General features: G+C 44.5%; 7 protein-coding genes across 9 annotated transcripts in view; 6 read left to right on the top strand and 1 right to left on the bottom strand.

Moving 5' to 3' along the window:
* The window catches only part of polrmt (polymerase (RNA) mitochondrial (DNA directed)), a 57,856-nt gene extending 56,922 nt beyond the window's left edge, over nt 1-934 (bottom strand). The window contains exons 1-3 of the mRNA XM_062556072.1: nt 753-934; nt 323-418; nt 1-73 (exon numbers count right to left, since the gene is read on the bottom strand). The exon at nt 1-73 is cut by the window's left edge and continues 1,234 nt beyond it. Coding sequence (XP_062412056.1) covers nt 1-73; nt 323-418; nt 753-894 — 311 coding nt within the window. The 5' untranslated portion in view covers nt 895-934. The remainder of the gene's footprint in view (nt 74-322; nt 419-752) is intronic.
* A 7,924-nt stretch (nt 935-8,858) lies between these two features.
* fgf22 (fibroblast growth factor 22) lies at nt 8,859-33,179 on the top strand. The gene is made up of 3 exons (XM_062556179.1): nt 8,859-9,706; nt 29,370-29,473; nt 31,584-33,179. The coding sequence occupies exons 1-3, from the start codon at nt 9,304-9,306 to the stop codon at nt 31,776-31,778; spliced, it is 702 nt and encodes a 233-aa protein (XP_062412163.1). The 5' UTR covers nt 8,859-9,303; the 3' UTR covers nt 31,779-33,179.
* A 12,066-nt stretch (nt 33,180-45,245) lies between these two features.
* Nucleotides 45,246-47,213, top strand: LOC134102221 (granzyme B(G,H)-like). The gene is made up of 6 exons (XM_062556258.1): nt 45,246-45,306; nt 45,418-45,576; nt 45,776-45,932; nt 46,068-46,206; nt 46,367-46,615; nt 46,734-47,213. The coding sequence occupies exons 2-6, from the start codon at nt 45,513-45,515 to the stop codon at nt 46,893-46,895; spliced, it is 771 nt and encodes a 256-aa protein (XP_062412242.1). The 5' UTR covers nt 45,246-45,306; nt 45,418-45,512; the 3' UTR covers nt 46,896-47,213.
* Nucleotides 47,214-47,997: 784 nt separating this feature from the next.
* On the top strand, nt 47,998-60,961 carry LOC134102050 (cathepsin G-like). Of its 3 annotated transcripts, none has more exons than XM_062556009.1 (6): nt 47,998-48,063; nt 48,187-48,337; nt 58,411-58,482; nt 60,034-60,109; nt 60,249-60,512; nt 60,661-60,961. In XM_062556009.1, the coding sequence occupies exons 1-6, from the start codon at nt 48,006-48,008 to the stop codon at nt 60,838-60,840; spliced, it is 801 nt and encodes a 266-aa protein (XP_062411993.1). In that variant the 5' UTR covers nt 47,998-48,005; the 3' UTR covers nt 60,841-60,961. The 3 variants fall into 3 exon arrangements, with proteins under 3 accessions (XP_062411993.1, XP_062411994.1, XP_062411992.1); XM_062556008.1 differs by lacking the exons at nt 47,998-48,063; nt 48,187-48,337 and adding exons at nt 57,875-58,067; nt 58,170-58,320; XM_062556010.1 differs by lacking the exons at nt 58,411-58,482; nt 60,034-60,109; nt 60,249-60,512; nt 60,661-60,961 and adding exons at nt 48,431-48,578; nt 49,283-49,546; nt 49,724-50,040.
* On the top strand, nt 55,702-57,151 carry LOC134102311 (granzyme B(G,H)-like). The gene is made up of 5 exons (XM_062556388.1): nt 55,702-55,768; nt 56,031-56,187; nt 56,323-56,461; nt 56,622-56,867; nt 56,987-57,151. Exons 1-5 carry the CDS (start codon nt 55,705-55,707, stop codon nt 57,149-57,151), a joined length of 771 nt encoding a protein of 256 aa, XP_062412372.1. The 5' UTR covers nt 55,702-55,704.
* Nucleotides 60,962-63,111: 2,150 nt separating the features above from the next.
* On the top strand, nt 63,112-64,701 carry LOC134102813 (kallikrein-7-like). The gene is made up of 5 exons (XM_062557058.1): nt 63,112-63,180; nt 63,304-63,454; nt 63,538-63,667; nt 63,818-64,087; nt 64,543-64,701. Exons 1-5 carry the CDS (start codon nt 63,123-63,125, stop codon nt 64,699-64,701), a joined length of 768 nt encoding a protein of 255 aa, XP_062413042.1. The 5' UTR covers nt 63,112-63,122.
* A 1,093-nt stretch (nt 64,702-65,794) lies between these two features.
* LOC134102814 (glandular kallikrein-3, submandibular-like) lies at nt 65,795-67,690 on the top strand. Its single transcript, XM_062557059.1, has 5 exons — nt 65,795-65,923; nt 66,040-66,190; nt 66,279-66,408; nt 66,567-66,836; nt 67,315-67,690. The coding sequence occupies exons 1-5, from the start codon at nt 65,866-65,868 to the stop codon at nt 67,471-67,473; spliced, it is 768 nt and encodes a 255-aa protein (XP_062413043.1). The 5' UTR covers nt 65,795-65,865; the 3' UTR covers nt 67,474-67,690.
* Nucleotides 67,691-69,013: the final 1,323 nt, after the last annotated feature.

The following is a 69,013-nucleotide window of genomic DNA, read 5'->3' as shown; positions in this document are numbered from 1 at the left end:
AGTTGGAGAAATTGTACATTTGAGATATCTAAAACAACATCAGATTGTAGCTGCTGAATCCTGGCTTCAAGAACTGTAGAGGAGAAAGAGAATCTTATTGCCTGTTCAGTATAAAAGCACATACCTACACACCCTACACACACACACACACACACACACACACACACACACACACACACACACACACACACACACACACACACACACACACACACACACCAGGCCAATTGCCCTTCCAACTTATCAAGTCGTGAAATTAAGTTGCCACCACAGGCGATGGTGCAGTTATGGGTTCACCAGCACCAGCAAACACATATCTTACCATCCAGAAGCTGATGCTGTTGCCTCATACGCGTCTTCCCTTCTTCTTTCTTCGGAATCAGAACGGAATAGCGCCGTCGACAAACCAAAGTGGTGTCTACAGAGTTCAAAAACAGATATTGAAAACACCCCACAGGAACAACGAAACGACAAGACGAGTCTGCTCAAAAACGAACTTCATGCATGTAAGCCTACAATGTTATGAGCCATGACCGTTACAGCAGTAGGTGTAACCTACACGCGTACAGGCCGAGAAGGTTACAGCATTTATTAACATTTCAACGAGTGTTTATTATTATCATTCTTACTATTGTTCTCACTGCAGACAAACAAATCTATGGCAAAAACACGACATTGAACTCTTTGCGGTACAGTTGCTTTCGAATGCTTGTAATGTAACGTTATGAAAGCATGTATGTAAGTTTACTTACCTGTGAGTGGTTTTTCAAAGTTATTCCAAATTCTGAGATATGAGCGACAGTGGTTGGCATTGAGCACACGACGCGCAACTTTATCAACGACCAAGCCGCTTGTTAGACACTTTGGAAAGGCACATAATCTCAAGAGTGACATGTTGACATGATACTTCACAATAACCGCACTATCCCTCACAGTAGGCCGCCATTTCGTTCCAGACTAGACCAATCGCATACCGATACATCGAAATGCCTTAGGCTAGATTGAACGAACGCAGAAATGTCGAACGAAGCAAGGCGTGTTCAGTAAAGTCAAGTTGAAAATCATACACAGACGAATGATAAATAATAGCATGTTTATGCATTTTATTCGTAAGCTTTAAGTCATGTATTGTCCATTCTCCACTTAGGTGACTCTGGTGACATGTTAATGTCTCTCGAAGATTTCACTCGTTTACAAATTATGCTGTGTCCAATTCTTTAAAACGGATAGAGTATACATTTACACGTTGTGTTTATCAATTAAAACTGATTCAGTGGGCGCTTACACTAGGGGCTATAGCCTACAATTCCGCTAGATGGCAGTATTTCTCCTTTAGAGCAAACTACACAGACAATCGCCATCCAGTTGCCCTCAGGCTATGTGAAGGAAGATCGTCTACTGTTAGTGATATTATATTGGAATTTCTCGTCAAGGCTTCAACATCAGCCTAATTCATAACATGAAAACTGCACAGGGACAGCAAGTGTGATGAGTGTATTCTCCATTATCCAAACAGCTTTGGTTTTCAATCAAATTGAATGACGAAAATGGGCAACAAGGTGATATTGGGACATACGGATGATCACTGCTATATTAAATAAATTCCATGATTCTTGCAAATGGCTTTGATAAATATATATCTGATCTGAACAGTCAATCAAATTACAGTAGGCTAATCCTTATTCATGATAATTAGTAGTTTATGGCTTGAACTGAAAAATGTGTATTAGATTAATCAGACTGTTCCCTGAAGGCCTAGTGTCACCATGAAATCCCGGACTAAGACATAGATTACCTATCAATAAATGCACCGCCCCTCTCCAAATGTCCTTAGGCTAATAGGCCTACCGATATGACAGTATAAATATATTGATAATATTACTCACACATTGTTTAAGCTTTTGAAAAGTTAGACATTTAGCCTAATAATCAACAGGGTTCCATCCAGGTCTACTTCTTTAAAGAATCGTCTGTGCCACTTGTATAACTTTTATTGTGAACTCCAATACCACAGGCACAAGGTGCACTATGTAGGATATTACGTGTGCTGTTAGTTAAGTTATCTTATTTGCATTTTAGTGTCTAATGTTAATGTACACATATACCCAGTCAGGAAATATAAAAAACCTCTTTGTTCATAGAGAAAATCATTCCTAGACTCAGCAAACTTCTATCCTACATAAAGCTAACGTTGCTCAAAATCAAAATGAAATTAGAATGAATGTAGAGTAAAAAAAAAAAAAAAATCAGACCTTTTAAAGTGTACAAATTGACTCTTTAAAGTTTAACATCAGTACTAAATCAAATCTAAGTAGTAGCTAGGTGCCAAGTTCACTTTAACAGTGTGCGAGAGTTCACAACTTCCCTCTCCCCTAAATCCTCCCTGCCTCCAGGAGCTGACGCTTAAGTGTTACCTAAGAGGTCACGGCGTGTGATAGAGAGGGCCGCACTGGGCATTGGCTCTCCTCAGCTCCGCTCAAGGGTGGCGTGGAGATCAGAGTGACCCTGGGGCTAGGGGTGTCCTTTTGCGCCGATGTAGGTGAGGATCAGAAGGTGTTTGTTGCCACGGTTCACAAGCCGGGGGCCCCCTCGACAGCCTTGTTTGATGTGGCTGCAAGCCTCTGTCGGCGGCGAGCTCTTTGCGGCGGTGTGACAGTCATTGCCGGGTGAGTGACTGTCAATGAACAGGCCAACAAAAGGGGAGAAGACAGCCATTCAGGCCCGCTGATAATGGCCAGGCCAGGACAAGACTGCCATTCTCACACACTTTGATCACTGGGAGACGTGTACACACCTATGTGGGGGTCACTTATTTGTTTTACAGATGGGCACATTTTTTGGTGTGTGTGTGTGTGTGTGTGTGTGTGTGTGTGTGTGTGTGTGGTGGGGGGGGGGGGGATTCACCTGGGCCGGAGGTTTTGTTTATGAAACACTCACGTTGGCAAATGGGTTTAGCATGTGTGCAGCCACTCTCCAGTGGAATGAATGGAGAGAGACAAAAAGAGAGCGATTTCAGGGTTGGCTAATTTGTCATGTTGAGAAACATAGTATTTTCCAGATGATGTTGATCGCATTATTCCAGCATATGCAACATTTTTCCTAACAATTAACATAAAGTCATGTTTGGTTTGGACCATTGTTATGTAACATATATTTTTGAAACATGAAAAGTGAAGTAAAGATGGCATTAATGTAAGGACTGATGCCCTGTATCATGGAAATGATCTATTGAATCAACACTACATTTAGGACACTGTAAAAAAACAACAGTATTTAATTTTCTCACAAATTACACAAATACTTGAGAAAAGCTTTGTTATACATTTTTACAGGTAGAACAAAAGTGCAAAAATGCTTCGGACACTACTGCTCACTTAAATCATTGAGTGTATCATAGTTTCTGAATATACATTATAGTTCTTAGAAATATGATTCCAGAAATCATCCTATTTAAAGATATCATCCTTTCAGAAATCAGCACTGTTTGGGTTACATAGATGAGATTAGCCCAAATGAGATTCAGTTACTGCTGGCCACGGAGGTCAGTGTGCTGTGGATTCTGTGCTAACACCTGACAGCCAGGGCGGGCGAGGAGGGTTGGTGGGGGGTGGTTTGTTCCATTCTCTGTCCATCACAGTACACCAGCATGTGTCTCTGCTAGAGGACACAACAGATCAGAGGTGTGGGACACCTGCGCGCCCCTAATCCTGACCATGAATACAGCCACAGTGCTGCCACAGCCACAGCACTGCTTCCCTTTAATACGGGAGAAGATGTGAGTTTCAGTGTGCGGTGTATTAGTTTGTGGTGTGTGTGTGTGTGTGTGTGTGTGTGTGTGTGTGTGCGGTGTTTCAGTTTGTGATTTCTTAGTGTGTTGTGCTTTAGTGTGTGGTGTGTGTGTGTGTGTGTGTGTGTGTGTGTGTGTGGTTTTTCAGTGCGCGGTAGTGGTTTCTTGCTTGATGCGAGTAAGACCACATCTGAATGTTTGATCTGGTCCCACTTTATCGGCGGGCAGATAATCTCGGGTTCTGTGTGATTGATGTGAGTTGTCTGCATGATGAACTACATCCGTATGATTTATCGCCGCCTGTCAACATCTGCCGATTCTTCAAAAAAAGAGTTGCTATACGGCCGGACCACTGTATCGGTGTGAAATCTGTATTTGGTGTGCAGAGGGGACAAGCGGAGATGGGGCATCTTTCAGAAACCGGCAACTTATCAGACGGATGCTGCTCTTATCTCCTCACTGGCCCACAAAGGACAATGGTCACGAAAGAAGGATATGCAAACGTACTGCGCTCGGACTCGATGCTCACAGACGGCCCACGACCATGGCAGCGGTTGAGTGGCCAGTCCCGATTTAGAAACGGATGTTTACATAGACTGGGGTAGATAGTAGGCACCTGCACTAGAAGGAACTGGCGCACACTGTGCTGCTCAACATCAAGAGTCTGTTGCACACATCACATTGCATCACATTTTGGAAAGAGTCACCACAAACACTGTACATCCCACTTTATTTACACAGGAACACGTGTATCGTATGTATGCATGTACTGTATGTATATGTATGCATTGATGTGTGTGTTTGTGTGTGTGTGTGTGTGCGCATGTCTGTGTGTGTATATGTGTGTGTGTGTGTGTGTGTGTGTGTGTGTGTCTGTCTGTCTGTCTGTCTGTCTGTCTGTCTGTCTGTCTGTCTGTCTGTCTGTGTGTTTGTGTATTCATTATTTATTTGATGACATTATACATTGCATTAAATTGTTAAAGTGTCGCTATGCACTGTACATTCTACATTTCCAAATGGTGAGAGTCATTAGACTAAAGAAAAGCTCTACATGTGCAACATAAGTATCAGCAGGCAGGGAATACCAGTGGGGAGGAACAAAACCCCTTAAAAGAAATTTGGGAGTGAGTCAGAGAGTTAGCAAGAGAGAGAAAACAATTAATAATGGGAGCTATCACAGAGGGTTTGCCAGTGCTAAGAGGGAGGTCGAGTTTCAGGCCCTTTTGAAGACTTTGATGGTACAAAACGGGCTTCATTACAGAGATATTATCTCCATTCATACACTTACAGAGCCGCTCGGCTCCCTGCTGGGAAAGATTAGGTTCCTTCGCTTGTGAACATCCTCGTCTCTCTCTCTCTCTCTCTCTCTCTCTCTCTCTCTCTCTCTCTTTCTCTCTCTCTCCTGCCCGGCCACACCGATTTCCCAGTGCAGGGGGACGCACCCAGATGGAGGGTATCAACGTGGGAGCGAACTGAAAGCTCCACGGAGGTAGACGGTGGGAGCCATTGAAGGGTGTTAAGACTCCCAACAAGCGAGTTCTTTTTGTGTGCGTGTGTGAGTCTCTGTGTGTGTGTGTGTGTGTGTGAGCGAGGGGCTCTGTGTGTGTGAGTGTGTATGTGTGTGTGTGGAGAGAGAGAGAGAGAGAGAGAGATTCTGTTTGTGTGTGTGTGTGTGTGTGAGAGAGAGAGAGAGAGAGAGAGAGAGATTCTCTGTGTGTGTGTGTGTGTGTGTGTGTGTGTGTGTGTGTGCGTATGGGGATAAAGTCCTGTGGTTAAATACCAGAAGGGTGTTGGGTGCAGCGTGTTGTGTGATGTCCGATAATGGAAAACATTCTATACGCCACTTGTAATGGCGCAAGATCCCCCAGGTCAGCGCATCGCTTTTCCTTGTGGCGTCCTGTCAAGTAAGACGACCGTTTTTCTAAATTCAGTCCTTGGATCAACAGGGTCTGTCCATGTGATGACAACGAGTCTGTTGACGTGCCCATGCTCAAGCCACATGCAGTGACCTCATGGTTGGGCATTCGGAGTAGCATTAAGCAATCGGGCAGCCACATCTGACATTCAGCTGAGAGGACCGCACTTTGTGCTTGACCCTCCGGCCAGAGAGCGTCTTTGAAACAAGTTGCTCCGGTGGGCGATTCCAGAGCTTGTTGTATGATTTTAATTACGCTCAATTTTCAGGGGAGGAAGTGAAACCGGAACTTCCGGAGGGGCTGGCGAGAAGACGGCTGGAGGGGGCACAAGCTACCCTCTGTGCAGGACAGGGGCCCGTGAAAGGGTCCCATTTACATGTAGGGAAACAGCGGGCTTTAGTCACTGACCGAACGCACAAAGAGGAACCCGCGCTATTATCTCACCAATTAGAGCACTGCATGGTGTTCAAGGGAGGGATGATGTATTCAGGTCTTTTCAAAAGTGTCCGTGGCCCAGTTTATTTGAACTTTCAAGCATTCACTGTGTACCGTTACAGGTCCGACATAATGCCGTCCAATTATGCGGCTAAGTGTTAGAATAGATGTTTCATCTCGTCCAATTAAATTTTTAATTGCATATTTGTATTTGGTTTCACACATCTCCTGACACTCGTAAACAAGAGCCAGCTGTGCCTCCAAAAGTCTTATATCTCTTTGAGGACATTGAGGGATATTGTTTTCCATTACGGCCCCCTGATAGAAAGAACTGGAGCACCCTAAAACAATTACACTGGCAGTCTGTGAACACTCAGAGCTTTGCTGGGAAGTATTTACATTTTTTTTTCTGTAGAAAGGGAGAAAAACATTTATACAATCACATCAAACACATCCACACACACACACACACACTCTCTTTCTCTTTCTTTCTCTCCTTGTCATTCTTTATACTCACTTTCCCAAAGAAAGCACAATCCTGCCTCAGAACAATGTTCCAATGCACATACTGATGCAGCAATGAGCATTTCTCTCTCTCTCTCTCTCTCTCTCTCACCACTGCTTTGTCTGCGTCTGTGGAGGGGGGGGGGGGTTATGGGAAGGAGGAGGGGAGGCGTAAAAGTGCGGCTGGAAGAGGAGCGACGCCGTGGCAAGGTTTAATTGGGGGTGAAGGACTAATTTTTATGACGGCCGTGCAGACGAAGGGGCGAGAGAGGCTTTGATGAGGACGGACCAGGAAATCCAGTGGCCCGACGCACGCAGGTAGACAGGAATAGCTGGGGGGCCGAGAAGGGAAGGAAGAGTGCCACAGATCAGTGTCTGTTAGCGTTTTATGAGGAAGAAGGGAGAGAGAGAGAGAGAAGAAGAAAGACAGAGAGAGAGAGAGAAAGAGGGATAGAGTGGAAGGGATAAAGAGAGGGGGAAGGAGGGAGAGTGGTAGAAAGATGGAAAAGGAGGACAAGACAGAGTGAGGGAGAGAAAGAGAGAGATTTAGAATGTGTGAAAGAACAGAAAGAGTGTTAGAGGGAGTGAGGGAAAGACAGAGAGAGAGAGGTAGAGAGAGAGGTAGAGGGAGGAAGAGGGGGGAGTGAGGGAGGGAGGGAGGGAGAGAGAGAGAGAGACGTTAACAAGCATGAGAGTGTGAAGTGACCGTCATCCTCTTAGGACACACAAACACACAGCGCTCACACACACCTCCACCCATGGACACTTCTGCCCATGGGCAGGACACATCATTGAAACCAGGACTTTTTAAACATGCTCCAAAACACACACACACACACACACACACACACACACACACACACTTAAGCACAATCACACACACAGACACACACATACACATGCAAACACACTCACACACACGCACACGCGCGCAGGAACACACGGACGCACACACACACACACACACACAAACGCCGCCTGAAAAACATGTGCTTTAAAGTGCCGTGCTGACAGAGCCATGCGGGCCAGCCCTCTCCTTACATAGGCCAACAGATGATGACGATGAATATTTCATCTCGTTTCACTTTGGAGAGCAGAAATTCACGTAACATGTAATCTTCATCTATTAATATTTGATTATCGTATCCAATTTATTCCGAGGCACACCCAACTATTTGCGCACTATGAACCGTGCACTGTGTCACCCACAGCTTTGAGTAAAGTGTGCATTGCCCTTTCACGAGATCATTGACCCAAATACTGATAAACGTGAAAAAAAAATGCTAATCAGTTGCATGGTAAACATTTAGCTTTGTTAACTCATTATGTACCTTAAAACTGGTCGTTTTGTTGGAGATGAAAATGACAGACAGACCACATGTGATCAACTTTTTTCCCTTTGCATGAGACAGACATTTGAAATAACCTTGGCCCCACCCTTCAGCTCTCCAGCAGCGAGACCTGCCAAGGATAAAATGCAAGACAAGCTAGCCACTCCGGCACTGCTGGGCAGAGACTGCACAGGACTGCATAGGACACTCGTTCCCTCCTATACAGCCAGGCTCAGACAGACGCACTCTCTCTACCGGCTCTCTCTGACTCCCTCTAACCCTCCCTCCCTCTCTCCCTCCCTCCCTCTCTCTCTCCCTCCCTCCCTCTCTCTCCTCTGTCTGTATTATAGCACTGCCTCCTGCTCTCTCTCTCTCTCTGTCTCTCTCTCTCTGTCTGTCTCTGCCTCTCACAGGCACACACCCCACTCACACACACACACACACACACACACACACACACATTCAAACACATCACACACCACACACACACAGACATACACACACACACACACACACATAGAACCTTAGTCACACACACACGCCCACACACACACTCTCTCACACACACACACACACACACACACACTTACACACACACACACACACACACACACACACACACTCATTCACTCACTTCCACACTCAGTCACTTTGTCGTCCTCATTCAGCTCATTGACTGCCACGGGTCAGTCAGCCTCCAAGTCAGCTTGTCCTACCCCAGCAGTGAGTGAGGAGAGACCTCTGAGGGGTGAGCACGTCAGGACATCACTCTTGCAGCAGGGGGGAGAGAGAGAGAGAGAGAGAGAGAGAGAGAGACTCTCTCCAGTCTAGGAGAAGAAGAAGAAGAAGAAGAAAGAGAAGAAGAAAAGGGGGAGGGAAGGAAGGGGGAAAAGAAAAAGAAGAAGAAGAAGCAGGAGAGGGGAAAAAACTCAGAAGAGCCTCTGACTTTTTTGGAGATGGATTTACAAAATGTGAAATCATTTCTGTGAAGACTTGGGAACTTTTTTTTTAAGACGACAACCATGACCAACCAGTGAATTGTCATCAAAGGGGAGAGAGAAAGAAGAGAGAGAGAAAAAAACATCAACAAACAACAAACAAACATCAACCTGCCCTGAAGCAACAGTCACACCAGCCTTTGGAACTTGGGAGCTGCTGCTTTGGTCTCCTCTGAAGGAGCGTGCCGTGAGAGACAGGATCTCGCCGTGGTTGAGCCGTGGTTGCGCCGTGGTTTGCGCATCGCTGGTGTGTGTTTTCCGCGCGGCGCTGAACCCCGGGCCGCAGCATGCCTCGTGCCTGTGCAAGGTGCACGCCGGGAGTCTGACCCACCATGTGCACATGGATGCCACCCTCCTCCGCCGCTCCTCTCCCGGCTCGTCCTGACCTCGTCGCTGGCGCTGCCCGCCCGCGGAGGCCACCGGGGCTGCCGCTGCCGCCGGCGCCCACCCTGCCCAGCGCGGCGTCCCTGTGCCTGGCATGCCTCACCCTGCTCCTGGCGGCCGGCTCGGCGGCGGCGGCGGGCGGGGGGTGCCCGACCGGGGCCGGGCAGAACCCCTTGCAGGTGCTGGCCAAGGGCAACAACTGCTCGTGGACTTTAGAGCGCCACACGCGCAGCTACAACCACCTGGAGGGCGACGTGCGTCTGCGACGCCTCTACTCCGCCAACAAGTTCTTCCTCTGCATCGACAAGTCGGGCAAGGTGGACGGCACGCGGCGCAAGAATTACGCTGACAGTGAGTACCCTCGGCTGCGGGCTCGCCCTTTCCCCGCGCGCTCTCTCTCTCTCTCTCTCTCTCTCTCTCACTTTCTCTCTCAAGTGTTATCAGCTAAGGTGTGCAGTCACTATGAGGTATCGCCCTCTTTCTCTTGCCTGATGTGTTTCCTTATCGTTTACGACATGCTTTTTTATCTGGGGAGGTTCACCCAGTTGCAACTCCCCGCCGGTCCCTGTTGCACTCTGTCTGTCTGTTGTGTTGTTGTGGGAAATGAGACGTTGCTAGGTAAGCGATGGAATACCCCTGTGTGTGTGTGGAACTGCTTCTCATGGGAAACCCGGAGAACGTGTTTACGAGAGGGGAAGGATTGAGGAAAGACATTATGCGTCGGCTGGCCAGAGAAAGTCAGAGAGTTCGAGGGGGTAAAGAAGCTTGAGTTACACTGGGGATTAACTTGTCAAAACTGAACTGAAGCCCTCCATTTGTAATGGACAAAACTATCCAAAACACCATTTATGGTCCAGTTGCGTGTACACACTAGGGTGTTAGTGATCACACAGCCAGGCACTCCAGAAACTTAATTTGTACAGTTTGACCATGCTGGCAATACTGTCCTTCTCTCCTCTGAGGAAGGCTGCAACCGACTACCCAATAATTGACTTCACGTGTGTGAGTGTGTGTGTAGGGGGGTGGGGGTGGAGGGTTGGGGTGGCTTCAAAAAACAGGCATCCAGTCCGTCCATCAGTCGACCATCTTGAGATGGCAGGTGCACGAGGCATGCTAAACACAATGCCGGGGGATAAATCACCCTGATGTGCCTGTCAGCAAAGCGATCCCATGCTTTGCAAGAAATCACCACGGTCAGGAATCCGGTGTGACCGTACCTCCCAAAGTGGACCCCCAACTATCTGTCATCGCCACGACTGGCGCAGAAAATCCCAATTTTCTGGGTGAGCACAAAAGCTGAGAAGTCGGAGTGGGGTTGAAAGTCTATTTTGAAGGAGTTTATGCGGAGTGACCGAGTCAGAATGGGACGTCTTGGTCGTGAACTGACGTCCCTGTGGTGGCCTGTGGACTACAAGGGAGAGAATATGAACTATGTGCTTTTGCTGGTGCTTTTTATTCAAACAGAATAATGAGTCAATGTTTTGTTTTTGCTCACAAAAGCTACTGCAAGCACAGCTGTGTCCGCCATCGAGGAAATTTAAACGGTTGTGTGACATTTATTAATCTTGCCGGTGGCTATCATGGACAGTTTATAAAGCCTTTAAAGGTGACACACACACACACACACACACACACACACACACACACACACACACACACACACACACACACACACACACACACACACATGTATGATGTAATTATTGAAGCCAGTGCACAGTCCGGATTTCTGCAGACTTTTATGAACATCACCGAATGGTTCTCCTCAAGCGTGCTCTAGACGGAGGACCCCGCTCACCCCGCTCGGCGTGTGTGTCGTAAAGCGGCATTTTGTAAATCATTCATTCCCATGGTCCCTGTCAGAGCCGCTTAGAGCGCGCCGCGCGGCCGAGTGGGCTGAGAGAGACCAGCCCCCACATGCAATCCGCTTACATGCTTCGCCCACCAGGTTCCTCTCATTTCCTGCCCTTGCAATAATAATAATAATTCCCCTCTTCCTCCTCCTCCTCCTCCTCCTCCTCCCCACCCGGGCGAGCGTCTGTATCTGCGACCCCAGAGATGCTGGTCTGCTCTCGGAGAGGCCATACCTCAAAATTAGGTCTTCATTAGTGCTCGTCTGGCTACCCCTGTGACATGCACGTCCATTTGCCAGCCGGCAGAGAGAGAGAGAGAGCGCATTAGGGAGAGAAATGCCTGGGCTGGACGGCCGTGTTGTTTTTGACCGAGTAAGATAGCGGTGAGGGACCTGGGGCTATTTGTTGTTTTTAATGGTGATTTACGAGCTGCTGTGGCACCCTCTGTCTTTGCCGTTCCTGCTGAGCTCCGTCCCAATCGCACACACGCCCCCCCCCCCCCCCCCCCCCTCTGTCGTGTCTCTGCAGTTTGCGCCTTCGCGCTCGGCCTGCGCCGCTCGTGGCCGCGAACCCCGCGCCGCTAGGTGCTGTCCACCCTGCCCTCGTTGTAGCCCCTGACTGTCTGTCAACACCGCCGCCTCGCTGCCCAAACAGCCCTCGCCTCGCTTCGCCCCGGCCCTCAACCCCCACTCATTTTTTCCAGTCCGTGCTCCCAACCTCTCAGGTGCAAAAACAGTTGGAATTAGTCAACAAGCCTCTCGGCTAATTGAGGTTGGAAAATATTGTATCAATCCCAGTGGGCCGGAGTCTGGAACAGCCCAGGGAAGACGCGGAGGCTAAGGCTCTGATTCAAGGGGCCCAGAATAGAACAAGAGGTGAACGAGGAGGTGAAAGGGAAGGAATGAGTTCAGATGAAGTGGTTGAGCTTGTGATAAGTGAGCAATCTAGCATTATTTTGGCACCTGTGCTGTACTTCTAAGTACTTTTTCACCTCCCTTAATCATTGAATTCTATGACAAATGCAGATGTAAATTCCTCAAGTTATTACTCTCTGTGCTGTGCCATGTTTCGGGCCTTTGAAGTTTTTTTTTCCCCCCTTTCCTTTTTTGTTGTTGTTCAGAAAATTCAAACAGTATTTATCAGATCTGATCAAGCAAAGCATCTGGCAGCCAAGGTAGATAGTCAAATGATGAATCTCGCCCCAACCAGATGGATGAGCAGCGATAACCAAGAGGGAGAACAAGAGAGAGAGTGAGAGAGAGAGAGCGAGAGAGAGAGAGAGAGAGATGAATCACTGGCGCAGGCAGAGGCACGTAACAGGTGTTTTCAAAAATAACACGCAGACGAACGGCTGAGACGAACCGTGAAAAAAAAAAACCCAAAAAACTTTCCCTCGATTCCTCACGAGGACGAGTTAGTTACGCCGCGGCGTCGTGACAGCCGAGAGGGAGCGGCGGTGTAGAGGTCGCGGAGCGAGGTACACGACATATCCTGTTCCAGGTCACAGGTCGTGACCGAGCCAATCGGTGCCGGCAGAGAGAGTCGGGCAGCTGCCGGAGTTGGATCTCACATCAGATGATTACGAGCTGTCGTCGGGGCGGGAGGCGAATCACAACACAACTGCCCCGTCTGTCCCGTCGTCCCCCGGCCTCTGCCCTGGCCTCACCATCGGCCAGCTCCAGTCATGTTGGAAATACATATTCGGTGATTATGCTTGGCCAAAGCTGTTTTCTTTTTCATTTTTCATGTCCCGACTCCTCATGAAATATTGCTGTCAGGCCTGCCAACTCATACGCCTTTTCTCTTTTTTTTCCCCCCTCTTCTCCTTTTTTTTCTTCCTTTTTTTTCTCAACATGTTTGACTATAAATGGACACACTGTTTTGAGTTTTTGGGTGTGTGTGGTTGAAGACATCAAACATTTGACTAGGGGCCAGGCAATGACAACGCGTTCAACCTAAGGAAATAAGGTCATGCGACAATCATAGGCAGACAAGTCACTTGCATTAAAATATGGCTGCTTTTGCTATGTGCCAGGCCCCCTCTCACCCCTTCCCTTACGTTCAGCTGTGTTTACAGGCAGTTGTGTCATGTTGACCAAGTTTCCTTTCCTATTCTGCATCTCCCTTTAGATGTTGGTGGGTTTTTTTTCTGTGCCGTGATTTCATAGGTGTGTTTGGCTTGGACAAGGTCCCATGGGAAGAAAACCTCCCATTCCTGTTGAATATATTGTGGAAATTACTTAATACTGGCCGGACAAAGACGAGCCTGTGCATCAAAGAGCAAATGGGATGTTGTTACAATTTTTGTTGTAGTAGTCAAGTAAGGTCGAACGATGTTTTACGATTGCTGGTGCTAATTCACTCGTTTCAAGTCAAACCTTTACGATACGTATCTACAGACCTCATTTAAGGTCGAATCAAAGATCCCTGATGAGAAGAAAGTGAGGAAGAATTGCCTGACTCAAGTAAATGAGGGCTTGGAACTTCTTCCCGAACTCTATCACTTTTGAAGTGATTTGAAGCTAACCCTGGGTGGGGTCAAAGAGGGACATTACTGCTTTCTGTGGGACACAATAAAGTTAAGAGAGAGAGAGAGAGAGAGAGAGAGAGAGAGAGAGAGAGAGAGAGAGCAGCGGGACTGGTCGTTATCCAGTGGCTCATTAGAACGTCTGTAAGCTCTCCACCAAGACTCTCCCAATCTAAAGGGGCTTCACCGAGCACGTTAGTGCCAAAACTTGGGGAAAATCCCACGAATCCTGCCTTTTAATCCTTCCGAATAAGGACAGCGGCCTTGGCTTTAGTGGGAAATGTTGAAAATCAATCCCTTGCCAGCTGTTCCTGGCATTGAAGAAGGAAAAGGGGAGGGGAGGGTGGGGGGTGGGTGACACACACACCCTGGGAATGTTGGGGATGGGGGTGGGAAGTGTGGCACTACTGTGCTAATTAGCCTTGTAACGACGTAGCTTGATATCATGAATAGTGTGGGGGAAAAAGTGTAGCAATTAGCCACTAACAGCCCCGTCTGGCCCTGGCTTCTTTCTGCGTCGGCAGGGTTCATCAGCAGGTTTATTGAGCCCGCCTGGCTCCCTCAGGCTGTCTCTTTCTCCCTGAATACACAGCTTATTTCAATTCATTACTCAAGAGATCAAGCTAACACTGTCCCAGCTATACAAAAACGTTGCATGTGAGTAAAGAATACTAATTTCGGGTAATGTGTCTATGCGTTCCAACAAAAAAGTAACACGTACACAGAGATACAGACATACTTACACTTACATTCAGGCAAACAGCATACAGTACGTGTCTTGTAATTAGCGATGCAGACTTAGGCTGGTAAAAGTCAGTGACCCGAATGCATGAAGACTGGCAAACCATTTGAGGCCTATGATTCGTGTCATTTGAGGTGGCTTCTCCGTGGCCGCCCTATGAAAACAGCTTGAGATTGAGTGCATGCTGAGCCAAGCACGAACACTCGGAGAAAATGTGCCGCCTGTATCATATTTTTCACACAGTGACAGGCCTTTAGGATGGTTGTTATTGGTGTTATTACAACCTTTTAGTGAAAGACATAAAATACGTATTAATTAGATCAACTGGGATTGGGAACCCCGCTGCAAATATTACTCATGCAACCCCATATGCTGGGCATCATCTGCCAAAGGAAATATCCTCAGCTTGACATTTAACTCTTGCAAGGCAGACGAGACGCTCGCCCCAACGTCTAACAAAGGAGAAAGTAACGGCGGATTTTCCTTTGACTGGCGGCCATTTCAATGGTTGTATTAAGGACGGAGGACACGTGTTGTTAATTAATTTATCCTGTTGTAAAATATGCCAGTGACACGGAGATAGCTTACAGTAAGAAAGAAAAGTATGGGAGGTGATACGACCTGTGTACGACCTGATAAGACTTCAAAGGGTGTCCTTTCCATAATAAACGTCCTCAGGCCAAATGTGCCCCCCCCCCCCAACAGGGATTAAGTAGGCCTGCATTACTGTATGGAAGCAGTGTTGCTTAGGCAACTCAATATTGCTGTCCGCTCACAGACTAGGTGAGGAGGATGAAAATATGACAGCGAACGTGTTTGTTGTTGACCACAACTGAGTTATCATACTGCTTGCCGTTAAAGTACAGTAATAGCAAAATAATTAACTCAATAACTGCCAATCTTATCTTTGTATCTTTTAGTATTTTTCTAAGGAAAGGCAGAGAAGATCTGACTTTAATACAAGGAGTATAGTGCAATGGCTGACCTTGACCTGTTTGTGTCCCCACTCACACTGAATGCTCGTGTCTTCTTAATCTTGAGTCATTATCTATAAAACACCATAAAACGGTTTGTGAAATGTGGTTTTAATCTTCTGTAAGGTTTGTCTGAGCCTTCACGCCCTGATTTGTGTGTGTCAGTGTGAGTGTGACAATAAATGCAAAACAGCTTGCCCTCCTGTTTCCCTAATTCAAAACAATCAGCATAAAGTATGTGAGGAGGCAGTCAGGTAGCCCAATATACAGCATCTCAAAACTAAGTCACCTAGAGCAGTGGTTCCCAAACTTTTCTGGCTTACGGCACCCATAAACATATTTCTCTCCATCCACGGCACCCCTAATTTCTTTTTTACTTTTTACTCTCAACCTCCTTTGTACTATATTTGTACTTCATGCCATTTTCTTTAACCTTGTGATATGTTGGATAGGCCAACACTGCTTTTATCATAGGCATTACTATGATAAGGTGAAGTTAATATCTTTTTTTTGTTTTATTCAAAAGATCTACTCTCATTCAACTCATTTAATTGAACTTTGAATAAATGGTGATCAGGATGTGAAGAGACAACATGATAACCACCTGACCTGAACCCATTTCACTGCAGAGGGCAGTGAATAACCGTGTTTAAAGGGAACGTGATTTAACATAATTAACTATATTTACGACTTCATTCAGTACATCCGTCAGGTCCATGCAATGCGTCGCTACCATGGCAGAATTCTGTTGCATAGCTTTCGTTACGACGCCTTTGATCCGACCTGTCATCGAGGCTGCCGCGTCAGTGCACACACTTAACGCACATATCCAAGCTAAGATTATTGTTCCTCGAGTATTCATCTGTCACCTTGAATATCTCATCTCCGGTAGCATGGTTGGCCAGTTCTTTGCAAAATAAAAAGTTCTCTGTAAATTTGTCCTCATGTTAGCGAGTAGCTGGCAAAGGCCATAGCATAAGTGGACTCGTATTTGAAGCGCAAACTTCCCCAATAGCCGTAGCCATCGTTAGCCCACGTCTCCCTGCAGACCAGGCATACTGGTGTGGGACACGTTACCTCGCCACCCCAAGTGAACCCATACTGGAGGTAGGAGTCGTTATATTGCCTCACTTTTCTCTTTGCCGATTTCGTGTGGTCAGATTACGAGGTCTGTCCCTGTGGAGATGCATGGCGTTCTCTTTAAAAACGTATCCATTGCGCCTATGGAATAACGAACCGAACGAACTGTTGTTGACGTTACGTAGGGCAATAACAATAAGTAGGCTAGCCTACATACAGCACAGTACGACAAACTGTAGCCTATTGTTGTTTGTGCTGCAAATAAGTTTTCAATTGATAGTGCAATAAAATTAATTTTGAAATGGATAATGCTTTTTAAAATGTCATTAAATTATCAAGCCTTAGAGATTCGGGTGCCGCGGCACCCACTTTGAAAACCCCTGACCTAGAGCACAGTTCCTATCACCACATTCACTGCCACAATTCTTTCCAGTATTACGCCTCTTTTATGTCTAACTTAAAAATGTGTGTCTGTACTCTGTGTGTGTGTGTGTGTGTGTGTGTGTGTGTGTGTGTGTGTGTGTGTGTGTGTGTGAATGCATGCCTGACTGTTTGCATACCTGGTGCGTGTCTGTGTGTGTGTCAGTGAATGCATGATTGAGTGTTTGCATACCTGGTGCATGTGTGTGTGTGTGTGTGTATGTCTGTGTGTGTGTGTGTGTGTGTGTGTGTGTGTGTGTGTGTGTGTGTGTGTGTGTGTGTGTGTGTGTGTGTGTGTATGTCTTTGTGTGTGTGTGTGTGTGTGTATGTATTTGTGTGTGTGTGTGTGTGTGTGTGTGTGTGTGTGTGTGTGTGTGTGTATGAGAGAGATTATGCGTGTTCCTGAGATCATCCAGAGACCTGAAAAGGATGATCCGCTGCCTCTGCAGATGGTTAACTAACGAGGGCCAGAACTCCTCCTGGAACGGCCCAACAGCGGCGCACTGTCCTGTCCTGTGTGTGCAGCAGGACACAGCGGCGTAACAGCACATTCCACAGGGCCACATCACCTCCCGCCACCCACCCCTGCTGCTGTTGTGTACACACCTCTGTTGTCCTGCACGCTCTGCGCGTGACCTCGGCGATAATAAAAGCATGTCATAGAGATAGGATAAATCCACTCGCGCCAGATAAGTTAGCGCTTTTCAGTGTCGATCTGAAGGTGAGTCACGGCAGATAGGGAGAGGGGAGGGGGGCGGACGCGGAAGGGTGATGGGTGTGGGGAGCGTGAAACAGCCTCCTGGCAGGAACCCTTGGGCTGGAAAAAAAAAACCCTTGTGGCCCTGCAGCCAACCGTAGCCAGGCATCCCCTAGAGACTAACTTTCTATTTCTTTATTTATTTGAAAGAGAGACAAAACAAAAAAAAGGGCATTCTATATTCACAGGCTACTGCTTCAGCTTTGATGGTGACAGTTGCGGCAGCTCTGCTGCCAGCCTGGATGATGTGGGGGGGGGGGGGGGGGGGACGGCAGCGCGGGGTGGGGTGGTGACGGGTCGGCCAGGGCTTGGGTGTTCTCTGTGAGGGCCGACTGCAGCGTGCCCTCCACCCCCCCCCCCCCCCCCCCCCCCTGCCCCCAGCGGTGGATAGTATTAGGGTCAGGGCCTTTGGCCAGTGGAGCAAGTGACAGCCCTGACAGGCCGCTTGATTTCCCTGTTGTGCAGCCTGTCACCTCCCTGTCTGCCCGTCTCATTTTAATAATGTAAATACAATGGGGGCCAAGGCCGGGGCAGGCCGGCTACTCCGTGTCATATTCACCCACTGGAACCCCGCGTCCGAACTGCCCGACTGGGCACCAAAGCCCTTGCACCAACCAGACCCTCACCACCTTTGCCACCACCACCGCCTGCCCTCCACCCTCTCCACCCCTCCCCTAACCTCACGTGCCAGTGCTGTCCTTCCTCGCTGGCTCTTTGGAAGTCTCGAATGTAAAGGAAATCAGGCGGGGGGGGGGGGGGGGGGGGGTAATTCAATCAAACACTATGCAAGAACGTGTAATAATTTGCATGGTAAATACAAGCTGTGTGTTTCGGGCGCAAGCGTGCGATTCGAGCTGACAGATCCCGCCCAGGTCTCAGATGTGGCCGTGTTTTGAGTTACCGCTGTTTTTCCGACGAGCAAAAACTGAAGATGAAGGTAAGGGTCTGGTAAACAGTCCTTGTTATTTTTCCTCCCCCCCCTCTTTTTGGTTCTGTTTTAAGTCAGTGCTGAGTCTGGGGCACCACAACCAGCTGCAGATGCAGTGACGGCCGCCCGCATGCAAGCTAATGGCCCCCAGGAGTGACCTCACCCGCTGGCCTCTTAGATAGAAAAGCGCAGGAAGCTGCAGAAGCCGTGAGACAGTGAGTCAACGAGCGCGCCGGCGAATCTGCTTGCAACTATCTGTGCCGTTCGGGGCCCTTTGATAGCGTACGTTCTCGCTCTCTCGCTCGTTATTACGGATGTGATGCATGAGTTGGAGGCTCTCCACCCCACCCCTCCCTCCCCTCCCTTGATTAAAAGGAAAAGAAAAAGGCTTTTTCCTCCCGGGTAGGGTTTGGTTTCGGGCCCTTCACTGCCACACAGGCTCCGGCCAGACGACTAGACCGCCACTTCGTTAACCCTTTTCACCTTGCCGCCCCTCCAGAGTGGGCTTGGGGTGGGGAGTTGAGGGGGGGGGGGGGGGGGTCAGCCACTCCAGATCTGAAAGTTTCCCTGAGGCCATCGGGGTGATTGTGGCCTAATTTTCCATGCAAGACCTCGTTAATGGGCTGATTGATGTTCCGTTACACGGTTTGGAGACGAACCTGGTGTTTACAGCCGCCGAGAAACGTACGCCGAGACTAAAGGCAGGGGAGCCCACCCATCATAAACACACACTTCCGGCACCTGATTACCCAGAAGAGGATCACGCTGCCAGTCCTGTTTATCTGTGTTTTTCCCTTCGTCTGGCCCATGGCCGCTGTAACCTGCATTCAAGCAGCTGTGGCTTGGAGGGGTGGTGTGTGTGTGTGTGTGAGTGTGTGTGTGTGGACTTTGTCATGATGAGTCAGTTGTAATTCTCTCGTGCGATAAGATGGCTGTCACCATATGATGCACGGCTCCAGTGGTTTTCCAATGTATCAGCATTTGTAGACCAATGGCAAACGTGTGCCAAATTTAACCCGAGGCCTGTTGACCGTGGAAATACCTCCTTATCTTGAAGTCGTAATTAGTTAATGAAACACTTCCGAATGGTTCCTGCTGTGCTGAGCGGTGGAAATGACACACTTGAATGCAGTGAGTTATAGGAAATACAGTTTCTTGTAAAAAATCTTCAACCTGATGTCTTTTTTTTCATGGCCAGGGAAACATTAACCAACCAAATCAACCAAACAACAGTTATATCTGTTCCGACAGTTCTATCTGTATTCTAGGCCACGTGGTGAGGATGGGTCCTCTCTCCAGTGCTGGGGCTGACCAGGAGAAAATCTCACAGGCCACACAGACGGGTCATTATCCAGACCAAACCCTGGTCTGTGAGTTGCTCGTGAGCCGAGCATTATTCATGAATGACAGAGCCGTCTGTGTCGGTGGGGTTGGGGTGGGGTTGGGGTTGGGGTTCGGTGGGGGGTGTGGAGGTGGTTCGAGTGAGCAGGCAGTCTGTCGGAGTGGGTGGTGGTGGTGGTGGTGGGGGGGTAGCGGTGGGGTGGGGGAGGGCAGCAGGGGCGCCTCGCCGCGCCGGGGCCGAGCGTTTTTGTCCCCGGCTGACCCCGTGCTCTCCAGCGTGGCCCCTGCGCTCCTCACCTGGTCCCTCCGTGCACCGGAGCGTAATGGGATACCTGTCATTTGCTTTAATGGCCTTTGAAGGACCAGGCTAATCCCCTGAGCACTTATTCAGCATCGCATAAAAGAGGGGGGGGGGGGGGGGGGGCTGGTGGCGTGGTGGGGTAGAGAACAGTGTGTGTGTGTGTGTGGGGCGGGGTGGGGTGGTGGGGGGGAGGGTGGGTTTACTAGAATGCTGGGGCCTTGAAACTGTACCAGCTCGGAATTGTGTGCGCGAGAGAATGTTCGGGGCCCGCGCGGAGCCGGAGCCAGAGCCAGAGCGGAGCGAGTGTGAGAATCGTCTTTCACCTGCGCAGCGAACCATTTACAGTCGCCGAGTCGCTTACCCTCCCCGCCCGCCCGCCCGCCCGCCCGCCCGCTCGTCTGTCCACCCCGCCGGCCCTCCCACCACCCACCGACTCCGCCGCTCCATTCAGAAATCAAGGGGGGGGGGGGACATTGGGGGGGCAAATGGAGGGACATTTTCACATCATTGTTTCCAACTTTGGACCGGCGGCCCCCAGTGAAAGAGCTGCCATGGCAGCCAGGGTCCATTTGCACCTTAAAGCCGAGGCCAAGTGAATGGGTCATATACAGCGACATGGTAAAGCGCCGGACCTCAGACGGACGTTTTGCGGGCAGGGGAGGAGACAGGTGTTTTGTATTAAGGGCGGAGAATGTTTATGAGATTGGATGGCGAGCGCTGTGCACACGCTCTTAAAGTTTAGTGAGTAGGACAGTGTCAGAAAGTTGTTTCTCTAAGAGATGATGTTTAAATCACTCAACCATATTTGAGAAATACATAATACAATTGCAAGAAGGAGTTTTGAAAAAAGCTATTTTTCAACTATTTCTCTACAATTCCTCAAGCACAGCTACAGGGTGCTCTTTTGTTGATGAAAAAGTGCCCAACCCCATCCCACATGACACACGACACACCAGGTATCTACTGAAGCCGTCACCTTTTGTTTTCTTGTCCACACGCATACTACTGTAATATACAGTAAGTGAGTCATTGCTATCACTTTTTATTGGTCACCTTTTAAGAGCGATGATTTTGCAATCTAAATTATCGTACGATTTGTTCTGCTATTATCTTGATCTTGAAGAGCGAAGGATGATAGATATCAAAGCGTTAATCAGTACCAGACTATAGCTCCTGAGTCCCGAGTCACCAGCGACCGGGGATGCTATCGGACCCACCACTGTTATGACCACCCCAGGGGTCGCTGGAATGTAGGAACAAAGGCGGAAATCAGGGCAGGCAATGAATTAGCTCGGCCAGGTCCTTTTCTTCCCATTCTCTGGGCGACCATTTGTCTTGTTGTTTCGTCGGGCTGGGCTACTCACTAGAGAAATCGTCTCAGCACACACACACACACACAAACATACGCAAAAAAAAGTCCTGTGCCCTACTTATTTATGATGAAGCACATATAGGCCATTGTTAGTGCCGATACTGGCACCTGTATTCTGTGAGGTGTCGTGAGAGATTGCCTCCTCTGGAATGTCCCTTTGATGCCTGTGGTCCTTCTGAGTATATCAGGTTCGGCTAAATCACTTTTTACTCGGTGGGACAAATGACACCGCTACTAAAAATAACAGCTCTTACCGATTTATTCTAAATCATTGTTGTTATTGTTCTAGAATAGGACAGTGGCAACAAAAAAAATCTCAATTCCAAAATCCACCGCTTGCCTCATTTCAAATAGGAGGTATTTATTCAAGTTTGTTACGTCACAGGTCAAATAGGAGGTATTTATTAGTTTTCATTACATCAGAGGAGAAGTCAAAGGAAAATCATGGCACTGCATTTTTAAACACAAAATACATGTGGCAGTTCAAGAAATGTATCAAGTACTTTGCCTAAGAGGTGCATGTGTGTGTGTGTGTGTGTGTGTGTGTGTGAGAGAGAGAGAGAGAGCGAGTGAGTGAGAAAGAGAGAAAAAAAGAGGAGAGGAGATGGGAAAATGCTCCTCACAGGAGACGTGTCTCGGAGACCTTTTGGGTGAGATGAATAAATCATCCATGCCTTCTGAGGCTTAATAGGTATGATGCATGTCCGGAGACAAGCCTGGAGGCCCACAGCTGTGGCGGGCAGCAGGGGCTAACCTCTCCGTGTCTCTCTCTGGAACACGGGCCCAGCCAGTCACAGGCCTGTTAAACACACCGTAAACTCCAAGGCGAAATGTACCAGCACCAGACACACTCATAAACAAACCGGCCCATCGAAACCGGCTGGCCGCATGGATAACATAACACCACCGAACGGCTTTTCACAATTTAAAATAGAAGCACCTAAACTTCTCTCTTTTTTCGAGGATAGGCCGGAGAAGTGCTCCGTGACCACAGGACGTGGTGGGAGAAGTGTTGAGCCCTTCAGTACAGCTGGAGGACCTTGCAGCTGTAGAGTCCACACGCAGGCAGCACTTCCAGTAAAGGACCAAGTTCTGTCCCAGAAGTGCCACGCTGGTGCCTAATAGAGGATTGGGTTTCACGGCAGCGCTCTGCAAAAAGCTCTAATCTCAGAGGTGGTATCACAATCCTCTGCACATGAATTTGAGAATTATTAATCTTACAGTAAATTCACTCCAGTGGAGCTATTCAGCTCTAGCGTCACACAAAGATTTAATCGTTAAAAGCCATCGGGGCACCTGTTTGTGAGGGCATGTCTGCTAAGTGGGGCTGCGGATATTGGGGTGCTGTCAAAATGATGAGAGAGGGGATATCCAATAGCATAACAGCTTGCTACTCAAAATAGCATTTTTGCTAAGACTGAATAGGCTTTAGAATACGTTATGAAAGTAGAAGTCAGAACAGAAAGTCATATTATGGCATACTTTATAGCCATTCTTATTGAATGGTTACACCTGAACTTGTGACAGTGGCCTTGAACCATGCACATCTTCAACAATTAACCTCGGCAGTAAACAGTTTAGTTGGAAGAGATAATTGAGCTACTGTTGTTTCTAAAGCCGAATTCTGCATTGAACATTTATGTCGTGTCAATTCTGCTTTGTTTTGCTTTTGACGCTAATTGATTCAGCAGCCTGTCTTCTGTGTTCTCTGGTGTTTATCTGAGCTGTAACAAATTAGAGGTGTTGTGGATAGATTTTGTTGACGTAAAATAAAAATGCCTCTGGACCACTCCAGATGGTGTAACTCTTGAGGACATGATAAATAAACAGTGACCCCCCCAATAATACTATGCACTTAACATACTTTGGTTTTCTGTTTAAGCTTTCTCTGTATTTGTTTATTTATATGTCCGGACCCTCTAAAATGTCAACAACAAATACATCAAAAAAACACCTCAACTAACATGCACAAAGGACACAAAAACAGTTCTGAACTTTGAACCTTCTGCTGAATGGCATCAATGCAGTTCTTAAAGCATAAGGCATATATGCACAAGACATTTGGTCATTATTTTGGTATTTATGTGTGATTTTGTAATAACATCTCATTACTACTGCTAAACAAAATTACTGGCTTAAAGTAAAATTTGCAAATCTATCTCCCAGCTTGAAGTCACAAACAATCTGAGAGCTCATCACTGAAACGATTTTTTGATTGGACCGAGCCACAATAGAAACTAAAGTTAACTAACTCGAGGTTAAGCTCTCCCTCCTTCCATCTAATCTTCCCATTTCACCCTCAGGCTTCTCACAAAAGACGGGGTCCTGAGGGGTCTAAAAGCCCTACATTTTTTTTTATAAGAAAGCAATTAGAAAGGGCCAAGAGGGGGCCATTGTCCGATTCTCTCTTTTTTAACCTTTGAAAGGCTCGAGCTCTGATGAGGCGGCCATCACAAAGTCACTGCGGCCATCGATTTGTTGATTATATTAACTTGGGAGGTCAGCGGGAGAGCCGAGTACTTCAGATAAAAACTTTCATTGTCTCTAATGGCTTTGATTTTTCTTTTTTTGTTGTTGTTGATCAAAATTATTTAGTAAAATAAAAATAATATTGTCTAATGATAATTGTATAAAGATACAGCTGATAAGCCACAGCAAAATCAAAGTACAAATCAAAGTATAAATCACTAGTACATAAAAGATGCTCACGGATATTGTGTGCGGCATTTGAAATAGTCCAAACGCACTTGGCCATTAGTTTGAATGCCACTTTCTCGAGGCGTGGTGATGGGTAACCCAGGAAACAGGCCACACAAAGCAACCTGAAACAGTTGTTCCCAAACCAGCATCAAGGTGTTCAAAGTGGTCGTGACTGATGTCGCCATTGTCTCCAACCTCTACCTACACACGCACACACACACACACACACACACACACACAGGCCTATGCTCTCGTCTGGAGAGCTTCGTGGAGGTCAGATCAGATCAAAGGTGCTGGTCACAGCCATTAGGCCTAGCAGTGAAAAACCGACATGAAAAGCTTGTGTTTTGAAAGAAGAAGGAAAGAAGAGGGGGGAAAAAAAACAACAGGGCCCTCTCCATTTAAAAGCAAAGCAAACTGTGAAATAATTGAAAAGGTATGTCAATCAAGAGCAGCCGCCCCGCTGGAACCCTCCCGATTCCCAGGCTCCCTCCCGGCAGAGCAGCGGGCCGTGGAGGACTACTGGAGGGGCCAGCGAGAGAAAGGGAAAAGAGAAAGACTAGGGGGGAAAGAGCTGCAGAAATCTTTGCTTCTTCCCTCTTTCACTCCACTCTCCCCTTTTCCCTTCTTTTAATTGTGGTGGGAGGGACCTTTTTTTTTTTTTTTTTTTGGAGGTGGAGGGGGTGGGTGCTGCTGGGGTGAGAGGGGGTGAGGTTGGGGTTGTGGGGTTGTACTGGGAAGCTTTGGTTTGGGGGGTGGGGGGGTCAACAAAAAGCCTAGTCATTAAGAAGACCCCTGTCTCCATCTACTACTCAGGTGTGTAACAAAGACTTATTGGGAACAGAGGGGCGGTTTGAAGGCAACATCATTTTATGACCCCCCCCCCCCCCCCCCCCCCCATCCCCTCTACCCCCATCTCCATCCTACATCCCCACCATCCTCCTCTATCCTCCCCTTATTACTAGCACGAAGTAGCCTTACTCTCTCTCTCTCTCTCTCTCTCTCTCTCTCTCTCTCTCTCTCTCTCTCCCCTTCTCCTTTAACCATAATTTTGACAAAGGGAACCCCATGAGGGTTCTCCTTTCTCTCTCCTTCCTTTTTTTTTTGCTTTTTTTTGTGTGCTTTTTTTCCAAGGTCAGAAAAGGCTGAATGATCTGACGATGGGCTCACTTCCAAAAAGCAGAGAAGAAAGAGAAAGAGAAAGAGTATAAAGACTAGGCAAAGGGCTTGTTCGTTGCTTTTAAAAAAAAAAAAAATCCCATAGAAGATGGAAAAATGGTCAGTCCACACTTGAGTAGGTGCGCATAGAGAAGGATTTGCTTGTAATAGCAGCGTCGGCTTATTGACAGCTTTGGCCAAAACATGTCAAAGGTTAACAGATTTCGCCTGCAGGGGTGAAGGAGAGAAAAACTCACTCTATTCAGAATCTCTCTCAAACCTGAAAGGAGATGAAAAAAAAGCCTTTGAATTATTGTGTCAGTAAGCTGCGAAATATCGGTTAAGTTGCCATTTCATTCCTTTAACAGTGCACCACACAGCAAACTAATAGCCTAACATATCATAGCAGAATTGTATTAAAAATGTATAATATTTCAATATATTTCCCTGGCTATTTTCTTCACTATCAAGAACAATTCAGGTGATACAGCAATGCAGTTTAACCTGCGTCCCTTTGCAAGTGCAAAAATTGAGGCTATGCATGTGTGAAGTCCAGCCCAAGCACTACCAGGGGCCCTCAAGTGGTGTGACCTGAGGATTTCAGCATGTAAGGTCAGATAGTTATACTTAATACCTTGAATACCACAGTCGTCACTGGGCTTTCAGCACAATAGAGCACATTTTCAAAGGGGGACTAAGATTAATATGGGCCTAACCCGCTTTTGTTGGTGTTTTCTCAAGCATCACGGGCCTGAGCCCTTTTCTCCAAACAAGGCAAAATCCCCACCTCATCCATCCCCTTAGATCTTTTTCCCCTCTCCGGGAAGCCATGTTGTCATGTATAGATGTTTCATTAAAAGGAGTCGAACCCATTAGTCCATTGTCATGGCTGTTTTATGTTTCACAGAAGAATTGGGCATATACCCTACAACATACTCAGTTTTCAGCAAACTAAAGTGATACCCTCGCAGGAAAAAAACACTTTTTTTTTTCTTCTCACCTCTTTTCAAGAGCCCTTTTTCTAGTGCATCACTGAATGCTTTCATCTTCACTTGGCTGTTTAGGACCCTAAAAGGCCTCCCTTTTTAACCACTTGACACTTGCGTGACTGATTTTACCCTGATGGCTAATCCATAATACCTGGCATCAACTGGCACCCAAGATTGCAGAGAGAATTCCTTAACTTCTGAGTGTGTTTTATTTATTTACTTTATTTTGCAGATGCCAGCCAACATGATTTACAAAGGCACCTCATCTCCTGCTGCTTTTTAACACAGTCTCCCAGTCTGAGAGGGACACGTATAGTCACGCGTGGCTGCTCTGCAGTTCCCTGCGCCCCGGGGCTACCGGGGAGAGAGGTCGTTAGTTAGCAGCGGTAGCAGCACAGCAGCAGCAGTAGTGGCGGCAGTGACACTTTCAGGCACCAGCAGTTTTCATTTGACGGGACAGATCCCGTTAAACATTACGCAAGCCCCGTGGAGTCGGCAGCAGCCTGGGCTTAATTGCTGATGAGGTGCTCGCACGCTCCCACCACGTGCACAAATACCCCCCCCCCCCCCCCCCCCCGCCACCCCACCACCACCACCACTATCCCCTCCACAGATGTTTGTAAACACGACAGGCAAATTGTATGTTTGTGTCCAAAGTGACGAGGTGCAGGGACATAGGACATGGTGGTGTAGGCTACTGGAGCTTAGTGTCGTCTGTGCAGCTGCCGTCGTTTGATGGGGGGGGGGGGGGTCACTTCGCTCGGCTGTGCGTGTCAGAGAAGAAAGAGGCGCAGAGAGTGCCGTGTTTATTTACCCTCTGTATCTTTTTCCCCTTCTTTCTTTCTTCCTCTCTTTCTTCCTCTCACCCCCCCTCTCTCTCTCTCTCTCTCTCTCTGTGTCTGAGAGGGGTGACCTCACCTGACAAGCATGGGGGAGAAGACCGCTTGCTTCTGTTGTGCGTCCGGCGAGTGAAAGAGGCAGCTGAGCGCTACGGGCCTGTGTGCTGGCATTAACGTGCGGATGAGGGCAGTCTACAGATTAGTCCACAGATCACTCTGCAGTGCCCACATCCCATTGCGACCAGCACCAACCACACCCCACTAACAAGCTGCAGTCCTTTTGAAATTTAATCCGTTGTATTGACTGGAAATGTAGCCACTTGTGTATCCCCCTCGCCAGTGAGTCAAGGTGATGGTGTTCTCGAGCTGGCAAAGGGCCTTTGCAACTCACTGGCATGACTTTTAACATATTTATTAACTGCGGCCACCGTTGCCAAGCAAATGTTGTTTTTAGATTTTCCTTGGGTCCTTTTTAAAAACAGTCTGGTCTCGAGTAAACACAGCCGAGCTGCGAGCTGCGAGCTGTGAGCTGCGCGGTGAGGCGAGGCTTGCACCTGCTCTGCCCCCGGTGCGAGCGTTTATTTTTCATCTCCGAGCGAGTCTATCCGGAGTCCCGGCGCGGGAGTGGAAAGTCGGCCGGCCGGCGCTGGCTCAGGTGCTGGAGCTGCCTGGCTGCTCCGTGGGGGTTGGCGGGAGGGGAGGGTTGGGCTGCGGCCGGCCCTGAGCGAGCGAGCCGGGTCTCGTGTTTGTGGCTTCTGGTTCATTTCCCTACTGACTCTGGGTCAACAGCTCATTCAGCACCTCCATGTGTTGGTGTATGCTCAGTGCCTGTCCAAAGGCAATAGCCCAGTTGTTAGCACTGCTCCTACTTTTTGGGCTATTTAGAAGGGTATCTGAGTGAGAGGCAGAGAGAGAGAGAGAGAGAGAGAGAGAGAGAGAGAGAGAGAGAGAGAAAGAGAGAGCAAGTGAGAGAAAGAAGCAAGACAGAAAGAGAAGGAGAGCTGTTCCACCGCATAGTCTTCCTTTAAAGTGGATCTCTGTGGGTGTATGGAACAACATGCCTCGAGATCAGATAGTGCCTCATATCAGGGTGTCTTTGAAGGCGAGACTGACTGAACGTAAAGTCAGGCGCAAGTTATCTAAGAGAGCTTCACGTCCAGCAATTAGCTTCTATTCAAACTCTTATGGGGTGGAGCACACCAGGTCCTCTCTAAAAACAGTTTTGTCTGTCATCTTCACAATACGTCTGGTTCCCTCTGTGTAGACTAAAGCCAGCTCAAGAAGACCACACCAAAGAGAATTTGTCCCCAATCACTGTCCACAAGCCACCCTTATTTCTCTATGCCACCGCCACTTCTTTCAAGGGCCTGAACTGAGCACAAAGTGCGCTGTGGTGGCTATCAACCTGCTTTATCTCGACAGCAAAACAAGATGGAGGCTCATCTGGGCAGACTGTCAGGTGTGGAATGATTCCACTTTGGTAGCCAGCCTCTGCTGCTCTGCAGACTGGAACTTTCTGTGGCTGGGTTCTCCTCTTTTGCATAATGCATTTTCCTTTCTAGATGGCAGAGCGCTAGTCTGGTGCATGGACGGATGCACTCCAACAAAAAACACAAGGCAGCATGGGCCATTTGCATCCCAAAGCATGGGCAACTAACATGAGGGAAAGACAAAGACATTCATGATGTTATAATAGTGTGTCTCCGCAGGATTTACCGTTTCGGTGTTGTTTCACCCCCCCATTAAATTGACTGGACGATGATTTGCTGTGGGTTTTATAGAGCAGACTGTCCTTTGCAATGACCCGAATGTTTGTTCTGTAGATTCCTTCTTCCTCCTGTATTTCACCTTGGGGAATCACTAAACACTGTCGTGCATACCCTCTTTTCCTTGTCTTGGGGAGTACAAAATACACATCTCCAGGGTCTACGGATGCCTGGTTTCCTAATCGGTAATGATAGAGTGGTTTTTGATGGGGAAACTCCACTCGTCCACCACTCTAACAGAGATTTCTCTTCTGTCTTTTTTTCCAGGCCTGATGGAAATCCGATCTGTCAGTGTGGGAGTTGTCGCCATCAAATCTGTCAGCACTGGGCTGTACTTAGCCATGACCAAAAAGGGCTCCCTCTTTGGATCGGTAGGTGCATTTCCAGACCTTATTAAGACATTTACTGACATGACATTATTAAGAAATATTTTACAAGTGTCATCCATCCTACATGCAGAATAATCCCATCTGCACCTGTTCTTTTTAACTATACGGTCCCTGGGAGCATTTTGCCTCAGGAACAGATCTAGTTGTAACCCAAGGTGCGTCAACCACACCTGAGCCAGATTAGGGCCTGGACTGTACTCAAGTCAGATATACCCTGGGGGTACACACAAACACAAACACACACACACACACACACACACACACACACACACACACACACACAGACAGACAGACAGACAGACAGACAGACAGACAGACAGACAGACACACACACACACACACACACACACACACACACACACACACACACACACACACACACACACAATAACAGGGATCTTCAGCATTCCTCTTTTCATAAATCTCACTGAAAGCAGTGCTAGCCAGTGATTTGCTACTTTTGCCATCTAGGCCTATGTCGTGCCCATATGCTAGTTTTGGTATCATTTACTAATTCATTTGGATAATATGGTCATGTGAAGGGCAGCTGTTCCAACAAAGAATGTTTGAAAAGTTTTAGCAACATGATGTTGCCATGGATATCTCCAAAAAACACTAGTTATGCCACTTCAGCACCTTTTATCTTATCGGCTTATCATGTTTCAGTCTGTTGCTAACGTCATGTGTTTTTATCATTCAACTGGCACTTAGGATGCGTAGTATAAGTCAGGGGCCAGTGGAAAACCGGGTTCAACTTGGTGTCATTTGTCTATTGAAATCCTATGGGGTAGCTCTGTCCATTTATTTTACTGTTTATGCTATTAGCTTTAAAAAAATAAATAAAAAACTATATTAAACACCTTTTATCTTATTGGTATCTTATCTTAGTGTAAGGTTCACTACTGCTTCTTTGTGGTAACATTAAAGCTCACAATATTAAATACATTCAAAACAGTTGTTGTTGTTACAGTTTTGCATGCTACCTGTCAATAGCAGCTAGCCACTAGCCCTAGTATGAACAACACATTTTCGCAGCTTGATCTCATATTAGCAGTCTGTTTACTGTACCTACTGCGATAAGATGGGTGACAACTAGGGCAGCATGGTATTCCCTACCTGAGGGAAGATAAGGGCAAGTTCTTCTAGTGTCTCCTTCTGAATCACGCCTTGATGAGAGTGCACCTGAGGAGCCCCCATTCGCTGATCGTATCTTAAGGAGGGCAGTGCGATAGCTTCCTGATAATAATCATCTGCGATGGAAGCTAAACCACAGCTTACTGTAGCCACATCATCTGTTCAATTCATCCATTCTCCCCGATAAGAAGAGTGAATCACCAACAGTAAAAGCAGACTTGAAGGCAATTTGTAGGAACTAGGTAGTTTTGCAGTCTCCGAGGACAAGCATTATACAACTAGGCTACCTGACTGCTCCAGCAGCACAGAGGTTGGGTGAAAAGGCAGCATTTGAAATGGTTGAAACAGCAGTAGGCCTAGGGAAGAGACTCATATTAAAAACAAGTCTGGACAATTCATAAAGCCGATCTTTAGAAAGTCTATACAATAACTGAAATAAATTATGTAGTAATATGGAATAAATTTGTACGTGCCTGCCTTGAATGCTGAAGTGTCCCTTTAGAATGGAATTCATGCATGTGAACTCTTAACCACATATTTATCATATTATGCAAGTATAGTGAATAACAAGAGTGATTCCTGTCATTAAGAGATTTTTCCATATGGGGAAGCATAGATAGAATGTGCTGTGGTCCGGGCCAGGCCCAGATACGGCTCGGTGTCAGCGCGTTATCAGGGAGGTCATCAGGGCCCTTTATGGCACTGCTTGTCATTACTCCATGTGAACACACTTGGAATAGGATCCCATGTAGAGGGGTCACATCCGGAGCACTTGTATCTCTGAGCCCATCTCTGACCTTTGACCCGACTCGTTGAGGCAGGTCAGGACAGATTGTCCCAAAAGGCCCTGCACTCGCTGCCCCCGTGTAACCTCTCTGTCTCTCTTTTCTTTCTTTCTTTCTTTCTTTCTTTCTCCATCTCTTTCGTCCTTTTCTTCTGTTTTCTTTTCTTTTCTCAGCCGCGGTACAACCCCAGCTGCAAATTCAAGGAGCGGATCGAGGAGAACGGCTACAACACGTACGCCTCGCTGCGCTGGCGGCACGGCGGCCGACAGATGTTCGTGTCGCTCAACGGCCGCGGAAAGCCCCGCCGGGGACACAGAGCCCGCAGGCGGCACCCCTCCACCCACTTCCTACCCATGATGCCTACGTAATTGCCCCCACTTACCCGGCCCCCCCAGCCTCCGAAGTGGCTCCTCCCATCCCTCTCATATTAGTGTTGTCATCATCATTGCTGTTGATACTCTTATTATTATTATTATTATTATATATTTGTTATGCTATTATGATGTTACTGTTGTAAGCCCTCTCCCCTTGTATGTACATTTGTTGGGGCTTTGTGTTTGTTTGTTTGTTTGTTTTTGTTTGTTTTTATCATATTATGCTTAGTGTGGCCACAGTGGAGTTACCTTTAAGTTATTCTCCCTCTGCCCCTGTGTATGCCTTAGGTTTTAAAGTAAGGCTGCTAAAACATGTATAAAACACAGTTTACTTGTAAATATTATGATGTCCATCCCTATCACTCTTCTGAGTAGAAAGTCTGTTCAAGTCCAACATGATCTTAAATGTATAAGCTGGACTGGATGTTCAAGTTGGATTCTCTGAAGAGGCTGATCATCTGATTTGAGACGGTGACTTTGGACTGCATTTGTGGACAATGGGATCTTACTCTCTCCAGATAAAAGTGGATGGACATACATACAGTATATACTGTTTCACTCGCTTCACTACTGAGAAACTCTGGCAGAGACAGTGCATCGGTGTGTGTGTGTGTGTGTGTGTGTGTGTGTGTGTGTGTGTGTGTGCGTGCGCGCGCGCATGTTTGTGTGTGTGTGTGTGTGTGTTTGAGTGAAGCCGTGATCCCTGTTAAGTGCAGACTCATGCGATGAGATTCATCTCTGATTAGATAACTATGCTGGGAGTTCCTCTCGCGTTTTTATGCCTCGGCAGGAGATCCCTTTTTTACGCCTTTCATGGAGCAGAGATAGGTTTTGTTTACTGCTGGTCCAAGTGTCTGCCCCCTTCGCAAGGTGAACAAACATAGTAAAACAAACTGGCCCCGGGGCGAGTCTGGACAAGCTCACGTCAGTGGACTCCCCTGGGTCTTAGCCCTGATGGGCACTCGGCGCAGGTAGAAGCTCCGTGGTTGTCTGGCAACCATCACCCTGAAAATGGCTCTGGACTGAAATCCCTATGTATCTAATGGGGCCTTTGGTTTCTGAAGCGCAAAAAAGGAAATGAATTGACCCTTTCATACTATTTCATGTGTAGACTGTACTTCTTACTCCCTTACACCACACTAACATGTCTCCACCAATCTGTTGCAAATAGAACGTCTAATATATTTAATTATTTCGAAACTCTGTGTTGAAAGTGAGGCTCCATCTCTTCTCCCCTTTGTGTTTTGCTGAAGTTCATGTCCGTTTCTTGGTCGACCGTCATGTATTGCCTGCCTACTCCATCGCCTGCAATCAAGGACGTGATCATGGAACACTGTTTAATAAGCATATTCCTTTACTGCAGAGGAGCATTTGTGTGTGTCTGTCTTGTTCAGCCTGGTAAAACTGAATTCAAATAAACACTAAAATGATCAAACATGTACAAGAAGTGTGATCTATCATAATAGCTCTGTCATAATCTGTGTTAATGATGATGATGTTGATGATGAGGATGATGATGATGATGACTACAATAGTGATGCTGGTGGTCTTTAAAGAAATTATACTCTTGAAAAGAAAAAGTAACACTCAGGAAAATCTATTCATATTCAAGTTCATCTGTCCAAGTTCAAGTTCTACCTGATACATACAGTACATTTGTAATCTACATACATCATGCTTCAAAGACTGTGTACTATCAGCACTCTCCTAACTGAATGTAGCTGTATGATATGTTCATCAGGTCTTGAGTGTAGCTGACCGTAGAGGCACGTGGCTTCTCTCACTCCCACATGTTAGAGGAACACAGATGGCAGGTGCTCGCATCGGAATGATTGGAAACATATTGAGGCCCAGGCAGGGACTTCATGCTGCTTGATGGACCCATAGGAGAAGTGACATCATGCTGCTTGATGGAACTGTAGTGGGCCTATACCTGTAAAACGGGGCTGCAAAACATGTGAGAGGAATTCAAGATTACATTTGGCCTCATCAATCTTTCTTGTCAACACATTATATTTTGCTCACAAGCCAAGCTAAAACCACAAAGCATGTCCTGCGGCCACAATTTCAATAGTTTGTTGCTGAGTTTCTGATAAGTAGACGAATGTAAACAACAATGAGTACAATTTCATATGAAATTCAGTATGGCAATGGCCACCAAAGGTATGTCAACACCCCAACATGTGAAGCCTCCATAGTAAATCCTATTTTCTGCCTGTTCCCTTGTGAGCGGTGCCTGATCGTCAACCAGTCTGTATCTCCCTCTCTCTCCCTCCACTGCCCCCCCCCCCCCCCCCCCTCATAACAGTCCAGGAATTCCATGCTCCTTTTTCCCCCCTCTCTTGGCTTTAAGGTGAGGCTGTCTGTTTATGCCAGCCCGCTGTTCGACAAGCGGCGAAACCGTACAGGAGCCTGTAATTATCATTGTTTCTGTACTGTCCTGTCAGAGTGCTCGCCAGCGAGACAAGAGTGATCCCTTGGCAGTGCCGTGGGCCGCCAGATCAAAGCCCGCGGCCTTTGATCACGAGCAAACCCCAAAAACGTTATGGAAAATCAAGGTGGGGAGAGCGCTCTTCAAAGAACCACGCAAACTGGGGCCTGCCTTCAGACTTTTTTTGCTGGGCCATCTTCTGCGTCTCTCCTCTCCTCCCTCCACTGTGTCACAGTCTAATGTTGCGTGCAGGTGTTTCCTCTTAAAAGTCTGTCAGGAGGTAAAGGACGACGTGCGCTTATTTGAAGCCGCTGTGCCTAGAGTGGCGCGTCTAAAGAGATACTGAAGTGTTTTGGCTTATGGTGATGCTCGCTGTGTGGCTTGGCAAACAACTAGCTACCCTTAAGCCGAACAATCACATAAGCAGATGGCTGTGGTCACAGTTGTGGTCGCGTTACCGCCAAAAAGCTTAAAATTCCAATCTCGGGAAAAACTACTCGGGTCTTATGAGGGACAGATGTTAATTTTCTATCTTCAAAACAATTAGCGAGACGAGAGAATGACGCGCTGCTCAGAAGCATGGGGTCAGTCAGTCAGCATACAGTAATACGCAACTTCAAATGGCACATTAGCATTCAGATAAGAGTCATCCGCGCTGTGACGAGAACACACCACACATACTGCAGGAATGTAGTGCACTAATGTCTACAGAAGAGCTGTTCGGCCACTGCTACAGTCTCACCAAAGGCCGGCAACCACAAACAATGACCCTTGGGGAAGAAAACGTAGGGCCAAATAAAATACTCGTTTGCTCATCATATTCAGATCTACAGGTGGTATATGCGAGAGAGAACGACAGAGAGAGAGAGAGAGACGAGAGAGAGTGAAGGAGAGGGAGAGAAAGAGAATGAGAGAGAGGGAAGAGAAAGCATGCGATTCCAGCGACCGCAGAGCTCAATAAAATGATTGTGGCCTCCGAGACTAATTGTGGTGGCTCTGCGTCTCCCCGCGGAGTGAAGCGTGGAGCCGCACGGCGCTTTGAGGGGGTCCAGTGTGCTCCTGCTCTGCGGCCTCCTCAGCCGGAGTGGCCTTGAAAGACCGCGGGACCACCGGAGATCAATAGCAGAGCCCTTCAGTCTTTCACTGGCCTTCTAATCCCTCTCATTTGTCTGCCATTTGTTCGGGGCCATTCACAACTCTCTGAATTTGGGATTAGGCTTGTTTTGTTACAAAAACAGCCCGAGTTGTTATGGTGAATAGGCCAAGGAGCAAACTGTGTGCGTGCCTATATGTACGTGTGTGTGTGTGTGTGTGTGTGTGTGTGTATGTGTGTGCCTCTCTCTGTGTGTGTGTGTGTGTGTGTGTGTGTGTGTGTGTGTGTGTGTGTGTGTGTGTGTGTGTGTGTGTGTGTGTGTGTGCGTGTGTGTGTGTGTGTGTGTGTGTGTATGTGTGTGTGTACACATGTGTGTGTTTATGTGCGTGTGTATGTATGTGTGTGTGTGTGTGTGTGTGTGTGTGCGCAATTGTGTGTGTGTGTGTGTGTGTGTGTGTGTGTGTGTGAGAGATAGTGTGTGTGAATGTGTGTGTGTGTCACCCCATTATTATTTCTTTCTTTTTTCTAATACATTTATTTGAAGGACATTAATCCATGGGTATGATTTTGTGGAACATAATGCCAGAGGCTGACTGTTAATGGCTTTCATGTTCTTCATGTCCTAGAGCAAGTTTTTCTTAGAGACATTCTGCCCTCGTCCCAGGAAAAGCAACTGGTTTCCTCAGTTGTTTTCAGTTTAGGACAAATATGTTAATAATCAAGCAGTCCTCAGATATGTAGTTAGTTAACCAGCAAGTATTTATTTTGAACTTTTCCAGTAAGATGAACACACGCTGCATGCTAGCTCTTGGAATCCATCTCTGAAAATCTGAAATATTTTCCGCCTCATAGAACTCAAAATGGTGGCAGTTAAAATGAGTTAAGTTCCATAACTTTCAGAAAAAAACCCTTTTCCAATCGGGCAAATTCCCCCCCCCCCCCCCCTCTCTCTCTCCTCTCCCCATCTCTTCATCTCGATCTTGCTCTTCATCTCTCCATTTCTCTATCTCTCTGTTCTCCAACTCTTTCTCTCTCTCTCTCCCTCCGTCTCTCGCTGCCCTGTCCAGCTCTCCCCGTGTGAGTTGGCAGTGGGGAGCAGATCTATCAGAGTGGCCCCTCTCATCACAGGTTGGATTATGGCCTCCCCGTCTGAAGCCACTGGACGGACATGAGACAGGTACCCCTGAGTGGCACACGCCCACCCCACCCCTGCCACTGCCACCGCCACCGACCCTCGACGCCTGTCCGTGCCACGGGCCCGAGGTATGCGGCCGCTCCGCTCTGGCCCGCCGGGACGCGTCCAGCCTCGGCCGCACTTGGCATTCCCCGGATGCCTGCGGGCAAGTCAAACACTGTAAGATGGGCTGGGACAGGGGCTCGGGGTGGGTTTGGGGTTGGAGGGTGGAGGGGGTGTTTGATGGGGTGGGGGTGGTGGTGGTGGTGGTGGTAGAGTGGTGGGGTGGCTGCCACTCTCTGCCAGAGACTTGGGCCAACTGAAGCAGGCTGTAGTTTGGCCCAGGGCCCAGTCAACATCATGAGGTTGTCTTTGGCTTTTGGTGACTGGAAAAGACATAAGTCAGGATGGGTTCATGCAAAGCACGGGACAAGCCAAACCCATTCCACTCTAGCCTACGACCTCCGCTATGTGTGTATCTATCTGTGTGAGTGTAGGAGGGTGTGTGTGTGTGTGTCAATATGTGTGTGTGTGTGTGTGTGTGTGTTGGAGAGATGATGATGTACACATAGAGTGTTTGTGCATGTGTGTGTGTGATGGAGAGATAGAGTATGCATGTGTGTGTGTGTGTGTGTGTGTGTGTGTGTGTGTGTGTGTGTGTGTGTGCATGTGTGTGTGTGTGTGTGTGTGTGTGTGTGTGTGTGTGTGTGTGTGTGAGTAAAAAAACACCAAGAAAGAGGAGCTTATCTGTCTGCCTTTTGTCATGCATTTGCGCATTTGCACACTGACATTTTCACACGGTTAATGCTAACGCCGCTCACGCCCGTGTTCCCCTTGCCTCACCACCAGGTCGGGTGTTCACCCCGCGGCACTCACTCGGCTTTTTCCACGTTTTTGCTGTTTAAATTTAGGTTTTCATCACGGCCTCCTTTTCCCCTCTCAGGAGTTTCAAAAATAAGCTCGAGTAGCAGCGGCGAGAAAAATTTATTTTGGACCTTTTCCACAGACTGCTCTCGGACATATAAAACGTCCGTGACTGTGGGGGTGTCTGTTTCGTCTGTCAAGGATTGTCAGCATCGTCCTGAAAATATGTAAAAAAAAAAAAAAAAAAAAAAAAAGCTGAAAGAAGAAAAACGAATGCTCTTGGCTGGACGGGGGGGGGGGGGACGTGCTGGTCCAAGACCTCTTTCCCTTACAGATATTTCCAGCGCTGATATAAATATGAGTCTTCTGAAATAAAACAGTCTGTCTGCTGCCTCTCTTCTCCCCAGTAGGATGGAGACACATGACAGGATGAAGACGCACATGTTCAGGGTCTGAGCCTCTGTTACCGCAACCATTCACCTCAGGACTAGACGGACAGTAGTCAGGCTGCCCCCTTGCACTGCATATGCATGGGGTTCATCAGGTCCCTAAACACAGGTGTATAAAATCAAGCGCCTAGATTATGGATGCAGACTGCATGGTGCTTGATTATTACACCTGAGGAAAGGGACCTAGTGAAGCCATGAAAGGGGAAAAGACTCTGTACCCTTCTGATTCCACTGTATCAGATCAGCCTCTTATAAAACATCATGTTTCCTGAACATGGATTTAGCCTAAAAGAAAACTTCAATGAACATCTCTATTGAGAAAAACTTTTGGTCTAAGAGTAGGAGCTCTCAAAAATGCTTTGCAAAGTGTCTAAAGACTAGGTAAAGCTTGCTTACTGTAATAACTAACCAGAATATATTTGCAATTTGAATACCATGAAAAAGATCCTAAGAACAAGCATTAGTGGGTCAGCTATCACCCACATGAAGCCGTTAGTTCATACACGAGAATTTTGCTCATAGACTGACTTTGCACTTTACCCTGCATTCAGAGTATAGGGCCCTAGGTCTGGTTCTATAGGTCTAATAGAGAAGAGAGCTAGCTGTGTTGCTAGCTGTTGACCTTCCAAACTCAACATAGACGTATAGCATCTTCCTGCAGGCTACAGTACAGTATATGAAGCATGCACCATGTTTAGGCTACCTGGTCCTCCAGGTGATGGGCCTGCGGGCCCTGGGGGAGCTTCCTACAGCAGCATCTGTGTGTGTGTGAGGTGGAGCGGAGCTCAGCGGACATGTCACACACAGCCTCTCCTCAGCACTGAGCCGGCCCATTATGGCATTAGAGGGCTTTTCATCGGGAAGGCCCAGAGCAACCGGAGAGAGGGGTGTGTGTGTGTGTGCGTGTGTGTGTGCGTGTGTGCGTGTGTGTGTGCGTGCGTGCGTACGTGTGTGTGTGTGTGTGTGTGTCATTGTGTGCGTGCGTGTGTGTGTGTGTGTGTGTGTGTGTGTGTGTGTGTGTGTATGGAGCCCTCAGGGGGCACAGTGAGCAGGGGACACATGTTATGCTGCTCTTCGTATTGGTGACCCATGGATGTTGATCTGTTGCCTCTGCTCTGACATGTAACCTTGCAACTACCAACTACCTACAGTAACTACCTTACCCTTGAAGTCCTGTCTGGACAAGTGAGCTGCAAATGAATTGCACTTCTTCAGAGAAATAAAGATGTACTGAACTGAACTGAACTGTGTCCCCAAGGACAGCTGACTCATGAGTAGACATGACTCTGTTTTGGTAGAGATTTGTGCCAAAGCAGCATCAGATGCTAGCCAGTGACTATGTGCTATGTAGTTAAACTAGCCTTGTCTTCACACCGAAAGGGTCATGAACACCTCCTAAACAATCCCGCTGGCATGACAAAATGTGCTAAACATTTTCTGGAACGGCATGTTGGCACGAAAGCATCTTTGGTGCACCATTAGTAAGATATTACTCAATCACCAAAGTGCAGTTGCCATTGGTGATGAGGACAAATAATAAAGAGAGACCTCCTCATGCAGGAGAAGAACTGAGAGAAAATATGTCAACAAAGAGCAAGAGCGCCATCTCCTGGTAAAAAAATACAAGACCTTGGTGCAAGTAAGAGGAATCGGAAGCACAGGGATATGATCCCCATTATACTGTTGAGATAGAGTGTCTTCATAAACACTACCTCTGTCATTTACATCAATAAACTATGAACTAAATATGACTAATAAACTATTAATTGTGTTGCTGTTATATCTTATTCCTGCTATCCTTGTGAAATTCACAAACACCATCCAAGACAACCTCTCCTCTCATTTTAAGGCATCAGTATATTGAGGAGATGGCCATAATAGGCTACCTGTTTACCTGTGTACCTTTGCCTCTATTTTGTTTTTGTGTCTATTTTATCGTCAAAACCGATAACTGACAATTGCCTTAGAGCCTCCACTCGATAGACCTGGAGCGATGTGACGTAGGCCTATCACAAGTTGAGTACACATCCAAAGTCAGTTCGAGTCATCTTGGAAAAGCACTTCATAAAGCAACGGTGGTTGAATGAAGTGTGTACGTTAAATGGTTCAAGCTCAATTAGACATACACAGACAACAGCAGAATACTATGGAATATACTGAAGACAACAAGATAATAAACTAGAAAAGCACTCAGAGATCGCAGACCTCCGCCAAGTGAAAACATAACCACCTCCTGGATCCAGACGGTGATCCGAATCACTCCCAAAATTGAGTGGTTTCTTCCTTGGGTCATTTCAGACCCTTTCTTGTAAATTGAATCGAAATCCATCCAGAACTTTTTGAGTTATGCTAACAAACAAAAAAACAGACAAACAAACAAACCTCGATGAAAACATAACCTCCTTGGCAGAGGTAATAATGATAATTAAGATAATGTATGCTGATACTGAATGGTTGTCATTGTTGTCATGGTCTAATATAATAGCCTACTCACATCTAAGAACATTGTAATATCTCAAGATATTTTCCTTAAGACGTGACGTGTCATAACTCGGGGTATTCAAAGGAACTGTAATTGCGATCATTCAAGCATTCATTTACTGGTAAAGGTCACTTGCCATACACTTCATCCCCACAAGGTGAGTGTGTGTGTGTGTGTGTGTGTGTGTGTGTGTGTGTGTGTGTGTGTGTGTGTGTGTGTGTTTGCAAGTGTATGTTAGAGGAGGAGGAGATATGAGGGACTATGAAATTTTTTTCATTCTTACAGCTAACTGACGAAAACAGTCAAACACCACATTGGGGAGGATGTGGATGAGATATCCCCTGCAGTGCAATGAGGCGTCTGTCACTTGGGCTCGTGGACATCATGGGTGTTGCAACTCTGCTCTGCCTTCAGCTTGCAGCTTCCATGCTGCTGTTGGGTTTCTCAAGTAAGTTCCTACAGTATATAAATGATGTTCTACAATTTACTGCATTTATTTTCATATCTCATGTTGTCATGCAAGGTTCTATAGGGTGAATATGAACTTGTTCTGTGATTACTGTAACAATGAACTGACAAGACACAGTTACAGTATAATGTATTTAAGTATGTAACTTTGTGCAAAGTATTACATACAGTACATGTGTGATATCCATCATCACTTCCTTTGGCAGGTGCCCAGGGTGGGTATGTGGCCATTGTGAATGGCACAGTAGCAAAAAAAGACTCCAGGCCCTACATGGTCTCTGTGCAAGAAAATGAAACACACAGTTGTGGTGGCTTTCTGGTGTCTGAGTCATTTGTCATGACTGCAGCTCATTGTATCACTTGGTAAGTTCTCTGATTCAAGTTTAAAAACAAATTGTGATATGAGTTATGCAACGAAAGCTAGAGTTAGCCAAAGCTGTTAATATGATTGTTGAAGTTACATTGACATAATAAGCGTGTTTTCTTCCTCCTTGGCAGGGGAGTGAATTTGACTGTTGTGGTAGGTGGTCAGGACATTACAAACCCGAATAGTGGCACAAGGATACCAGTGAAATACTACCATGTCAACCCTGGATTCACTGATAAGCCACTTCTGAATGACATCGCACTTCTACAGGTAGCCTAAATAGCAACACTTCACTTACATGTATATTTCTTCAAAGTAAATGCACGTTTAAAGATGCACTGTGTCATTTCATTACCTGTTCAGCCATTGTCAGTCAGTGTTTTTTTTTGGATATGTTACACAGTTGGCAGAAGGAGCAAAACGGTCCAAATCTGTACAATGGATATCTATTCCCGAGAAAGACAAAGACATCAAAAAGGGAATGGTTTGTAGTGTGGCCGGATGGGGGAGAACGAAAACCAAAGAGCCTGTAAGCAACCTTCTTCTCCAGGCAGATGTGGTTATAGTGAAAAGAGAAGAGTGCAAGCAATTATGGAAAAGTTACTTCCGTGAAAACATGCTTTGTACGAATGGTAAAGCAGGCGTTTGCCAGGTAAGCTATGGGCAAATGCACTACTCACAAGGTCAATGAAAATGGGAGAACAAAATTGAGTTGCTCTGCTACTTTTGTTTTCTCAGCCAGCTGTTTCATCTCTTTTGATGTCTGTTACAGGGTGACTCCGGTGGCCCTCTGGTTTGCAAGAAGAAGGCTGTGGGAGTAGTGTCGTTCAACGAGAGAAATAACTGTGACAAGCCAAAAAAGCCAAATGTCTACACAAAAATATCAGCATATCTGCCATGGATAAAGAGTATTTTAAAGAGTGTCAAAGACTGACGAAATTAAATAAATGCCACATGCTTTTCATTACTTTTCATACTTTCATTCATTTTTTTTGTTTGTTATTTAACTACATGATTTCATTTAAAAAGTATTTTGTAAGATGTTTTACATAAGCTCGCCTTATGGCTTAAACCAGATAGCGCAAACACACCAACCTCAGTGGAATTATTGATCGTAATCGCATCTCTGATAGTCATCTACCAGTTTGAGTTACCATGACATGTTCTTCAGCCTGCATTTTGAAATGAGTTTTGACACTGCAAAAAGTGCACACGCTCAAAGTTCACCATGCGACATGTGGTTAGTACATCACACCTTAGAGGGGTGTCAATGGGGCTGACGTCATCAGGGGTCTTTACAGACACTGTACAAGGGTCTTTACAGGAAACATTTCAGACAACTGCAGGTTGTGCCACAGTGCCTTTAGAAATAGGCACCAAAATGAGTGAGACCATTACTAATTCAAACCAAGGATGGATGGCCATCTGGAATACCGGCATTTCCCAGTGGGCCATCGCACCTTTTGGCCCGATACAATAGGCTATATACTGTAGTTTAATTTGTTTGGCCCATGATCAGTCCATAGGAAGGACAGTCAATGGCCTATTTTTTTTATTTTGCATACTGACACTGGTGATGGCATGAGTGGTGGTAAAGCAGAACGTCGAAAGGGTTCTATCTCGGTAGGATTCCCTATATGTAAAGATGGGCTAAAAGACTAAACTGGTGGAAATGTAGACAAATCAGATCACAAGGCAATTAAGCTATAACCTATGCAGTAGGATAAGACTCCAAAGGGAAAGAATTCAGGCTCGGCTGCCTGAGAACTGAAAACCACAACCACTTTTCAGCTTGAAAAAAAGGCACTTTCCTTTGAGCGAAATGATGATATATTTGTTATTTAATCTGTGATTTACAGTATATACTAACAGACATTGGCCGGGTTTCCCAGAATCGTTAAGAAGCTCTTAAGTGCTAAGAACTTCTTAGGAGCGTTCTTAGAACATTCTTACAACGCTCCTAAGAAGTTCTTAGCACTTAAGAGCTTCTTAACAATTTTGGGAAACCCGGCCAATGTGAGTGTCGTTCTTAGGGCACAAAACATCCTTAAAACAGGGGAAAAGTTTTGGGGAAACAAAACTCCATCCACAAAGCATACAAATGAGTCATAACTGGAAATAACATCATGCTGTTGAAGATATGTACCACTCTTCACTCTGTTCTGCCTCTCCTTTGCCATTTCAAAAAGTGAGTAGGCATATAGAGGTTGAATCCTTTCCTTATACTGTATATTTCAAGCTGTCAGGGAAAATTGGCGAAGATGTGAAAACAGTGAAAATCCCATCATCTAATAAATTGAAGATGAAAAAAGGGTTCAAAAGGAGGGGTCTGGAGCCAGTGTGTAGGCTCAACTCAATTTCAGTGAGCATTTGAGATGAGTTGATTATCATTATGTCAGAGATACCTATCTGATTGGCATTATTTCATGTGCTTGTTCCAAGGAAGAGTTGGGAGGTCCACTGGTGCGCAACGGTCTGGCTGTTGCTATAGTGTTATTCAGGGTAAATGAAAAAGATCATCCCTGCTGTTTACACTCAAATATTAAAGTCATGGATCGAAAAACAAACAAATCCCATAACTACTCATTTGTGGTATAGCGCCACATAGTTAAAAATGAGGCATTGTAATTGCAGGTATCTTTGGCTGACTGCACGAAATTTGACCTGGATCATTGTGACTTCCTCTGAATGCATGCTGGGGGGCCACACAATAAATTCATTTATGTGTACACGTAGTGACTGTACACAAATCGGCCTCCAGATGGTGGTGTTGAACGAAGGACTGCCAGATTAAGTTGAAATATACACACATGCCACACACACACACACACACACACACACAAAATTCAAAATTTCAAACAATTTAAAGTAGACTGAGAACAAGTAAGTGCATCAGTGAATGCTGTTTTTATACGGTCTAGTGTCAGTTCTATAGTCAGGTGATTCGTGCTAGAATTAGTAAGGTTAGCTGTTAGTAGTGCTATGATATTCTCTGAAGAGCTGGGTTTTCAGGAGTGCTATATCCAACCTTAATTCTAAACAAAGGTGTTCATTCCTTTTAAGACTAGTGACAGTCCTAAACAAGATTTGCTCTTGGGGTCCACCTGTGGTTGAGAGGGAATACACCAACAGCAGTCTGTAGAAAAAGATCCAGAGGGAGGAGGCATGGAGGGCAGTTTCCTACCCGAAACTAGAAAGTTGCCATAGGTTGGTAATCACCGAGGGGGCCTCTCAGACAATGGCAGAAGTGCCGTTCGTCATGTTATGAGGTTACTGTATGTGCCATCATCATTATGGAAAAGTAGTGTTGAGGGTGCCTTTAAAAGGTGGACCTCCTTGTGGATTAGAACTGAGAGTTGTGTCAACAGTAAACATGGGCAAGAGCGCCATCATGTGGTTCAAATGCATTACATCGGTGTAAGTGAAGGGATAGGATGCACAGGGATGTGATCCACATTATATTGTTGAGATAGAGTCTTTATAAATTATTGCTGTCATATCAAGTTGTTTTTTAACCAACAACTAATAACCTATTCTACTGAAGTATGAGTTGCTATTGTATCCCATTTCTTCCTGCTTGTGAAATTCACAACCACCACACAAGGCATCCTCTCCCTCTCTAACTGCATCATGTCATATTGAGGCAGCAGGATATTGAGGAGATGGCCATACTACCTGTTGTTCGCTTTGTCTCTCTTTTTTGTCGTCTTTGTTGTCTTCAATACTGGCAACTGGCTTAGAGCCTCCACTTGGTAGACCTAGCGTGATGTGACAAGTTGAGCACACATCCCAAGGCAGTCCAACTCATCTTTGAATGGGCCTAAACTAAAAGTGTTGTGCAGAGTGCCAACCACAAGCAAGCCTTGAGAGGATGTTTCTCAGAGTTGAGGCTTCTGCCCACGCCCACATCACAGAAACAAAGCATCACGCCATGACACACGCCTGACCCTAATCGGTACAATATGCCATAGCCATATACACTGACATGTAATAAAAGGTGAAACCGAAAGTTCCTCACACAGTTGAGCCTGTGGCTTGGCTGATAGCTCAAGATATTTTCCTCGTGTGGTTACACAGACCATACAAGACGTGACATGTGTCATATCTCGGGGTATTCAGACAAACTGTAACTGCGATCATTCAAGCATCCATTTACTGGTAAAGGTCTCTTGCCATACACTTCATCCCCACAAGGTGAGTGTGCGTGTGTTTGTGTGTATACATGTGAGAGTGTGTGTTTGCAAGTGCATGTGTGCATGTGAGGGGGAGGAGATATGAGGGACTATGAAAATTCTGCGTTTTCAGCTAAATGGCAAAAACAGTCACATTGGGGAGGATGTGGATGAGCTACATGTGAGTTACGTGCAGTAAGGCGTCTGTCACTTGGGCTTGTGGACATCATGGGTGTTGCAACTCTGCTCTGCCTCCAGCTGGCAGCTGTTATGCTGTTGCTGGGTTTCTCTCGTAAGTTCTTAATCATATATTTGATGAGCTAAATGATATCTTACAATCATTCAAATGTTTTTATATTTCAAAGAAAATACAGCAAAATCTACTGAACTGATAAAAACATCAACTACATTATAATGTACTATGTGTAATGTCAACTTTGTTTTAGAGCATTGCATAAATGTGTAATATCCACCATCACTTTCTTTGGCAGGTGCCCAGGGTGGGTATGTGGGCATTGTGAATGGCACAGTAGCAAAAAAAGACTCCAGGCCCTACATGGTCTCTGTGCAGAGAAATAAGAAACATAGCTGTGGTGGCTTTCTGGTGTCTGAGTCATTTGTCATGACTGCAGCTCATTGTATCACTTGGTAAGTTCTCTGATTCAAGTTTCATAACTGGTGATATGCGTACGGTAATAAAATCATAGATTTAGTCAAAGCTGTCAAGATAAACTGTTGAAGATATCTTGGCATAAAAAGTTTGTTTTCTTTTCTCCTTGGCAGGGGAGTGAATTTGACTGTTGTGGTAGGAGAACACAAAATTACAAACCAGAAAAGTGATACAAGGATACCAGTGAAATACTACCATATCAATCCTGGATTTAGCCCTGAGACATTTCAGAATGACATTGCAATTCTACAGGTGAATAGCAAGCAATATGAAGCATTTCTTTACTTTCTATACGTTTCTGTAAAGAAAACATCACAAATCAACTAGATGCCAATTTAAAAATACACTGTGTTGTTTCATTACTACCTGCTCAAACCATTGTCAGTCACAGTTATTTGGATATGTTACACAGCTGGCAGGAAGAGCAAAACGGTCCAAATCTGTACAATGGATTTCTATTCCTGAGAAAGACAAAGACATCAAAGGGGCAGAGGTTTGTAGTGTGGCCGGATGGGGGGCAACGAAAACTAGTGGCGGTGAAAACAACCTCCTTCTCCAGGCAGATGTGGTTATCATGAAAAGAGAAGAGTGCAGGAAATTATGGAAAAGATACTTCAGTGAAAAAATGCTTTGTGCGAATGGTAAAGCAGGCGTTTGCCAGGTAAGCTATGGGCAAATGCACTACTCACAATGTCAATGAAAGTAAGAACAAAATTGAGTTGCTCTGCGACTTTTGTTTTCTCAGGCAGCTGTTTCATCCCCTCTTATGTGTGTTACAGGGTGACTCGGGTGGCCCTCTGGTTTGCAAGAACAAGGCTGTGGGAGTAGTGTCGTTCAACGAGCAAGATAACTGTGATAAGCCAAAAAAGCCAAATGTTTACACAAAAATATCAGCATATCTGCCCTGGATAAAGAGTATTTTAAAGAGTGTCAAACACTGACGAGATTAAATAAATGCTTACATGCTATCCATTACTTTTTTCATTTTATTTCTTATCTAACTAAATGATTGTTTTGTAAGGTGTTTTACATGAGCTCGCCTTATGGCTAAAACCAAAGCCGTGGTGTACTGGTTAGCGCTTATAACCGGAAGGTTGCCGGTTCGATCCCCGACCAGTCCACCACGGCTGAAGTGCCCTTGAGCAAGGCACCTAACCCCTCACTGCTCCCCGAGCGCCGCTGGTTGGGCAGGCAGCTCACTGCTCTGGGTTGTGTGATTCACCTCACTGTGTGTTCACTGTGTGCTGTGTGTTCACTAATTCGGTTAAATTGGGTTAAATGCAGAGAACTGAATTTCCCTCACGGGATCAAAAAAGTATATATTCTATTCTATTCAAATAGTGCAAGCATACCAACCACAGTGGAATCATTGATCACAGTAGCATCTCTCACAGTCATCTACAGTACCAGCTGGAGTTACTAGTGACAATTTTCTTATGAAATTCTTCAGCCTGCATCTTTAAATTAGTGGTGACACTGCAAAAAGTGCACACACTCGCAGTACAGCATGAAGACATGTGGTTAGTACTTTACTGCTCAAAAGAGTTTCCTGTGGGTGACCTCATTAGGGGTCTCAGATGCAAGGGTCTTGATGGGAAACATGTCAGACAACTGAACAGCAAGGCTTGTGGAAATTAGCACCAACAACATTAACAAACTTAATTCAAACTGTTATAAACTGTCACTGAAATAGGCAAATTATTAAAATTGTAATTAAAAGACAAGTTGCAAATGCAACCTTTGTTTGTCTCAGTGGATGCTGATATTTTCTGTAATGACTTTCACAAGCATTTGGAATAGCAGCAATAAAATGCCATGCTTGGATATACAATGTGTGGCATGCAATGACTATTCAATTGAACCTTAACCTCAGCAAAGGACAACAACAACTTATGACTAAACTCATCCGTGTGAAACGGTCTTAAGACACGTGTCATTGATGTGATACGCTATGCTGCCTGAGAACTGAAAACCACAACCCCATCGGCTTGTAAGAAGCAGGTACGGCCCAGCAGTCCTGCATTGCTTCCCCCGACCCCTGAACCAGAGACATGCGTGCCCTGCACTATCACCTGATGCTTTTGATGATGCTGCTTCTGCACATGCATGGTAAGTCATATGATAATAATAAGTCCTGCCAACTTACCCTTCGATAGCAAGTCTTGTTTAGGTGGCCTTCGATAGCAAGTTGATTAATACAGGCTGCATCTGTTTTCCTTCATTTCTTTAAAGGCTGTTGTGCTGAGAAGATCATTAATGGGAGGAAGGTAGCAGATAAAGACATGAAGTTCATGGCATCAGTGCAGAACAATGGAAAGCATGTCTGTGGAGGCTTTGTCATTAAGCCCAACTTTGTACTGACTGCAGCACACTGCGAAAAAGGGTAACATCACAATTGAGTATAGAAGAATGATATTTTTACTCTTTTTTAAAAAAGAAATGATGATGTCATTGATTGTCGAATTGTGATCTATAGGCTCACTGGCAATGTGAGTGTTGTTCTCGGGGCACACAATATACATAAAGCGGAGAAAAAACAGCAATACTATATCAGAAAAGAAGACAAAATCATCCACAAAGAGTACAATAGAGTCATAGCTGGAAATGACATCATGCTGTTGAAGGTATTCAAGCAACAGTTTTGGATCTTTTAAGAGGGGTCTTAAGGCATATTTGTTTAATATGCACTTAGTCTTTTGAGCGTTTGTTATGTGTTATGGTTTGTATAATAGTTTTGTTTTGTTAATTTGTCCATTGTTAGAATTTGACATTTATTCTGCTATTGTCCTTAAATTTAGCCATACCATGCTTTAGTTATTGTTATTATATAATTAACTGAGTGACTTATTTGATTGCTATTGTCATTTCATTGTTTTATTTCTCATTAGATTAGTGCTTAAATGATTGTTTTATTGATAATATTGCTATTCTCCCTATTTTGTAATTGTTCACTGTTATTTAATTTGTATTGCTATTTATTTGTATGTCGCTTTGGACAAAGGCGTCTGCTAAATAACCATAACCATAACCATAACCATAACCATGTACCAGTCGTTACACCAGGCACCTAACTGAAGCGCTCCGTTCGTGACGCGTTAATAATCACTATAATCAATGGAAGCAGACGCGACAGTGGGGCATACATTCAAAAAAAAGAAACCAGTCTTCTAAAATGGATTTTACGTGTCGCCAACGGAACGCTTCAGTTATGCGCCTGGTGTAGCTGTTAAAGTGACGCTCAGTCTTCACTCTGCTCTACCTATCCTTTGTCTTTTCAGAGAGTGAGCATGTACATGAATGCTGTTTAATCCTTCGCTTATATTTCAAGCTGTCAGGGAAAATTGGCAAAGATGTGAAAACAGTGAAAATCCCATCATCTGATGACACGAAGATGAGAAGTGGCACAAAGTGCTTGGTCGCCGGTTGGGGAATAACAACTAAGAATACTGTCACAAATCGGCTTCAGGAGGCCCATGTCCAAGTCGTCAATTTACAAGAGTGCCAGAAAAAATGGAATCAGAGGGGCATTAACAAGACACTTCCAAAAAATGTGATGTGTGCCAAAAGGCTCAAAAGGAGTGGTCCAAGTCAGGTGGGTATTTGGTAAACTGACAGATTTGAGCTATTCTTTGCCATTTATACATCTTTTTGTTGACAGATTTGAGCTATTCTTTGCCATTTATACATCTTTTTGTCACCTAAAATTCGGTTTCTTATCCTTATATCAGAGATGCAACTTATTTGACATTATTTTATGTTCCTGTTCCAGGGAGACTCGGGAGGTCCATTAGTGTGCAATGGCCTGGCTGTTGGTATAGTGTCATTCAACCTGCATGAAAGCTATCCACAGATCATCCCTGATGTTTACACTCAAATCTCAAAGTTCCTGCCATGGATCAAAAGCAAAATTGGGCCCTGTTTTGATTGGCAAGATCCTTATGTTGAGTAAATGCATAGTGTCTGTACAGCTGAACCACTGAATGCATGCATGAAACCACAAAATAAAGCTGTTATGTTTTGAGCACTTGTGATTTGCGCTTTTTATAATAAATAAAGCCTCCAAATTGCTCTGGGAATACCATGAAATTTTTGCTGTTTCACGTCATTGTTGCAAAAGAAAATCACTTAGTCACTCACTAATGCTACACACAGTTGAATGAAGACGCTACACACAGTTGAATGAAGACCCCGTTAAGAAATAGTAATAAAAGGCAGGGACTCAAATGCTGCCAATAGGGGTGTCTAGATTTCTAGGCTAATAGAACAAACCTGAAGTCAGCTCATGCTTTTATACTGGGACGTGTGGGCATGAGTTTTCTACATTAGGTCTTGAGAATAAGCAGAGAGAAGGTGCTCATTCCTTTCTAGACCATAGTGACGGTCAAAGTGAGGTCAAAACAGATCTGGCTAATGAAGCCAAAAGATGGCCCCCCTTGCATTAGAGAAGAACTGAGAAAAAAAATTGTCAACGGTGAACATGTACTTGATCGCCATCTCCTGGTTAAAAAAAATGCTTTACTTTGGTGCAAGTGAGGAGGTACACAGGGATGTGATCCCCATTACATTGTTGAGATAGAGAGTCTTCATAAATATTACCCCAGTCATGTACAGTACAGCAATAGTAACATGTAACTAACAACTAATAAGCTATGTCCTATTCCTGCTAACCTAATTCTCAACCACCACAGAAGCAACCTCTCCCTCTAACTGCATCATGCCATATTGAGGCATCAGGATATTGAGGAGATGGCCATATTGCCTGCTGTTCCATTGCTCTCTTTTGTTGTTTGTGTCGTCTTTACTTACACATCTATACTAACCTCTCCGGTCTAACCTGCCTCTGAATTGTATCGACAAGTGACCAGTTGAGTGCACATCCCAAGGCAGTCCAACTCATCTTTGAATGGCCTTACCACAAGCAAGCCTTGAGAGGTTGTTTCTCAGAGTGTCATAGTTGAGGCTTCTGTCCACGCCCACATCACAGAGACAAAGCATCACACCATGACACACGCCTGATCCTATTCATTACAATAGACCATACACTGAGGTGAACCGAAAGTTCCTCACATAGTTGACCCTGTGGCTTGGTTGATATCTCAAGATATTTTCATCGTGTTTCATGGTTACAAAGACCGTAAGACGTGACATGCGTCACATCACAAGGTATTCAGAGGTATTGTAACTGTGATCATTCAAGCATTCATTTACTGGTAAAGGTCACTTGCACTTCATCCTCACAAGGTGAGTTGTTTGTTTGTATGTGAGTGTGTGTATGCAAGTGTATGTGTGCATGTGAGGGGGAGGAGATATGAAGGACTATGAAAATTCGGCATTCTATACAACCACTTGGCAAAAACAGTCATAGAGCACATTGGGGATGTGATGTAGATGAGCTACTGTACATGTGAGTTATCCCCTGCAGTAGCGAGGCATCTGTCACTTGGGCTTGTGGACATCATGGGTGCTACAACTCTGCTTTGCCTTCAGCTAGCAGCTTCCATGCTGTTGCTGGTTTTCTCAAGTAAGTTCCTAATCATATCTGATCATCTTTACTGCATTTTGGTCAATTTCATGGTGAATAATGAACTTGTTCTAATTATGAACTGATTATACATACATTACCTGATAATATATGTATGTAATGTCTATTATGTGTGCAGTATTACATAAATGTGTGTCATCACTGTCTGCAGGTGCCCAGGGTGGGTATGTGAGCATCGTGAATGGCACATTAGCAAAAAAAGACTCCAGACCCTACATGGTCTCTGTGCAGAATAAGAGTATGCATCATATCTGTGGTGGCTTTCTAGTGTCTGAGTCATTTGTCATAACTGCAGGTCATTGTATCACTTGGTAAGTTCTCTGATTCTCTGTAGGTTTAAAAGAAATATAGGTTATGCAACGAAAACTAGATTTAGCCAAAGCTGTTAAAAGATACCTTGACATGATAAGTGTGCGTTCTTTCCTCCTTGGCAGGGGAGAAAATTTGACTGTTGTCGTAGGGGACCACAACATTGCAAACCCGGATAGTGGCACAAGGATACCGGTGGAATACTATCATATCAACCCCGGATTTGTTAAGCCATTTCTGAATGACATTGCACTTTTACAGGTGAATAGCATTACTGTAGCATATTTTTACCTATAGTTTGTAAAAGTGAATATCACAAATGAACTTGATGCACATTTAAAGATGCACTGTGTCATTTCATTGCTACTGAAACCATTGTCAGTCAAAGTGTTTTGGATATGTTTCACAGCTGGCAGGAAGAGCAAAACAGTCCAACTCTGTAAAATGGATACCTATTCCTGAGAAAGACAAAGACATCAAAGGGGCAGAGGTTTGTAGTGTGGCCGGATGGGGGTCAACGAAAACCAAAGGGCCTGCCAACAGTCTCCTTCTCCAGGCAGATGTGGTTATCATGAAAAGAGAACAATGCAAGCGATTATGGGGAAATTACTTCAGTGAAAACATGCTCTGTGCAAATGGTAAAGCAGGCTTTTGCCAGGTAAGCTATGGGCAAATGCAGTACTCACAAGGTGAATGAAAATGTGGGAACAAAACTGAGTTGCTCTGCGACTTTTGTCTTCTCAGCCAACTGTTTCATCCCCTCTGATGTCTGTTACAGGGTGATTCAGGTGGCCCTCTGGTTTGCAAGAAGAAGGCTGTGGGAGTAGTGTCGTTCTATGAGTATAATAACTGTAACAAGCCAAAGCAACCAAATGTCTGCACAAGAATATCAGCATATCTGCCCTGGATAAAGAGTATTTTAAAGAGTGTCAAACACTGACAAAATTACATGCTTTCCATTACAGTAATCATTCAATTTCTTATTGTGACGCTAGCTAGCGTAGATTGTCAAAAATAATGTCTTCTTTTTTCCTCTCTACTTCCTGAATTTTTGGTAAACGATTCTTGGGACACCGTAACACTGGGGCACATGAAACTTGTTGGACATGTAGCCCCAGTACTTTTCCAGAAAACCTTTGTTAGGTCCCTGGGGGGCAATAAAATGGCATGCTTGAATATACAATATGTGTCCATCAATGACTATTCAATCGAACCATCACCTCAGCGATAGACAAAAATACAATTATGAGCTAGGCTGTCTTAGAACAAAAAACTTCTGAGAACAGACGTTTGTTGTGATTAAACTTGACTGGCCTTCACAGACTCCTGACCTCAACCCAAGAGAACACCTTTGGGATGCTTTAGAGCAGAGACTGAAAGCCAGTCTCCTCGTCCAACATCAGTATGTGACCTCACAAATGCGCTTCTGGAAGAATGGTCAAAATTCCCATAAACACACTCCTAAACCTTGTGGAAAGTCATCCCAGAAGAGTTGAAGCTGTTATAGATGCAAAGGGTGAACCAAAGTCATATTAAACCCTGTGGTTTAAGAATGGGATGTCACTAAGTTTGTATGTGAGTCAAGGCAGGTGATAGAAATAGAATTATTGGTAATAAAATGGGTTGATCTATATATTGAATATCTATGATTGTGCTATGTACTGTAGATGAAGTTGCCTTGTCTTCACAGTGAAAGGGTTGTGGACACCTCCTAAGGGAACCCGATGGCATGGTGAAACATGCTACGCATATCATTTTAAAAATAAACAGGACAGTTATATTCTGGAATGGCATGGCGGCATGAAAGCATCTTTGGTGCACGATTAGTAAGATATTGCTCAAGCACAAAACTGCAGTTGCCATAGCCACCTAGTGATGAGGACAGATAACGTAGGTTACAATGGTAGGCCTGGGAAGTAACTTCAACCGGCCAATGTGATTACAGCTGTTTTGAAAGTGGTAACCCCAGTTCAGACTTCCCATAGAAAACAAAAAGTTGTGAGTGGAATTTACACAGAGACTGTGTACAAGACACATACAGTACACCCGCAAAGCTCTAACTGGGCATAACTCCTCTTGTTCTGTCCGTTAGGATGAGATTGAAACTGACCTACATCCAGTAGTCTAACTGATTTATGGACTGGTGGGTAAGAAGCTTTGGCAAAAAGGCTGGATTAGGCCACAGTGACACCCCAGTGTCATCTGGTCTCCACCTTAAGAGAAGGTATTATAATAAGAAATTGTTCTTCTTCCTCTGCTCCCGTCAAATGTGGCATTCCCCAAGGCTCTATCCTGGGACCCCTCTTATTTTCAAGAAGTAGAACATTTACTGTTATGCAGATGATACCATTTTATCTACCAGTTTCAGCCAACAGTTCTAGCTCTATTGTTAATATGGTCAGCTGTGTGGAGATATGTGGATAGCTAGCCATTTCCCTCAGGTATGCATCTGTGGAGATCACATGCCATCTGTGAGGAATGTTCCCCAGCGAAGCCACCTTGTGTGGCAGAGCTGAGTGGTTATTAGTTGTAGCGCCCCAAGAGGTTTAGTTTTAAAGTAGGATTCAATCAAAATCAAAAGTCAAAAATGCTAACAATGCTAACTCTGCTTACAATGCTAACCAGGTTGATCAGCTAACTTGGCTGATTATTTCTAGCAGTTATGCTAAAATGTTAACTATGCTACCAATGCTATCTAAGCTAACAATGCTAACCAGGTTGAATAGCTAACTTAACTATGCTAACCATGCTAATTATGCTAACTCTGCTAACAATGCTAACTTAGCTAATGACTTTTGTTATGTCAACAATGCTTAAAAAAAAGGCTGCAAAAAAAATACCAAAAAAAGGATTTCCCCATTCATTTCAATGGGACCGAAAACCGGCGAAAAACGGGAATACCAGAAAAATGACAACCGGCATCCGACATGAACAAGCAAGCTACACCGGATCGGGCCTGATTTTTTAGTGTTGGAAACGCGTCGATAGCTCAAAGGCTCTAGGAGAAGAGGCGTCTTAAAAAAGTGGTTGAACGGGAATAAGTTGCATAATAAAACATAAGAACAATAGATGGGCTTGCCTTGCAGCAAGCCCACTAAATATACAACGACTTATTAGGAGGTTGACAAGGTATCAATGGAGTGGTCACTCCGTAATACACAAGCAGTTGTGAGCAGTAATACTGTACATAGCGGTAATATGTGGACCATGGGGGCACAGGGCCCAGAGAGATTACTCAGATTTGGGTTGGGGAAAACTTCCATGAAGGCGGACGAGGAGGGGGACTTCCAATTTCTCTGGTTTAACCTGTCTCTGAATTTTATCTTCAAAATTGATAACTGATAACTGACACCTGGCTTAGAGCCTCCACTTGGTAGACCAAGAGTGATGTGACAAGGCAGTCCAACTCATCTTTGAATGGCCCTAAACGAAAGACGTTATGCTGAGTGTCAACCACAAGAAAGCCTTGGAAGGATGTTTCTCAGAGTGTCTTAGTTGAGGCTTCTGCCCACGCCCACATCACAGAAACAAAGCATCACGCCATGACACACGCTTGACCCTGATCTTTACAATAGGCCATACTCTGAGATGGAGTGATAAAGGATGAAACCAAAAGTTCCTCTCACAGTTGAGCCTCTAGCTTGGCTGGTATCTCAACATACAGTATTTTTCTTGTGTGGTTCTTGTGTGGTTACTTACAAAGATTGTAAGACGTGACGTCATTCAAGCATTCATATAGATGTCACTTGCCACACACTACATGCCCTACATGATTGTGTGTGTGGGTATGAAGTATGGCAAGTGACCTCTAGACCACATTGAGGAGGACGTGGATGAGCTACATGTGAGTTATCCCCTGCAGTGCAGTGAGGCGTCTATCACTTGGGCTTGTGGACGTCATGGGTGGTGCAACTCTTCTCTGCCTTCAGCTGGCAGCTTCCTTGCTGTTGCTGGGTTTCTCAAGTAAGTTACTTAGCATATATCTGATAAGTTAAATTATAGCTTACAATGTAGGCTACTGCATTTTGGTCAATTTATTTTTTTTATATTTCAAAGACAATACAATACAATCTATTCCTCTATTCTATGATGAATATTAACTTGTTCTATAATTATTAATGAACTGATAAGGCATAGCATAGGCTACATTATATTTATAATGCACTTATGTTCAGTATGTAATGTCAACTTTAACAGTATTACCCAACATCACTTTCTTTGGCAGGTGCCCAGGGTGGGTATGTGGGCATTGTGAATGGCACAGTAGCAAAAAAAGACTCCAGGCCCTACATGGTCTCTGTGCAGAGAAATAAGAATCATATCTGTGGTGGCTTTCTGGTGTCTGAGTCATTTGTCATGACTGCAGCTCATTGTATCACTTGGTAAGTTGTCTGATTCCAGTTTCATTACTGGTGATATGAGTATGGTAATAATAAGCTAGATTTAGCCAAAGCTGTCAAGATAAACTGTTGAAGATACCTCAGCATAAAAAGTCTGTTTTCTTTTCTCCTTGGTAGGGGAGTGGATTTGACTGTTGTGGTAGGAGGACATGACATTACAAACCAGAAAAGTGGCACAAGGATACCAGTGAAATATTACCATGTCAACCCCGGATACATACCTGAGACTTTTCAGAATGACATTGCAATTCTACAGGTGAATAGCAAGCAATACTGAAGCATTTCTGTACGTTCTATATGTCTGTACAGAAAACATCACATATCAACTAGATCATTAAAGATGCACTGTGTTGTTTCATTACTACCTGCTCAAACAATTGTCAGTCACAATTTTTTTTTTTTGATATATTACACAGCTGGCAGAAGGAGCAAAACAGTCCAATGTAAAGCGGATTTCTATTCCTGAGAAAGACAAAGACATCAAAGGGGCAGAGGTTTGCAGTGTGGCGGGATGGGGGGCAACAAAAACCAATGGCGGTGAAAACAACCTCCTTCTGGAGGCAGATGTGGTTATCATGAAAAAAGAAGAGTGCAAGAAATTATGGAAAAAATACTTCAGTGAAAAAATGCTTTGTGCGAATGGTAAAGCAGGCTTTTGCCAGGTAAGCTATGAACAAATGCATACTAACAATGTCAATAAACATGTGAGAACAAAATTGAGTTGCTCTGCGACTTTTGTTTTCTAAGCCAGCTGTTTCACCCCCTTTGATGTGTGTTACAGGGTGACTCGGGTGGCACTCTGGTTTGCAAGAACAAGGCTGTGGGAGTAGTGTCGTTCAACGAGAGACAGAACTGTGACAAGCCAAAAAAGCCAAATGTCTACACAAAGATATCAGCATATCTGCCCTGGATAAAGAGTATTTTAAAGAGTGTGAAACTGAAATAAAATAATAATTAAAAACTGTATATGCTCTCCATTACATTTTTCATTAAATATCTTATTAAATTACATGATTCTATTTTAAAAAAAAGGTCTTTTTACATAAACTCGTCTGATGGCCTAAACCGGAAACAGCAAGCATACCAACATCAGTGGAATTACTGATCACAATAGCAGCACTGATAGTCATCTAACACTTCACTGACTTATTGTTTCTTGTAAAATTCTTAAGCCTGCATCTTGAAATTAGTGGTGACACTGCAAAAAGTGCACACGCTCAAAGTACACAATGGAAACATGTGGTTAGTACATCAGAGCTCAGAAGGGTTTCCTGTGGGTGACCTCATTAGGGTCTTTACGGATACAAGGGTCTTTACGAGAAACATTTCAGACGACTGTGGGCTGAGCCACTGTTTATATGTAAACTGCCACTAAAAATGAGAATATTGCTAATTCAAACTGTCATAAACTGTCACTGAAATAGGCAAATAATTCGAATTTCAATTAAAGGACATGTTGCAAATGCCACCTTTGTTTGTCTCAGTGAATGCTGACATTCACTGCAATGTTTCAAGCAGTCGGAATTGATTGGTGCCTACAAAACTGCATGCACAATGTGTGACCTGCAATGACAACGCAATTGAACCTCAACCTTCACATCCTCTCCATAATGCTTGGCTCATCTCTAAACTTACAAAAATAACGTATACAACTCCTCCAAGTGAAACAGTCTCAAGACACGTGTCATCGATGTGATACGGCACGCTGTGTGAGAACAGAAAACCACGGACACCTTTCGGCTTGTAAGAAGCAGGTACACCCCAGCAGTCCTGCACAGCTTTCTCAGACTCCTGAACCAGAGACATGCGTGCCCTACACCATCACCTGATGCTTCTGATGATGCTGCTTCTGCTTGTGCACGGTAAGTAAGTGAACTGATAATTAGAAGGCCTGGCAGTTTGCCCTTCAATGGAAAGTTGATTCATACAGGCTGCATCTTCTGTTTTCCTTCATTTCTTTAAAGGCTGTTGTGCTGAGAAGATCATTAATGGGAGTACTGTAGCAGATAAAGACATGAAGTTCATGGCATCAGTACAGAACAATGGGAAGCATGTCTGTGGAGGCTTTGTGATAAAGCCCAACTTTGTACTGACTGCAGCACACTGCGAAAAATGGTAACATCACAATTTGGAGTATAGAATCATGATATTTGTTCTCTGTTTTGAAAGAAAGTATGTTATTGATATTCTATTTGTGATCAATAGGCTCACTGGCAAGGTGAGTGTTGTTCTTGGGGCACACAACATCCGTAAAACAGAGAAGAACAAGCGATACTACACTGTAAAAAAGGATTTTAGAGGGTGGTAATTATAATCCCTACGAATGGGTTAAAATTTACCTACGTATATTGATCAGCAACTGAAATGTATAATAAAGGGTAAATTCTACCTACATTACCTATTTTTTAGCAGTAACAAATTCTACCTAAGGGAGGGTGGTAATTATAATCCCCATGAATGGGTTAAAATGTACTTACGTATATTGATCAGCAACTGAAATGTATAATAAAGGGTAAATTCTACCTACATTACCTATTTTTTAACAGTAACAAATTCTACCTAAAAAACGATCATAAAATATACCCAAAGACTCTTGCACACTTGGCGGTTAGAGGGACGTGTGCTCAGTTGATTGTCTGCTATGGTGGAGCTGCTGAATTCAAGGTAAGCTTTGATTCCTGTTTGTCACGTTGCTTTGCTGTGTATCATCATAGGGAATGTTAACGTTAACGTTTTAAATGGTTATAATCTACCAGAGTTGTAGTCGGGGTAACGTGCATGCATGCTTGAACCAGAAAGTTTGGACGGTCGTTCGTTAGAAGGTTCAGAAATTCGCCCCCCTCTGTGGGTGAAAGCTAGCATGCTAACATCACACATTGAAAGTCAATGGGCGAACTCGCTAGCTGTTACACTTTATATATTCGTTTAACATTCAAATGTAGTTCTGCTTGTTTCTGAACACAAGGATTTGAAGGACTTGTGTTTACTTAACTGTCCAGTGTATGCTAACAACTTAATTCACTCTCAATTTCCCAATTTTGATGACAAACTTCACTGGAAGCTAATATTCGATGGTAGCTTCATTAGGTTGCTAACTAGCTAACTAGCTAACTTTCTATCGTCAGTTTAACAAAACCACACATTCTGTTGTGAATCATGCAAACATAACAATCATTGCCTGTCTGTCCTATCCATTGCAGGTGTTGGACACGTCTGTTGGATACACACACACAGCAGAAGCACTGAACTGTACACTCTTCTGAATGTTTTGTTATTTAGCCTATTATTATGTTATGTTTCAGAAAACCAGTTGTGAAGTGATCAGGTGCACATAGACACATAAAGCACAAAGCAGAGTTGTATGAGTAGGCTATACTTTTTGTTTGAGCAAACTTTTTGAATATATTGTGAATATTTTTTATGATCCTTTTTGTATATTCTCCATCATTTGATTGATTAAACAAGTTAACTTTCTCAATGCAGTCTGCTGTGTCTGAAAATAACTCAATAAACTTAACCTTCCCTGAATAGGTAGGCTCATAATTAATTAGTCATATTAGATAATTATTACTAGTAATTATTAAGTAGGTTAATAATGCCTAACAATCTAGAGTTAATATTACTCTATTATTTTGAGTAACTTTATTGAAAAAATCTTGGGCAAATTGTACCTAATTTATTGTACCTAATGTATTTAAGTATTTCAGAACTGTTGAATGTAGGTAGTCTTTACTCAAAATAATAGATGACATTTACCCAACCAAAGCAGATGCAAATCCTCGCCCGCGATAAATTGGGTAAATTCTATAGGTTGTTTTTTACAGTGTATATCAGAAAAGAGGACAGAATCATCCACAAAGCGTACAAAAAAGTCATAGCTGGAAATGACATCATGCTGTTGAAGGTATGTACCAGTGCTGTCGCTCTGTGGCTCTAAAGTGACTGTCTGTCTTCACTCTGTTCTGCCTCTCCTTTGTCATTTCAAAAAGTGAGTACGCCTATTCAGACATGAGTAGAATTGAATCCTTTACTTATATGCCAAGCTGTCAGGGAAAATCGGCAAGGATGTGAAAACAGTGAAAATCCCTACAACTGAGAAAACGAAGATGAACAATACCACAAAGTGTTTGGTCGCTGGTTGGGGTAAAACAAGTAAGAATGAACCCTCAATTCAGCTCCAAGTGGCCCAGGTTCAACTCATCGATTTCCCAAACTGCCAGGCAGCGTGGAAGCAAAAGGACATCAACAAGACACTTCCCAAAAATGTCATGTGTGCCAAAGGGTTCAACAGGAATGGTCCGAGTCTGGTGTGTATACTAAGCTGACATATTTTAGCTATTCTATTTTTATTTATACATCTTTTTGTCACCTAAAATCCAGTAAGCAGTTTATAGGGTTACTTATCCTTATATCAGAGATGTATCTTATTTGACATTTTTTATGTTCTTGTTGCAGGGAGACTCGGGAGGTCCATTGGTGTGCAATGGCCTGGCTGTTGGTATAGTGTCATTCAACCTAAGTGAAGGCTATCGACAGATCATCCCTTCTGTTTATACTCAAATCTCAAAGTTCCTGCCATGGATCAAAAGCAAAACTGGTCCCAGTTTTGATTTGCAAGATTATTATTTTGAGTAAATGCATAGCTTTTGTATAGCTGAATCACTGAATGCATGTATGAAACCACCAAATCATGCATTCATGTATGTCTGCACTTGTGATTGTGCTTTCTATAATAAATAAAACCTCCACATTGTTCTAGGAATGCCATGACATTTTTTCTGCTTCATGTCCTTATTGTTGCTTAAAAAAGACTATAGTCACTGAAACACACAGATGAATGGAGACCCAGTCAGGTAATGGTAGGGGGGAAAAGTCAGTCAAAGTCAAGAACAGAGTTGAATTTACTATGATGCAGATCAAGGGAGAGACATGGCTTCACGTTAAGACCCACCTGATGCTCTAACCGTCCCTCCATGGTTGCCAAGAGATGGTGCTGCCAGTATTTTACAGTAAAATTAACGTTTTTTTACAGTGCAAGCTTCCTTTGACCACACTGACTCAGAGTCTGACTAATACTGACCTGGCAACCAAGAGTACACAGATAACTACTGCTGCAGGTGATGCACTCATGTGTCCCAAGGCATCATGACAAAGCATTATGCTCCCCCTTAATTCTAAACACACTTACAGATAAAGATAGTCAGGAAGGGTATGCCACAGAATCAAATCATTAGTCACATGCCATACAGTATGTGAAAAACAGAAGAGACCAGAGGATGTATGTAGAGGTGGAGGGGCGAGGATGACGCCTGCCCTTCCCCACACCAAGCACATGCAGCCTTGTACTGTATGTAGAACAATGCGAGGGCTGAGAACCAAAGGGGCGTACTGTAAGTGACATTTCACAAACTTTACAGGAGAGCCAAAACAAAGCTAACTGCTTCTAAGACCCTTGGTTTTTGTTCAATTACTATATATTTATAATAATTTTACTTCTATAATTTTGTCAGCTAAGAGAGCTCATCAAGAGCTTTCAGGTGATACTATAACTCAATTTTGACCAAAATGTCGCTTTTGGTCAAAATTTGGCCCTTTGGTTCTCAGCCCTCGAATGAGTTTGACCTATTAGTGCACATTTCCAGCGAGCTGTCATGGTCAGCGTGGTCAGGTGAGTCAAGCCCCCCATCATACACCACAGAGGATGAGTACGTGTGTGTGTGTGTGTGTGTGTGTGTGTGTGTGTGTGTGTGTGTGTGTGTGTCTGCGCACATCTGCTGTACACTTTTGCAGCCTGCACGATGAAGGAGGAGCCTGTGCTTGTGTGGGAGCAGTCTGAAATTCTGTAGGGGATTCTATACGTTAAGGAGATTGGTATAGGGGCTATTGCTAGATCACAGTTCAGTGGCTCACCCCATTGAACTCAATGAAAATATATTTATTTTGACATTCAAGAACACTCAGTTCACTCTATGGAAAGCATAAATTAATCTGTACATTTTATTATGAAGTATCAATGGGAAGTATACAAATAGTATTGCACCAATATTAAACTATTTCATTTGACTATTGATATTCCATTCAAAATATATTCAAATGTAGCATGTAACATCTCTATATCTTTTTAACCCTCATACACAGTGTTCACAGTTCACAGTGTGCATGTAACAGTTGCATGATAGGGTTGGCTGCAGCTACCAGTTGCCAGAGTCAGCTCTTAACAATGACGTAGGTACTGCGCATTAATGGTGATTGGTAAATGCCACCGATAAATTCTGCATTACCGTCTTTTCAAAAGTCCAGGGAGTTAATTATACACTTTGCTTCATAAAGTAGCATACATTTGTGGGAAACGAGTGTTGAATTTCTGGTCAGCGACTCTTCCTTCGTAAGAGCCCACAGCCCCATGCGGATATTGTATGGTTTGTGCTTCGTCAATGTGTACTAGTCACGGTGTAAATGTCACCAGAGCTCTGAAGCTCTACTGAGAAACGAGGCGACAACTTTCTGAGAAGAGGGTCCCAGCCCATCACCACAAAATGTGATTTCATGAGATCTTGGTGGTTTCTATACAGCCTAGCAGATGAAAGGCTGAGGTGGTCAGGGTTCTGTAGTCGGTATAGAAATGGTGTGTGCCTGCCTGCGCACACGCACACACACACACACACACACACACACACACACACACACACACACACACACACACACACACACAAACAGCGTTTGAGTGTAAATACTTTTTACAAGTTTGCTTACAGGTGTTAAGGCAAGGCCAGCATTACGTGTCACTCATAGAGTGACACTCACTTCTGCAAGGCGAGTGCTACAGTATGTCAGAAGGAAAACCACAGGTGTCTCACTGGTATAAATATGACTGTCTCGGCTGGCACAGTTCAAAGTGAACAAAGACACTCAAGAATATGGCTATCCAGCACCGCCTACTTCTCTTCCTTGCTTTGGCAGCAAATGCACATGCAGGTATCCCATGAACAGACAAAAAAACAAAACTAAACACACTTTTATGGATGATTTTTATTTCATTGGTGAGTTTACGGCATGTTTACTTATGGTATGCACATCACGCTGTTGTATGATTTTAAGCCTTGTCTGGAGACGAAATCATCAATGGGAAGAAAGCTGCAGATGGCTCCTTGGAATACATGGTATCGGTGCAGATTAATGGCACCCATAAGTGTGGAGGATTCCTCATTGACCCCAACTTTGTTCTTACGGCTGCACACTGTGACAACAGGTTAGTATTCATTCAGAAGATAAGAGTCATCCACTGATGCTGCTGATGTAGATTTGTAATGCCTTTTTCTCTGTGACGCTCAGCGGTGAGATGACTGTTGTCCTTGGCACACACGGCATTAAGGGAAAAGTTAAAAAACGCAAAGTGGACAGCAAGATTAAGCATGGATCGTACAAAAGCTCATTGACTGGAAATGACATAATGCTATTAAAGGTATTATTTATCATCAATCTTTTTTCATGTGAAATGTTGGAATTGAATGTTGGGGAAAGTTTAAGAACTTCAAAGCCAAAACCAACAACATCAAAATACTAAAAAAAAAAAAAATCTGTTTTTTATTATTTATTTTTTTTTATTCTAAAGCTATTCAAACAGGTGAAATTAGGTAAAGGGGTGAAAGTAGTTAATATTCCAAGAGACGACACACCAGTTAAGCAACCCACAAAGTGCTCAGTTGCTGGTTGGGGTTCCACTGAGAACAGGAACAAGAAGGCATCAGATGATCTGCAGGTTGTAAACGTCAAGACCATTGACACAGAAGAATGCAAAAACGTGTGGAAGGAAGCACGGGTGACTCTGCCAGACAAGGTCATGTGTGCCGGAGGTTATGAAACCAAGAAAGGGGCCTGCCAGGTTTGTACAGCAGTGTATTTGAATTGGTATTTAACAGTGTATTTACAGTGTATTGAACAGTGTATTTATCTGGAGCGTGTTTCAGTAATAAACACTTAGTAAAATATTCTTCAATTTGTGAAATACAAGTGCAAGGTTACTTTACTCTAAGGTACCTACATAAGAGTGACATGACACGGTCATGAACATGGCATAAACATAAACAAGTCATGAATGCTTTTGTCATGAAGTGTCATTTGATTTTTGTTATAACAAGTTAGGGTCAGGATTAAAGTTAGAAATGGAGTTATGGTTATGGTTCAGTGTCATGTCACTCTATACTGTAGATACAGTATAGATACCTTCAAGTAAAGTGTTACCCAATTATATATCATTACCTTTTTATCAGAGTGCATTGAACTATTAGACTTAGCGCGCCTATAAGCTTAATTGTATGTCTTGATTTGATGTTGCAGGGTGATTCAGGGGGACCACTGGTGTGCAACAATGTGGCAGTTGGCATTGTTTCATTCAACCTAAGGCAAGACTGTAACTATCCTAATGTTCCAAATGTCTACACACAGATCTCAAAATTCTTGCCTTGGATTAGCGAAACCATTAAAGTCCATTCTTGAAGGTACAGGTTCCAGGAATTTGACAAAAAGTTATTTGATATCTAAACTCAACAGACAGTTGAATTACAACACCCCTCCCGACAACCCTTCTGCTCTCCTGACATTTGTGCAGTTAATGCATTCATTATGATTTTTTTTTGTTGCACTTCCAATAAAATGCTTATGACTAAGTGATGGTACCTGCATGTAGATCCATATTTAGAGAGAGTACAGACAACTTGGGAATCAAATGGTCTGGGCTAACCTGTTAGCGATTAGTTCCAAGATGGTCACGTGTTTCATGGACACCATGTTTCATCACAACATTCAGCAGATCCCTATTGACATACTGTAGTTAAGTGAACAGAAGAAAACATATCTAAATTATCAATAAATACAATTAATCATTCAATAAATAAGTAGCCTACAAAGTAACAACATTTTCTGTGGGATGAGGACACCATAGGATGTAGAAACAGAGGGGTCAGGACAAAGATCCTTCATTACTGACAAGATAGAGCAACATAATGCATCTCTATGGACGCAAAATTCGAACAGTTCCTGTCTGCTAAAAAGAGGTATGTCGCAAAGACGTCATAGTGGGATCTCGATCTCTGTCAGATTGGCAAGCAGTTCAGTTCAAATGTAACGTCACTTTCTAGGTCTGCTTAAAGGGGGATTTGCCCCCCCCCCCCTCCCCCTTGCGAAAACAGAACGCGGAAATGGTCGAGCGTTTGCGCCTCTCACTCCGCTTGAACCCTCTCTGGTCAGGATGACATCTGCCCTTCCCAACACCAGGCAGATGCAGGCTTGCATGTTGAACATCTGACCATCTGACCTATTAGTGCACATCTGACCTATTAGTGCACATTTCCAGTTATAGTCAGCCAGGTCAGGTGAGTCCACCACACCATTCTCCACAGAAGATGAGTACGTGTGTGTGCACACATCTACACATGTCAACTGTACACTTTTCTGCAGCCTGCATCTATCTAAATGAGGCTGCAACTTTCTGAGAAGAGGGTCTCAGCCCATTACCACAGATCATTATAGATCTTGGTGGTTTGCACACATGCAAACACATGTGAGATAAAGTGCTCTGTCAGAAAGAAAGCCACTTTCACTGGTATAAATAGGAGTCTCCGCTCGCACAGATGAAAGTGAGCAAAGACTACTCTCAAGAATATGGCTATCCAGCATCGCCTACTTCTCTTCCTCACTTTGGCAGCAAATGCACATGCAGGTAACTCATGCGTAGACAAAACAAAACAAAACACTTTTATGGATTATTTATTTCATTGGCAAGTTTACTGCATGTATACTTATGGTACACACATTACACTGTTGAATGATTTTAAGCCTTGTCTGGAGACGAAATCATCAATGGGAAGAAAGCTGCAGATGGCTCCTTGGAATACATGGCATCGGTGCAGATCAATGGCACCCATAGCTGTGGAGGATTCCTCATTGACCCCAACTTTGTTCTTACGGCTGCACACTGTGACAACGGGTTAGTATTTGTTTAGCTGATAAAATATCATCCAATGATGCCGCTGATGTACAGTCGATTTGCGATGTCTTTTTTTTGTTACACACAGTGGTGAGATGACTGTTGTACTTGGCACACATAGCCTGAAGAGAAATGTTAAAAAACGCAAAGTGGACATCAAGATTAAGCATGGATCGTACAAAAGCTTAATGACTGGAAATGACATAATGTTATTAAAGGTATTATTTATCATCAACATTTTTTTGTGAAGTGTTCAAATTGAATGTTCAGAAGGTTCTACCACTTCAAAGACAAAACCAATAATATGAATATACTAAAATATGCCTCTGTTTTTTTCTTCTTCTTCTTCTTCTTCTTCTTCTTCTTCTTTGTTAAGTTATACAAACCAGTGGAATTAGGCAAAAGGGTGAAAGTAGTTAATATTCCAAGAGACGACACACCAGTTAAGCAACCCAACGAGTGCTTAGTTGCTGGTTGGGGTTTCACTGAAAACAAAAACAAGAAGGTATCAGATGATCTGCAGGTTGTAAACGTCAAGACCATTGACACAGAGGACTGCAAAAAAGAGTGGAAGGTAGTAAGGGTGACTCTGCCAGACAAGATCATGTGTGCTGGAGGATATGAGGAAAAGGAAGGCGCCTGCCAGGTTTGTACTGTACATCGGTGTATTTTGTCTGAAGTGTGTTTTAGTAATAAATAATTACCGGTACAACAATATACTTCAACTTGTGGAATACTGCGCACACACTCTTTATACTGTATTCTAAATATCCTTTTCTTAAAAGAGGAAATATCTAACCTTTAAAGGACACCAATTTTCTTTGTGGATGAATAATGTATCATAAATAAATAAAGGGGCATAAGTATTTGCACCCCTCTGTTAAATTCACACCGAGATTGGTATAGTGTTTTTTTTTTCTTTTCTTTTTCTTTTCGGTTAGCCTATTTGCTGGTTTGATTTGCATTGAGCTCAATGAGCATGGAATTGATTTTATATTCTTTTTTAGTCAACTTTAGCATGGGTTCAAATACTTATGAGTCCCACTGTAGGCCTATACAATAGAGTGGGGCAAGGGAGATGTGTCTGTATGCCTAATTGTGTGTCTGTTAATTTGATGTTGCAGGGTGATTCAGGGGGACCACTGGTGTGTGACAATGTAGCAGTTGGCATTGTTTCATTCAACCTACATAATGACTGTAACTATCCTAATGCTCCCAATGTCTACACTCAGATCTCAAAATTCTTGCCCTGGATTAACGAAACCATTGAAGCCCATTCTTGAAGTTACAGATCCAGGATTCTGACAAAAAAGTTGTTTGATACTTAAACTCAACAGGCAGTTAAATTACAACACCCTTCCTGACATCCCTTCTGTGTGTCATGTATCCCACTAAATTCTCTATCATCTCTCTGGGCATTCAACTGTTCACAAATATGTCAAATGATGTAGAAAAGCTCACCATGAGTGAAAGTTTCTTAGACTTCCAATAAAATGCTTACTATATGTCTAAAACAAGTTCAAGTAGTTTATTGTCATGTAGCCTAATCATAAAAGGGATTAGGTAATGGAATTAACGTGCTCAAGAGCCAGCTTTTAAAGAATGAATTGGTGGTGATTAAAAAGGTATATTGTGTGTATGCATGGGTGGATATGGTGTGTGTGGGGGTGCGGGGGGTAATGGGGTGTGAGGGGGAGGGTGTACCTGCTTGGGTGTATTTGTGTGTTTGGGTGGGGGATGAGATGGTGTGTATGTATGGGGGTGGGGGTATGGTGTGTGTGTGTGTGTTGGTGGAAAGGGGATAGTGTACAGTATGTGTGTGGGGAGGGGGGAGTTGGGGTTGATGAAATGGTGTGTGTGTGTGTGTGTGTGTGTGTGTGTGTGTGTGTGTAATGTATAGAGATTGGGTACAGGAGGTACATGGGGGTACCTGTATGCAGAGCCATAGAGTTCAAACAACTAAGGAATCGAGTGTTCTGAGCCATCCCGTTAGCGATTGGTTCCGATGTGGTCGCTGTTTCATGGACGCCATGTTTCATCCCAACATTCAGCAAATCGCCATTGACTAAGTACAATGAACAGAGAATATAATTATTCACTCAATACATGTCACTCAAAGCAACGTTTTCTGTGGGATGAGGACACCATGCAGAAACAGAGAGGTCAGGACGACATCTGCCCTTCCCCACACCAGGCAGATGCAGGCTTGCATGTAGAACATTTGACCTGTTAGTGCACATCTGACCTGTTAGTGCACATCTGACCTATTAGTGCACATCTGACCTGTTAGTGCACATCTGACCTGTTAGTGCACATCTGACTTGTTAGTGCACATCTGACCTGTTAGTGCACATCTGACCTATTAGTGCACATCTGATCTGTTAGCGCACATCTGACCTATTAGTGCACATCTGACCTATTAGTGCACATCTGACCTGTTAGTGCACATCTGACCTATTAGTGCACATCTGACCTGTTAGCGCACATCTGACCTATATTAGTGCACATCTGACCTGTTCGTGCACATCTGACCTATATTAGTGCACATCTGACCTGTTAGTGCACATCAGACCTATATTAGTGCACATCTGACCTGTTCGTGCACATCTGACCTATATTAGTGCACATCTGACCTGTTAGTGCACATCAGACCTATATTAGTGCACATCTGACCTGTTAGTGCACATCTGATTAGTGCACATTTCCAGCAAGCTGCCATAGTCAGTATGGTCAGGTACGTCACGCCCCACCATACACCACAGAAGATGAGTACATGTGTGTGTGTGTGTGTGTGTGTGTGTGTGTGTGTGTGTGTGTGTGTGT

This window comes from Sardina pilchardus, chromosome 15, assembly GCF_963854185.1.
Source record: "Sardina pilchardus chromosome 15, fSarPil1.1, whole genome shotgun sequence".
NCBI lineage: Eukaryota > Metazoa > Chordata > Actinopteri > Clupeiformes > Clupeidae > Sardina > Sardina pilchardus.
The sequence above is the reverse complement of the archived record's forward strand: the minus strand, read 5'-3'. Positions and strand labels throughout refer to the sequence as shown.

What these genes read in the sequence shown, in the direction of transcription:
- fgf22 (XM_062556179.1), top strand. Translation starts at nt 9,304, where the DNA reads ATGTGCACATGGATGCCACCCTCCTCCGCCGCTCCTCTCCCGGCTCGT. An exon ending in GCGCAAGAATTACGCTGACA is followed by an intron (nt 9,707 to 29,369) that starts GTGAGTACCCTC and finishes CTTTTTTTCCAG; the next exon opens with GCCTGATGGAAATCCGATCT. An exon ending in AGGGCTCCCTCTTTGGATCG is followed by an intron (nt 29,474 to 31,583) that starts GTAGGTGCATTT and finishes TTCTTTTCTCAG; the next exon opens with CCGCGGTACAACCCCAGCTG.
- LOC134102221 (XM_062556258.1), top strand. Translation starts at nt 45,513, where the DNA reads ATGGGTGTTGCAACTCTGCTCTGCCTCCAGCTGGCAGCTGTTATGCTG. An exon ending in GCAGCTCATTGTATCACTTG is followed by an intron (nt 45,933 to 46,067) that starts GTAAGTTCTCTG and finishes TCTCCTTGGCAG; the next exon opens with GGGAGTGAATTTGACTGTTG. An exon ending in ATGACATTGCAATTCTACAG is followed by an intron (nt 46,207 to 46,366) that starts GTGAATAGCAAG and finishes TATGTTACACAG; the next exon opens with CTGGCAGGAAGAGCAAAACG.
- LOC134102050 (XM_062556009.1), top strand. Translation starts at nt 48,006, where the DNA reads ATGCGTGCCCTGCACTATCACCTGATGCTTTTGATGATGCTGCTTCTG. An exon ending in GAGAAGAACAAGCGATACTA is followed by an intron (nt 58,483 to 60,033) that starts CACTGTAAAAAA and finishes TTTTACAGTGTA; the next exon opens with TATCAGAAAAGAGGACAGAA. An exon ending in ATGACATCATGCTGTTGAAG is followed by an intron (nt 60,110 to 60,248) that starts GTATGTACCAGT and finishes TTATATGCCAAG; the next exon opens with CTGTCAGGGAAAATCGGCAA.
- LOC134102311 (XM_062556388.1), top strand. Translation starts at nt 55,705, where the DNA reads ATGGGTGGTGCAACTCTTCTCTGCCTTCAGCTGGCAGCTTCCTTGCTG. An exon ending in GCTGTTGCTGGGTTTCTCAA is followed by an intron (nt 55,769 to 56,030) that starts GTAAGTTACTTA and finishes TTTCTTTGGCAG; the next exon opens with GTGCCCAGGGTGGGTATGTG. An exon ending in ATGACATTGCAATTCTACAG is followed by an intron (nt 56,462 to 56,621) that starts GTGAATAGCAAG and finishes TATATTACACAG; the next exon opens with CTGGCAGAAGGAGCAAAACA.
- LOC134102814 (XM_062557059.1), top strand. Translation starts at nt 65,866, where the DNA reads ATGGCTATCCAGCATCGCCTACTTCTCTTCCTCACTTTGGCAGCAAAT. An exon ending in GCTGCACACTGTGACAACGG is followed by an intron (nt 66,191 to 66,278) that starts GTTAGTATTTGT and finishes TGTTACACACAG; the next exon opens with TGGTGAGATGACTGTTGTAC. An exon ending in AAAAGGAAGGCGCCTGCCAG is followed by an intron (nt 66,837 to 67,314) that starts GTTTGTACTGTA and finishes TTGATGTTGCAG; the next exon opens with GGTGATTCAGGGGGACCACT.
- LOC134102813 (XM_062557058.1), top strand. Translation starts at nt 63,123, where the DNA reads ATGGCTATCCAGCACCGCCTACTTCTCTTCCTTGCTTTGGCAGCAAAT. An exon ending in GCTGCACACTGTGACAACAG is followed by an intron (nt 63,455 to 63,537) that starts GTTAGTATTCAT and finishes TGTGACGCTCAG; the next exon opens with CGGTGAGATGACTGTTGTCC. An exon ending in CCAAGAAAGGGGCCTGCCAG is followed by an intron (nt 64,088 to 64,542) that starts GTTTGTACAGCA and finishes TTGATGTTGCAG; the next exon opens with GGTGATTCAGGGGGACCACT.